The sequence below is a fragment of the Ochotona princeps genome, chromosome 1 (genome assembly GCF_030435755.1).
Source record: "Ochotona princeps isolate mOchPri1 chromosome 1, mOchPri1.hap1, whole genome shotgun sequence".
NCBI lineage: Eukaryota > Metazoa > Chordata > Mammalia > Lagomorpha > Ochotonidae > Ochotona > Ochotona princeps.
In genome coordinates this window covers 150,259,288-150,331,376 of record NC_080832.1, presented here as the reverse complement: position 1 = coordinate 150,331,376, position 72,089 = coordinate 150,259,288, and positions in this window count along the sequence as shown.

Sequence of the window (72,089 nt, the reverse complement as noted above, 5' to 3'; positions counted from 1 at the left end):
AACATGGAGCTCCTCACTCCAGGCACTCAAAACTTCACGGCCAAAGACAAGTTCAGTTCCCAAGCCATTTCCCGCTGCCATGGAAACCAAGTGCTCTGGCAGCACATATGTCTGAAAGTGGATATGACACCTAGGGAAGGGAGTGTGCTGGTGAATGGCAACTGCACGAAGCAGCAGCATAGCTCTTCCACTGCCAAAATAACTCCACCTGCCTCATGAACTTCACATACCATCAGCTGTCCTGGCAGGTATGTTGGACACCCTGTTGGCTCACTTCCAGTCCCATGCCCATTGAGCCCAGTGGGATGGAATCAAGCAGCTTCAGCACCCACACAAAACTAACATGGAGCTCCTCACTCCAGGCGCTCAAAACTTCACGGCCAAAGACAAGTTCAGTGCCCAAACCATTTCCCGCTGCCATGGAAACCAAGTGCTCTGGCAGCACATATGTCTGAAAGTGGATATGACACAGAGGGAAGGGAGTGTGCTGGTGAATAGCAACCGCCCGAAGCAGCAGCACAGCTCTTCCACTGCTAAAACAACTCCACCTGCCTCATGAACTTCACATACCATCAGCTGTCCTGGCAGCTATCTAGGAAACCCTGTTGGGTCACTTTCGGTCCCATGCGCATTGAGCCCAGTGGGATGGAATCAAGCAGCTTCAGCACCCACACAAATCTAACATGGAGCTCCTCACTGAAGACGCTCAAAACTCCATTGTCAAAGACAAGTTCAGTGCCCAAGCCATTTCCCGCTGCCATGGAAACCAAGTGCTCTGGCAGCACATATGTCTGAAAGTGGATATGACACCTAGGGAAGGGAGTATGGTGGTGAATGGCAACTGCACGAAGCAGCAGCATAGCTCTTCCACTGCCAAAACAACTCCACCTGCCTCATGAACTTCACATACCATCAGCTGTCCTGGCAGGTATGTTGGACACCCTGTCGGGTCACTTCCAGTCCCATGCCCATTGAGCCCAGTGGGATGGAATCAAACAGCTTCAGCACCCACACAAAACTAACATGGAGCTCCTCACTCAAGGCGCTCAAACCTTCACGCCAAAGACAATTTCAGTGCCCAAATCATTTCCCGCTGCCATGGAAACCAAGTGCTCTGGCAGCACATATGTCTGAAAGTGGATATGACACGTAGTGAAGGGAGTGTGCTGGTGAATGGCAACTGCCCGAAGCAGCAGCATAGCTCTTCCACTGCCAAAACAACTCCACCTGCCTCATGAACTTCACATACCATCAGCTGTCCTGGCAGCTATCTAGGAAACCCTGTTGGGTCACTTCCGGTCCCATGCCCATTGAGCCCAGTGGGATGGAATCAAGCAGCTTGGGCACCCACACAAAACGAACATGGAGCTCCTCACTCCATTCACTCAAAACTTCACGGCCAAAGACAAGTTCAGTGCCCAAACCATTTCCCGCTGCCATGGAAACCAAGTGCTCTGGCAGCACATATGTCTGAAAGTGGATATGACACCTAGGGAAGGGAGTGTGCTGGTGAATGGCAACTGCCCTAAGCAGCAGCACAGCTCTTCCAGTGCCAAAACAACTCCACCTGCCTCATGAGCTTCACATACCATCAGCTGTCCTGGCAACTATCTAAGAAACCCTGTTGGGTCACTTCCGGTCCCATGCCCATTGAGCCCAGTGGGATGGAATCAAGCAGCTTCAGCACCCACACAAAACTAACATGGAGCTCCTCATCAAGGCGCCTAAAAGCCCACAGCCAAAGACAAGTTCAGTGCCTATACCATTTCCCGCTGCCATGGACCAAGTTCTTTTGCAGCACATATGTCTGAAATTGGATATGAAACCTAGGGAAGGGAGTGTGGTGGTGAATGGCAACTGCCCGAACCAGCAGCACAGCACTTCCACTGCCAAAACAACCCCACCTGCCTCATGAACTTCACATACCATCAGCTGTCCTTGCAGGTATGTTGGATAGCTTGTTGGGTCACTTCCGGTCCCATGCCCATTGAGCCCAGTGGGATGGAATCAAGCAGCTTGAGCACCCACACAAAAGGAACATGGAGCTCCTCACTCAAGGCGCTCCAAATTTCACGGCCAAAGACAAGTTCAGTGCCCAAGCCATTTCCCGCTGCCATGGAAACCAAGTGCTCTGGCAGCACATATGTCTGAAAGTGGATATGACACATAGGGAAGGGAGTGTGCTGCTGAATGGCAACTGCCCGAAGCAGCAGCACAGCTCTTCCACTGCCAAAACAACTCTACCTGCCTCATGAACTTCACATGCCATCAGCTGTCCTGGCAGGTATGTTGGACACCCTGTTGGGTCACTTCCGGTCCCATGCCCATTGAGCCCAGTGGGATGGAATCAAGCAGCTTCAGCACCCACACAAAACTAAAATGGAGCTTCTCACTCAAGGCGCTCAAAACTTTACGGCCAAAGACAAGTTCAGTGCCCAAACCATTTCCCGCTGCCATGGAAACCAAGTGCTCTGGCAGCACATATGTGTGAAAGTGGATATGACACCTAGGGAAGGGAGTGTGCTGGTGAATGGCAAATGCCCGAAGGAGCAGCACAGCTCTTCCACTGCCAAAACAACTCCACCTGCCTCATGAACTTCACATACCATCAGCTGTCCTGGCAGCTATCTAGGAAACCCTGTTCGGTCACTTCCGGTCCCATGCCCATTGAGCCCAGTGGGATGGAATCAAGCAGCTTCAGCACCCACACAAAACTAACATGCAGCTCCTCACTCAAGCCGCTCAAACCTCTACGACCCAAGACAAATTCAGTGCCCAAGCCATTTCCCGCTGCCATGGAAACCAAGTGCTCTGGCAGCACATATGTCTGAAAGTGGATATGACACGTAGTGAAGGGAGTGTGCTGGTGAATGGCAACTGCCCGAAGCAGCAGCACAGCTCTTCCAGTGCCAAAACAACTCCACCTGCCTCATGAACTTCACATACCATCAGCTGTCCTGACAGCTATCTAGGAAACCCTGTTGGCTCACTTCCGGTCCCATGCCCATTGAGCCCAGTGGGATGGAATCAAGCAGCTTCAGCACCCACACAAAACTAACATGCAGCTCCTCACTCAAGGCGCTCAAACCTCTACGACCCAAGACAAGTTCAGTGCCCAAGCCATTTCCCGCTGCCATTGAAACCAAGTGCTCTGGCAGCACATATGTCTGAAAGTGGATATGACACCTAGGGAAGGGAGTGTGCTGGTGAATGGCAACTGCCCGAAGCAGCAGCACAGCTCTTCCAGTGCAAAAACAACTCCACCTGCCTCATGAACTTCACATACCATCAGCTGTCCTGGCAGCTATCTAGGAAACCCTGTTGAGTCACTTCCGGTCCCATGCCCATTGAGCCCAGTGGGATGGAATCAAGCAGCTTCAGCACCCACACAAAACGAACATGGAGCTCCTTACTCAAGGCGCTCAAAACTACATGGCGAAAGACAAGTTCAGTGCCCAAGCCATTTCCCGCTGCCATGGAAACCAAGTGCTCTGGCAGCACATATGTCTGAAAGTGGATATGACACCTAGGGAAGGGAGTGTGCTGGTGAATGGCAACTGCCCGAAGCAGCAGCACAGCTCTTCCACTGCCAAAACAACTCCCACTGCCTCATGAACTTCACATACCATCAGCTGTCCTGGCAGCTATCTAGGAAACCCTGTTGGGTCACTTCCGGTCCCATGCCCATTGAGCCCAGTGGGATGGAATCAAGCAGCTTCAGCACCCACACAATACGAACATGGAGCTCCTCACTGAAGGCGCTCAAAACTCCATGGCCAAAGACAAGTTCAGTGCCCAAGCCGTTCCTGCTGCCATGGAAACCAAGTGCTCTGGCAGCACATATGTCTGAAAGTGGATATGACACCTAGGGAAGGGAGTGTGGTGGTGAATGGCAACTGCCCGAAGCAGCAGCACAGCTCTTCCACTGCCAAAACAACTCCGTCTGCCTCATGAACTTCACATACCATCAGCTGTCCTGGCAGCTATCTAGGAAACCCTGTTGGGTCACTTTCGGTCCCATGCCCATTGAGCCCAGTGGGATGGAATCAAGCAGCTTCAGCACCCACACAAAACGAACATGGAGCTCCTCACTCAAGGCGCTCAAACCTCAACGGCCAAAGACAAGTTCAGTGCCCAAGCCATTCCCCGCTGCCATGGAAACCAAGTGCTCTGGCAGCACATATGTCTGAAAGTGGATATGACACCTAGGGAAGGGAGTGTGCTGGTGAATGGCAACTGCCCGAAGCAGCAGCACAGCTCTTCCAGTGCCAAAACAACTCCACCTGCCTCATAAACTTCACATACCATCAGTTGTCTTGGCAGCTATCTAGGAAACCCTGTTGGGTCACTTCTGGTCCCATGCCCATTGAGCCCAGTGGGATGGAAACAAGCAGCTTCAGCACCCACACAAATCTAACATGGAGCTCCTCACTCAAGGCGCTCAATACTACATGCCAAAGACAAGTTCAGTGCCCAATCCATTTTTCGCTGCCATGGAAACCAAGTGCTCTGGCAGCACATATGTCTGAAAGTGGATATGACACCTAGGGAAGGGAGTGTGCTGGTGAATGGCAACTGCCCGAAGCAGCAGCACAGCTCTTCCACTGCCAAAACAACTCCGTCTGCCTCATGAACTTCACATACCATCAGCTGTCCTGGCAGCTATCTAGGAAACCCTGTTGGGTCACTTCCGGTCCCATGCCTATTGACCCCAGTGGGATGGATTCAACCAGCTTGAGCACCCACACAAAACGAACATGGAGCTCCTCACTCAAGGCGCTAAAAACTCCGCAGCTAAAGACAAGTTCAGTGCCCAAGCCATTTCCCTCTGCCATGGCAGCCAAGTGCTCTGGCAGCACATATGTGTGAAAGTGGATATGACACCTAGGGAAGGGAGTGTGCTGGTGAATGGCAACTGCCCGAAGCAACAGCAGAGCTCTTCCACTGCGAAAATAACTCCATCTGCCTCATGAACTTCACATACCATCAGCTGTCCTGGCAGCTATCTAGGAAACCCTGCTGGGTCACTTTCGGTCCCATGTCCTTTGAGCCCAGTGGGATGGAATCAAGCAGCTTCAGCACCCACACAAAACGAACATGGAGCTCCTCACTCAAGGCGCTAAAAACTCCATGGCCAAAGACAAGTTCAGTGCCCAAGCCATTTCCCGCTGCCATGGAAACCAAGTGCTCTGGCAGCACATATGTGTGAAAGTGGATATGACACCTAGGGAAGGGAGTGTGCTGGTGAATGGCAACTGCCCGAAGCAGCAGCACAGCTCTTCCAGTGCCAAAACAACTCCACCTGCCTCGTGAACTTCACATACCGTCAGCTCTCCTGGCAGCTATCTAGGAAACCCTGTTGGGTCACTTCCGGTCCCATGCCCATTGAGCCCAGTGGGACGGAATCAAGCAGCTTCAGCACCCACACAAAACTAACATGGAGTTCCTCACTCAAGGTGCTCAAAACTCCACAGCCAAAGACAAGTTCAGTGCCCAAGCCATTTCCCGCTGCCATGGAAACCAAGTGCTCTGGCAGCACATATGTCTGAAAGTGGATATGACACCTAGGGAAGGGAGTGTGCTGGTGAATGGCAACTGCCCGAAGAAGCAGCACAGCTCTTCCCGTGCCAAAACAACTCCGTCTGCCTCATGAACTTCACATACCATCAGCTGTCCTGACAGCTATCTAGGAAACCCTGTTGGGTCACTTCCGGTCCCATGCCCATTGAGCCCAGTGGGATGGAATCAAGCAGCTTCAGCACCCACACAAAACGAACATGGAGCTCCTCACTCAAGGCGCTAAAAACTCCACAGCCAAAGACAAGTTCATTGCCCAAGCCATTTCCCGCTGCCATGGAAACCAAGTGCTCTGGCAGCACATATGTCTGAAAGTGGATATGACACCTAGGGAAGGGAGTGTGGTGGTGAATGGCAACTGCCCGAAGCAGCAGCACAGCTCTTCCAGTGCCAAAACAACTCCACCTGCCTCATGAACTTCACATACCATCAGCTGTCCTTACAGCTATCTAGGAAACCCTGTTGGGTCACTTCCGGTCCCATGCCCATTGAGCCCAGTGGGATGGAATCAAGCAGCTTCAGCACCCACACAAATCTAACATGGAGCTCCTCACTCAATTCGCTCAAAACTCCACAGCCAAAGACAAGTTCAGTGCCCAAGCCTTTTCCCGCTGCCATGGAAACCAAGTGCTCTGGCAGCACATATGTCTGAAAGTGGATATGACACCTAGGGAAGGGAGTGTGCTGGTGAATGGCAACTGCCCGAAGCAGCAGCACAGCTCTTCCAGTGCCAAAACAACTCCGTCTGCCTCATGAACTTCACATACCATCAGCTGTCCTGGCAGCTATCTAGGAAACCCTGTTGGGTCACTTCCGGTCCCATGCCTATTGACCCCAGTGGGATAGATTCAAGCAGCTTGAGCACCCACACAAAACGAACATGGAGCTCCTCACTCAAGGCGCTAAAAACTCCGCAGCTAAAGACAAGTTCAGTGCCCAAGCCATTTCCCTCTGCCATGGCAGCCAAGTGCTCTGGCAGCACATATGTGTGAAAGTGGATATGACACCTAGGGAAGGGAGTGTGCTGGTGAATGGCAACTGCCCGAAGCAACAGCACAGCTCTTCCACTGCCAAAATAACTCCATCTGCCTCATGAACTTCACATACCATCAGCTGTCCTGGCAGCTATCTAGGAAACCCTGCTGGGTCACTTTCGGTCCCATGCCCATTGAGCCCAGTGGGATGGAATCAAGCAGCTTCAGCACCCACACAAAACTAACATGGAGCTCCTCACTCAAGGCGCTCCACTTTCACGGCCAAAGACAAGTTCAGTGCCCAAGCCATTTCCCGCTGCCATGGAAACCAAGTGCTCTGGCAGCACATATGTCTGAAAGTGGATATGACACCTAGGGAAGGGAGTGTGGTGGTGAATGGCAACTGCCCGAAGCAGCAGCACAGCTCTTCCAGTGCCAAAACAACTCCACCTGCCTCATGAACTTCACATACCATCAGCTGTCCTGGCAGCTATCTAGGAAACCCTGTTGGGTCACTTCCGGTCCCATGCCCATTGAGCCCAGTGGGATGGAATCAAGCAGCTTCAGCACCCACACAAAACGAACATGGAGTTCCTCACTCAAGGTGCTCAAAACTCCACAGCCAAAGACAAGTTCAGTGCCCAAGCCATTTCCCGCTGCCATGGAAACCAAGTGCTCTGGCAGCACATATGTCTGAAAGTGGATATGACACCTAGGGAAGGGAGTGTGCTGGTGAATGGCAACTGCCCGAAGCAGCAGCACAGCTCTTCCAGTGCCAAAACAACTCCACCTGCCTCATGAACTTCACATACCATCAGCTGTCCTGGCAGCTATGTAGGAAACCCTGTTGGGTCACTTCCGATCCCATGCCCATTGAGCCCAGTGGGATGGAATCAAGCAGCTTCAGCACCCACACAAAACGAACATGGAGCTCCTCACTCAAGGCGCTAAAAAGTCCACAGCCAAAGACAAGTTCATTGCCCAAGCCATTTCCCGCTGCCATGGAAACCAAGTGCTCTGGCAGCACATATGTCTGAAAGTGGATATGACACCTAGGGAAGGGAGTGTGCTGGTGAATGGCAACTGCCCGAAGCAGCAGCACAGCTCTTCCACTGCCAAAACAACTCCACCTGCCTCATGAACTTCACATACCATCAGCTGTCCTGGCAGCTATCTAGGAAACCCTGCTGGGTCACTTCCGGTCCCATGCCCATTGAGCCCAGTGGGATGGAATCAAGCAGCTTCAGCACCCACATAAAACGAACATGGAGCTCCTCAGTCAAGGCGCTCAAAACTCCACAGCCAAAGACAAGTTCAGTGCCAAAGCCATTTCCCGCTGCCATGGAAACCAAGTGCTCTGGCAGCACATATGTCTGAAAGTGGATATGACACCTAGGGAAGGGAGTGTGCTGGTGAATGGCAACTGCAAAAAGCAGCAGCACAGCTCTTCCACTGCCAAAACAACTCCATCTGCCTCATGAACTTCACATACCATCAGCTGTCCTGGCAGCTATCTAGGAAACCCTGTTGGGTCACTTCGGGTCCCATGCCAATTGAGCCCAGTGGGATGCAATCAAGCAGCTTCAGCACCCACACAAAACGAACATGGAGCTCCTCACTCAAGGCGCTCAAACCTCCACGGCCAAAGACAAGTTCAGTGCCCAAGCCATTTCCCGCTGCCATGGAAACCAAGTGCTCTGGCAGCACATATGTCTGAAAGTGGATATGACACCTAGGGAAGGGAGTGTGCTGGTGAATGGCAACTGCCCGAAGCAGCAGCACAGCTCTTCCACTGCCAAAACAACTCCACCTGCCTCATGAACTTCACATACCATCAGCTGTCCTGGCAGCTATCTAGGAAGCCCTGTTGGGTCACTTCCGGTCCCATGCCCATTGAGCCCAGTGGGATGGAATCAAGCAGCTTCAGCACCCACACAAAACGAACATGGAGTTCCTCACTAAAGGTGCTCAAAACTCCACAGCCAAAGACAAGTTCAGTGCCCAAGCCATTTCCCGCTGCCATGGAAACCAAGTGCTCTGGCAGCACATATGTCTGAAAGTGGATATGACACCTAGGGAAGGGAGTGTGCTGGTGAATGGCAACTGCCCGAAGCAGCAGCACAGCTCTTCCACTGCCAAAACAACTCCACCTGCCTCATGAACTTCACATACCATCAGCTCTCCTGGCAGCTATGTAGGAAACCCTGTTGGGTCACTTCCGGTCCCATGCCCATTGAGCCCAGTGGGATGGAATCAAGCAGCTTCAGCACCCACACAAAACTAACATGGAGCTCCTCACTCAAGGCGCTAAAAAGTCCACAGCCAAAGACAAGTTCATTGCCCAAGCCATTTCCCGCTGCCATGGAAACCAAGTGCTCTGGCAGCACATATGTCTGAAAGTGGATATGACACCTAGGGAAGGGAGTGTGGTGGTGAATGGCAACTGCCCGAAGCAGCAGCACAGCTCTTCCACTGCCAAAACAACTCCACCTGCCTCATGAACTTCACATACCATCAGCTGTCCTGGCAGCTATCTAGGAAACCCTGCTGGGTCACTTCCGGTCCCATGCCCATTGAGCCCAGTGGGATGGAATCAAGCAGCTTCAGCACCCACATAAAACGAACATGGAGCTCCTCACTCAAGGCGCTCAAAACTCCACAGCCAAAGACAAGTTCAGTGCCCAAGCCATTTCCCGCTGCCATGGAAACCAAGTGCTCTGGCAGCACATATGTCTGAAAGTGGATATGACACCTAGGGAAGGGAGTGTGCTGGTGAATGGCAACTGCCCGAAGCAGCAGCACAGCTCTTCCACTGCCAAAACAACTCCATCTGCCTCATGAACTTCACATACCATCAGCTGTCCTGGCAGCTATCTAGGAAACCCTGTTGGGTCACTTCGGGTCCCATGCCAATTGAGCCCAGTGGGATGCAATCAAGCAGCTTCAGCACCCACACAAAACGAACATGGAGCTCCTCACTCAAGGCGCTCAAACCTCCACGGCCAAAGACAAGTTCAGTGCCCAAGCCATTTCCCGCTGCCATGGAAACCAAGTGCTCTGGCAGCACATATGTCTGAAAGAGGATATGACACCTAGGGAAGGGAGTGTGCTGGTGAATGGCAACTGCCCGAAGCAGCAGCACAGCTCTTCCACTGCCAAAACAACTCCACCTGCCTCATGAACTTCACATACCATCAGCTGTCCTGGCAGCTATCTAGGAAGCCCTGTTGGGTCACTTCCGGTCCCATGCCCATTGAGCCCAGTGGGATGGAATCAAGCAGCTTCAGCACCCACACAAAACGAACATGGAGCTCCTCACTCAAGGCGGTGAAAACTCCACGACCCAAGACAAGTTCAGTGCCCAAGCCATTTCCTGCTGCCATGAAAACCAAGTGCTCTGGCAGCACATATGTCTGAAAGTGGATATGACACCTAGGGAAGGGAGTGTGCTGGTGAATGGCAAATGCAAAAAGCAGCAGCACAGCTCTTCCACTGCCAAAACAACTCCACCTGCCTCATGAACTTCACATACCATCAGCTGTCCTGGCAGCTCTCTAGGAAACCCTGTTGGGTCACTTCCGGTCCCATGCACATTGAGCCCAGTGGGATGGAATCAAGCAGCTTCAGCACCCACACAAAATGAACATGGAGCTCCTCACTCAAGGCGCGCAAAATTACATGTCGAAAGACAAGTTCAGTGCCCAAGCCATTTCCCTCTGCCATGGAAGCCAAGTGCTCTGGCAGCACATATGTCTGAAAGTGGATATGACACCTAGGGAAGGGAGTGTGCTGGTGAATGGCAACTGCCCGAAGCAGCAGCCCAGCTCTTCCACTGCCAAAACAACTCCACCTGCCTCATGAACTTCACATACCATCAGCTGTCCTGGCAGCTATCTAGGAAACCCTGTTGGGTCACTTCCGGTCCCATGCCCTTTGAGCCCAGTGGGATGGAATCAAGCAGCTTCAGCACCCACACAAAACGAACATGGAGCTCCTCACTCAAGTCGCTCAAAACTCCAGGGCCAAAGACAAGTTCAGTGCCCAAGCCATTTCCCGCTGCCATGGAAACCAAGTGCTCTGGCAGCACATATGTCTGAAAGTGGATATGACACCTAGGGAAGGGAGTGTGCTGGTGAATGGCAACTGCACGAAGCAGCAGCACAGCTCTTCCACTGCCAAAAAAACTCCACCTGCCTCATGAACGTCACATACCATCAGCTGTCCTGGCAGCTACCTAGGAAACCCTGTTGGGTCACTTCCGGTCCCATGCCCATTGAGCCCAGTGGGATGGAATCAAGCAGCTTCAGAACCCACACAAAATGAACATGGAGCTCCTCACTCAAGGCGCCCAAAATTACATGGGGAAAGACAAGTTCAGTGCCCAAGCCATTTCCCGCTGCCATGGTAACCAAGTGCTCTGGCAGCACATATGTCTGAAAGTGGATATGACACCTAGGGAAGGGAGTGTGCTGGTGAATGGAAACTGCCCGAAGCAGCAGCACAGCTCTTCCAGTGCCAAAACAACTCCACCTGCCTCATGAACTTCACATGCCATCAGCTGTCCTGGCAGCTATCTAGGAAACCCTGTTGGGTCACTTCCGGTCCCATGCCCATTGAGCCCAGTGGGATGGAATCAAGCAGCTTGAGCACCCACACAAAACGAACATGGAGCTCCTCACTCAAGGCGCTCAAAACTCCGCAGCCAAAGACAAGTTCAGTGCCCAAGCCATTTCCCGCTGCCATGGAAACCAAGTGCTCTGGCAGCACATATGTCTGAAAGTGGATATGACACCTAGGGAAGGGAGTGTGGTGGTGAATGGCAACTGCCCGAAGCAGCAGCACAGCTCTTCCACTGCCAAAACAACTCCACCTGCCTCATGAACTTCACATACCATCAGCTGTCCTGGCAGCTATCTAGGAAACACTTGTTGGCTCACTTCGGGTCCCATGCCCTTTGAGCCCAGTGGGATGGAATCAAGCAGCTTCAGCACCCACACAAAACGAACATGGGGCTCCTCACTCAAGGCGCTCAAAACTCCACGGCCAAACTCAAGTTTAGTGCCCAAGCCATTTCCCGCTGCCATGGAAACCAAGTGCTCTGGCACCACATATGTCTGAAAGTGGATATGACACCTAGGAAAGGGAGTGTGGTGATGAATGGCAACTGCCCGAAGCAGCAGCACAGCCTTTCCACTGCCAAAACAACTCCACCTGCCTCATGAACTTCACATACCATCAGCTGTCCTGGCAGCTATCTAGGAAACCCTGTTGGGTCACTTCCGGTCCCATGCCCATTGAGCCCAGTGGGATGGAATCAAGCAGCTTCAGCACCCACACAAAACGAACATGGAGCTCCTCACTCAAGGCGCCCAAAATTGCATGCGAAAGACAAGTTCAGTGCCCAAGCCATTTCCCGCCGCCATGGAAACCAAGTGCCCTGGCAGCACATATGTCTGAAAGTGGATATGACACCTGGGGAAGGGAGTGTGCTGGTGAATGGCAAATGCAAAAAGCAGCAGCACAGCTCTTCCACTGCCAAAACAACTCCACCTGCCTCATGAACTTCACATACCATCAGCTGTCCTGGCAGCTCTCTAGGAAACCCTGTTGGGTCACTTCCGGTCCCATGCCCATTGAGCCCAGTGGGATGGAATCAAGCAGCTTCAGAACCCACACAAAATGAACATGGAGCTCCTCACTCAAGGCGCGCAAAATTACATGTCGAAAGACAAGTTCAGTGCCCAAGCCATTTCCCGCTGCCATGGAAACCAAGTGCTCTGGCAGCACATATGTCTGAAAGTGGATATGACACCTAGGGAAGAGAGTGTGCTGGTGAATGGCAACTGCCTGAAGCAGCAGCACAGCTCTTCCAGTGCCAAAACAACTCCACCTGCCTCATTAACTTCACATACCATCCGCTGTCCTGGCAGCCCTCTAGGAAACCCTTTGGGTCACTTCCGGTCCCATGCCCATTGAGCCCAGTGGGATGGAATCAAGCAGCTTCAGCACCCACACAAAACGAACATGGAGCTCCTCACTCAAGGCGCTCAAAACTCCACGGCCAAAGACAAGTTCAGTGCCCAAGCCATTTCCCTCTGCCATGGAAGCCAAGTGCTCTGGCAGCACATATGTCTGAAAGTGGATATGACACCTAGGGAAGGGAGTGTGCTGGTGAATGGCAACTGCCCGAAGCAGCAGCACAGCTCTTCCACTGCCAAAACAACTCCACCTGCCTCATGAACTTCACATACCATCAGCTGTCCTGGCAGCTATCTAGGAAACCCTGTTGGGTCACTTCCGGTCCCATGCCCTTTGAGCCCAGTGGGATGGAATCAAGCAGCTTCAGCACCCACACAAAACGAACATGGAGCTCCTCACTCAAGGCGCTCAAAACTCCACGGCCAAAGACAAGTTCAGTGCCCAAGCCATTTCCCGCTGCCATGGAAACCAAGTGCCCTAGCAGCACATATGTCTGAAAGTGGATATGACACCTAGGGAAGGGAGTGTGCTGGTGAATGGCAACTGCCCGAAGCAGCAGCACAGCTCTTCCACTGCCAAAACAACTCCACCTGCCTCATGAACGTCACATACCATCAGCTGTCCTGGCAGCTACCTAGGAAACCCTGTTGGGTCACTTCCGGTCCCATGCCCATTGAGCCCAGTGGGATGGAATCAAGCAGCTTCAGAACCCACACAAAATGAACATGGAGCTCCTCACTCAAGGCGCCCAAAATTACATGGCGAAAGACAAGTTCAGTGCCCAAGCCATTTCCCGCTGCCATGGTAACCAAGTGCTCTGGCAGCACATATGTCTGAAAGTGGATATGACACCTAGGGAAGGGAGTGTGCTGGTGAATGGAAACTGCCCGAAGCAGCAGCACAGCTCTTCCACCGCCAAAACAACTCCACCTGCCTCATGAACTTCACATACCATTAGCTGTCCTGGCAGCTATCTAGGAAACCCTGTTGGGTCACTTCCGGTCCCATGCCCATTGAGCCCAGTGGGATGGAATCAAGCAGCTTGAGCACCCACACAAAACGAACATGGAGCTCCTCACTCAAGGCGCTCAAAACTCCGCAGCTAAAGACAAGTTCAGTGCCCAAGCCATTTCCCGCCGCCATGGAAACCAAGTGCTCTGGCAGCACATATGTCTGAAAGTGGATATGACACCTAGGGAAGGGAGTGTGGTGGTGAATGGCAACTGCCCGAAGCAGCAGCACAGCTCTTCCACTGCCAAAACAACTCCACCTGCCTCATGAACTTCACATACCATCAGCTGTCCTGGCAGCTACCTAGGAAACACTTGTTGGCTCACTTCGGGTCCCATGCCCTTTGAGCCCAGTGGGATGGAATCAAGCAGCTTCAGCACCCACACAAAACGAACATGGGGCTCCTCACTCAAGGCGCTCAAAACTCCACGGCCAAACTCAAGTTTAGTGCCCAAGCCATTTCCCGCTGCCATGGAAAGCAAGTACTCTGGCAACACATATGTCTGAAAGTGGATATGACACCTAGGAAAGGGTGTGTGGTGATGAATGGCAACTGCCCGAAGCAGCAGCACAGCTTTTCCACTGCCAAAACAACTCCACCTGCCTCATGAACTTCACATACCATCAGCTGTCCTGGCAGCTATCTAGGAAACCCTGTTGGGTCACTTCCGGTCCCATGCCCATTGAGCCCAGTGGGATGGAATCAAGCAGCTTCAGAACCCACACAAAACGAACATGGAGCTCCTCACTCAAGGCGCCCAAAATTGCATGCGAAAGACAAGTTCAGTGCCCAAGCCATTTCCCGCCGCCATGGAAACCAAGTGCCCTGGCAGCACATATGTCTGAAAGTGGATATGACACCTGGGGAAGGGAGTGTGCTGGTGAATGGCAAATGCAAAAAGCAGCAGCACAGCTCTTCCACTGCCAAAACAACTCCACCTGCCTCATGAACTTCACATACCATCAGCTGTCCTGGCAGCTATCTAGGAAACCCTGTTGGCTCACTTCCGGTCCCATGCCCATTGAGCCCAGTGGGATGGAATCAAGCAGCTTCAGAACCCACACAAAATGAACATGGAGCTCCTCACTCAAGGCGCGCAAAATTACATGTCGAAAGACAAGTTCAGTGCCCAAGCCATTTCCCGCTGCCATGGAAACCAAGTGCTCTGGCAGCACATATGTCTGAAAGTGGATATGACACCTAGGGAAGGGAGTGTGCTGGTGAATGGCAACTGCCCGAAGCAGCAGCACAGCTCTTCCACTGCCAAAACAACTCCACCTGCCTCATGAACTTCACATACCATCAGCTGTCCTGGCAGCTATCTAGGAAACACTTGTTGGCTCACTTCGGGTCCCATGCCCTTTGAGCCCAGTGGGATGGAATCAAGCAGCTTCAGCACCCACACAAAACGAACATGGGGCTCCTCACTCAAGGCGCTCAAAACTCCACGGCCAAACTCAAGTTTAGTGCCCAAGCCATTTCCCGCTGCCATGGAAACCAAGTGCTCTGGCAACACATATGTCTGAAAGTGGATATGACACCTAGGGAAGGGAGTGTGGTGATGAATGGCAACTGCCCGAAGCAGCAGCACAGCTTTTCCACTGCCAAAACAACTCCACCTGCCTCATGAACTTCACATACCATCAGCTGTCCTGGCAGCTATCTAGGAAACCCTGTTGGGTCACTTCCGGTCCCATGCCCATTGAGCCCAGTGGGATGGAATCAAGCAGCTTCAGCACCCACACAAAACGAACATGGAGCTCCTCACTCAAGGCGCCCAAAATTGCATGCGAAAGACAAGTTCAGTGCCCAAGCCATTTCCCGCCGCCATGGAAACCAAGTGCCCTGGCAGCACATATGTCTGAAAGTGGATATGACACCTAGGGAAGGGAGTGTGCTGGTGAATGGCAACTGCCCGAAGCAGCAGCACAGCTCTTCCACTGCCAAAACAACTCCACCTGCCTCATGAACTTCACATACCATCAGCTGTCCTGGCAGCTATCTAGGAAACCCTGTTGGGTCACTTCGGGTCCCATGCCCTTTGAGCCCAGTGGGATGGAATCAAGCAGCTTCAGCACCCACACAAAACGAACATGGAGCTCCTCACCCAAGGCGCTCAAAACTCCACAGCCAAAGACAAGTTCAGTGCCCAAGCCATTTCCCGCTGCCATGGAAACCAAGTGCTCTGGCAGCACATATGTCTGAAAGTGGATATGACACCTAGGGAAGGGAGTGTGCTGGTGAATGGCAACTGCCCGAAGCAGCAGCACAGCTCTTCCAGTGCCAAAACAACTCCATCTGCCTCATGAACTTCACATACCATCAGCTGTCCTGGCAGCTATCTAGGATACCCTGTTGGGTCACGTCCGGTCCCATGCCCTTTGAGCCCATTGGGATGGAATCAAGCAGCTTCAGAACCCACACAAAACGAACATGGAGCTCCTCACTCAAGGCACTCAAAACTCGACGACCCAAGACAAGTTCAGTGCCCAAGCCATTTCCCGCTGCCATGAAACCAAGTGCTCTGGCAGCACATATGTCTGAAAGTGGATATGACACCTAGGCAAGGGAGTGTGCTGGTGAATGGCAACTGCCCGAAGCAGCAGCACAGCTCTTCCAGTGCCAAAACAACTCCACCTGTCTCATGAACTTCACATACCATCAGCTGTCCTGGCAGCTATCTAGGAAACCCTCTTGGCTCACTTCGGGTCCCATGCCCATTGAGCCCAGTGGGATGGAATCAAGCAGCTTCAGCACCCACACAAAACGAACATGGAGCTCCTCACTCAAGGCGCGCAAAACTCCGCAGCCAAAGACAAGTTCAGTGCCCAAGCCATTTCCCGCTGCCATGGAAACCAAGTGCTCTGGCAGCACATATGTCTGAAAGTGGATATGACACCTAGGGAAGGGAGTGTGCTGGTGAATGGCAACTGCCCGAAGCAGCAGCACAGCTCTTCCACTGCCAAAACAACTCCACCTACCTCATGAACTTCACATACCATCAGCTGTCCTGGCAGCTCTCTAGGAAACACTTGTTGGCTCACTTCGGGTCCCATGCCCATTGAGCCCAGTGGGATGGAATCAAGCGGCTTCAGCACCCACAAAAATCTAACATGGAGCTCCTCACTCAAGGTTCTCAAAACACCGCATCCAAATACCAGTTCAGTGCCCAAGCCATTTCCCGCTGCCATGGAAACCAAGTGCTCTGGCAGCACATATGTCTGAAAGTGGATATGACACCTAGGGAAGGGAGTGTGCTGGTGAATGGCAACTGCCTGAAGCAACAGCACAGCTTTCCAGTGCCAAAACAACTCCACCTGCCTCATGAACTTCACATACCATCAGCTGTCGTGGCAGCTATCTAGGAAACCCTGTTGGGTCAATTCCCGTCCCATGCCCATTGAGCCCAGTGGGATGGAATCAAGCAGCTTCAGCACCCACACAAAACGAACATGGAGCTCCTCACTCAAGGCGCTGAAAACTCCGCAGCCAAAGACAAGTTCAGTGCCCAAGCCATTTCCCGCTGCCATGGAAACCAAGTGCTCTGGCAGCACATATGTCTGAAAGTGGATATGACACCTAGGGAAGGGGGTGTGGTTGTGGTGAATGGTAACTGCCCGAAGCAGCAGCACAGCTCTTCCAGTGCCAAAACAATTCCACCTGCCTCATGAACTTCACATACCATCAGCTGTCCTGGCAGCTATCTAGGAAACCCTGTTGGGTCACTTCCGGTCCCATGCCCATTGAGCCCAGTGGGATGGAATCAAGCAGCTTCAGCACCCACACAAAACGAACATGGATCTCCTCACTCAAGGCGCTCAAAACTCCGCAGCTAAAGACAAGTTCAGTGTCCAAGCCATTTCCCTCTGCCATGGAAACCAAGTGCTCTGGCAGCACATATGTCTGAAAGTGGATATGACACCTAGGGAAGGGAGTGTGCTGGTGAATGGCAACTGCCCGAAGCAGCAGCACAGCTCTTCCACTGCCAAAACAACTCCCACTGCCTCATGAACTTCACATACCATCAGCTGTCCTGGCAGCTATCTAGGAAACCCTGTTGGGTCACTTCCGGTCCCATGCCCATTGAGCCCAGTGGGATGGAATCAAGCAGCTTCAGCACCCACACAAAACGAACATGGAGCTCCTCACTCAAGGCGCTCAAAACTCCACGGCCAAAGACAAGTTCAGTGCCCAAGCCATTTCCCGCTGCCATGGAAACCAAGTGCTCTGGCATCACATATGTCTGAAAGTGGATATGACACCTAGGGAAGGGAGTGTGCTGGTGAATGGCAACTGCACGAAGCAGCAGCACAGCTCTTCCACTGCCAAAACAACTCCACCTGCCTCATGAACTTCACATACCATCAGCTGTCCTGGCAGCTATCTGGGAAACCCTGTTGGCTCACTTCCGGTCCCATGCCCATTGAGCCCAGTGGGATGGAATCAAGCAGCTTCAGCACCCACACAAAACGAACATGGAGCTCCTCACTCAAGGCGCTCAAAACTCCACAGCCAAAGACAAGTTCAGTGCCCAAGCCATTTCCCGCTGCCATGGAAACCAAGTGCTCTGGCAGCACATATGTCTGAAAGTGGATATGACACCTAGGGAAGGGAGTGTGCTGGTGAATGGCAACTGCCCGAAGCAGCAGCACAGCTCTTCCAGTGCCCAAACAACTCCACCTACCTCATGAACTTCACATACCATCAGCTGTCCTGGCAGCTATCTAGGAAACACTTGTTGGCTCACTTCGGGTCCCATGCCCATTGAGCCCAGTGGGATGGAATCAAGCAGCTTCAGCACCCACACAAAACGAACATGGAGCTCCTCACTCAAGGCGCTCAAAGCTACATGGCAAAAGACAAGTTCAGTGCCCAAGCCATTTCCCGCTGCCATGGAAACCAAGTGCTCTGGCAGCACATATGTCTGAAAGTGGATATGACACCTAGGGAAGGGAGTGTGCTGGTGAATGGCAACTGCCTGAAGCAACAGCACAGCTTTCCAGTGCCAAAACAACTCCACCTGCCTCATGAACTTCACATACCATCAGCTGTCCTGGCAGCTATCTAGGAAACCCTGTTGGGTCAATTCCCGTCCCATGCCCATTGAGCCCAGTGGGATGGAATCAAGCAGCTTCAGCACCCACACAAAACGAACATGGAGCTCCTCACTCAAGGCGCTGAAAACTCCGCAGCCAAAGACAAGTTCAGTGCCCAAGCCATTTCCCGCTGCCATGGAAACCAAGTGCTCTGGCAGCACATATGTCTGAAAGTGGATATGACACCTAGGGAAGGGAGTGTGCTGGTGAATGGCAACTGCCCGAAGCAGCAGCACAGCTCTTCCACTGCCAAAACAACTCCACCTACCTCATGAACTTCACATACCATCAGCTGTCCTGGCAGCTATCTAGGAAACACTTGTTGGCTCACTTCGGGTCCCATGCCCATTGAGCCCAGTGGGATGGAATCAAGCGGCTTGAGCACCCACAAAAATCTAACATGGAGCTCCTCACTCAAGGTTCTCAAAACACCGCATCCAAAGACAAGTTCAGTGCCCAAGCCATTTCCCGCTGCCATGGAAACCAAGTGCTCTGGCAGCACATATGTCTGAAAGTGGATATGACACCTAGGGAAGGGAGTGTGCTGGTGAATGGCAACTGCCCGAAGCAGCAGCACAGCTCTTCCACTGCCAAAACAACTCCACCTGCCTCATGAACTTCACATACCATCAGCTGTCCTGGCAGCTATCTAGGAAACCCTGTTGGGTCAATTCCCGTCCCATGCCCATTGAGCCCAGTGGGATGGAATCAAGCAGCTTCAGCACCCACACAAAACGAACATGGAGCTCCTCACTCAAGGCGCTGAAAACTCCGCAGCCAAAGACAAGTTCAGTGCCGAAGCCATTTTCCGCTGCCATGGAAACCAAGTGCTCTGGCAGCACATATGTCTGAAAGTGGATATGACACCTAGGGAAGGGGGTGTGGTTGTGGTGAATGGTAACTGCCCGAAGCAGCAGCACAGCTCTTCCAGTGCCAAAACAATTCCACCTGCCTCATGAACTTCACATACCATCAGCTGTCCTGGCAGCTATGTAGGAAACCCTGTTGGGTCACTTCCGGTCCCATGCCCATTGAGCCCATTGGGATGGAATCAAGCAGCTTCAGCACCCACACAAAACGAACATGGAGCTCCTCACTCAAGGCGCTCAAAACTATATGGCGAAAGACAAGTTCAGTGTCCAAGCCATTTCCCTCTGCCATGGAAACCAAGTGCTCTGGCAGCACATATGTCTGAAAGTGGATATGACACCTAGGGAAGGGAGTGTGCTGGTGAATGGCAACTGCCCGAAGCAGCAGCACAGCTCTTCCAGTGCAAAAACAACTCCACCTGCCTCATGAACTTCACATACCATCAGCTGTCCTGGCAGCTATCTGGGAAACCCTGTTGGCTCACTTCCGGTCCCATGCCCATTGAGCCCAGTGGGATGGAATCAAGCAGCTTCAGCACCCACACAAAACGAACATGGAGCTCCTCACTCAAGGCGCTCAAAACTCCACAGCCAAAGACAAGTTCAGTGCCCAAGCCATTTCCCGCTGCCATGGAAACCAAGTGCTCTGGCAGCACATATGTCTGAAAGTGGATATGACACCTAGGGAAGGGAGTGTGCTGGTGAATGGCAACTGCCCGAAGCAGCAGCACAGCTCTTCCAGTGCCCAAACAACTCCACCTACCTCATGAACTTCACATACCATCAGCTGTCCTGGCAGCTATCTAGGAAACACTTGTTGGCTCACTTCGGGTCCCATGCCCATTGAGCCCAGTGGGATGGAATCAAGCAGCTTCAGCACCCACACAAAACGAACATGGAGCTCCTCACTCAAGGCGCTCAAAGCTACATGGCAAAAGACAAGTTCAGTGCCCAAGCCATTTCCCGCTGCCATGGAAACCAAGTGCTCTGGCAGCACATATGTCTGAAAGTGGATATGACACCTAGGGAAGGGAGTGTGCTGGTGAATGGCAACTACCTGAAGCAACAGCACAGCTTTCCAGTGCCAAAACAACTCCACCTGCCTCATGAACTTCACATACCATCAGCTGTCCTGGCAGCTATCTAGGAAACCCTGTTGGGTCAATTCCCGTCCCATGCCCATTGAGCCCAGTGGGATGGAATCAAGCAGCTTCAGCACCCACACAAAACGAACATGGAGCTCCTCACTCAAGGCGCTGAAAACTCCGCAGCCAAAGACAAGTTCAGTGCCGAAGCCATTTCCCGCTGCCATGGAAATCAAGTGCTCTGGCAGCACATATGTCTGAAAGTGGATATGACACCTATGGAAGGGGGTGTGGTTGTGGTGAATGGTAACTGCCCGAAGCAGCAGCACAGCTCTTCCACTGCCAAAACTACTCCACCTGCCTCATGAACTTCACATACCATCAGCTGTCCTGGCAGCTATCTAGGAAACCCTGTTGGGTCACTTCCGGTCCCATGCCCATTGAGCCCAGTGGGATGGAATCAAGCAACTTCAGCACCGAAACAAAACGAACATGGAGCTCCTCTCTCAAGGCGCTCAAAACTCCACAGCCAAAGACAAGTTCAGTGCACAAGCCATTTCCCGCTGCCATGGAAACCAAGTGCTCTGGCAGCACATATGTCTGAAAGTGGATATGACACCTAGGGAAGGGAGTGTGCTGGTGAATGGCAACTGCCCGAAGCAGCAGCACAGCTCTTCCACTGCCAAAACAACTCCACCTGCCTCATGAACTTCACATACCATCAGCTGTCCTGGCAGCTATCTAGGAAACCCTGTTGGGTCACTTCCGGTCCCATGCCCATTGAGCCCAGTGGGATGGAATCAAGCAGCTTCAGCACCCACACAAAACGAACATGGATCTCCTCACTCAAGGCGCTCAAAACTACATGGCGAAAGACAAGTTCAGTGTCCAAGCCATTTCCCTCTGCCATGGAAACCAAGTGCTCTGGCAGCACATATGTCTGAAAGTGGATATGACACCTAGGCAAGGGAGTGTGCTGGTGAATGGCAACTGCCCGAAGCAGCAGCACAGCTCTTCCACTGCCAAAACAACTCCCACTGCCTCATGAACTTCACATACCATCAGCTGTCCTGGCAGCTATCTAGGAAACCCTGTTGGGTCACTTCGGTCCCATGCCCATTGAGCCCAGTGGGATGGAATCAAGCAGCTTGAGCACCCACACAAAACGAACATGGAGCTCCTCACTCAAGGCGCTCAAAACTCCACGGCCAAAGACAAGTTCAGTGCCCAAGCCATTTCCCGCTGCCATGGAAACCAAGTGCTCTGGCAGCACATATGTCTGAAAGTGGATATGACACCTAGGGAAGGGGGTGTGTTGGTGAATGGCAACTGCCCGAAGCAGCAGCACAGCTCTTCCAGTGCCAAAACTACTCCACCTGCCTCATGAACTTCACATACCATCATCTGTCCTGGCAGCTATCTAGGAAACCCTGTTGGGTCACTTCCGGTCCCATGCCCATTGAGCCCAGTGGGATGGAATCAAGCAACTTCAGCACCCAAACAAAACGAACATGGAGCTCCTCACTCAAGGCGCTCAAAACTCCACAGCCAAAGACAAGTTCAGTGCCCAAGCCATTTCACGCTGCCATGGAAACCAAGTGCTCTGGCAGCACATATGTCTGAAAGTGGAAATGACACCTAGGGAAGGGAGTGTGCTGGTGAATGGCAACTGCCCGAAGCAGCAGCACAGCTCTTCCACTGCCAAAACAACTCCACCTGCCTCATGAACTTCACATACCATCAGCTGTCCTGGCAGCTATCTAGGAAACCCTGTTGGGTCACTTCCGGTCCCATGCCCATTGAGCCCAGTGGGATGCAATCAAGCAGCTTCAGCACCCACACAAAACGAACATGGATCTCCTCACTCAAGGCGCTCAAAACTACATGGCGAAAGACAAGTTCAGTGTCCAAGCCATTTCCCGCTGCCATGGAAACCAAGTGCTCTGGCAGCACATATGTCTGAAAGTGGATATGACACCTAGGGAAGGGAGTGTGGTGGTGAATGGCAACTGCCCGAAGCAGCAGCACAGCTCTTCCACTGCCAAAACAACTCCACCTGCCTCATGAACTTCACATACCATCAGCTGTCCTGGCAGCTATCTAGGAAACCCTGTTGGGTCACTTCCGGTCCCATGCCCATTGAGCCCAGTGGGATGGAATCAAGCAGCTTCAGCACCCACACAAAACGAACATGGAGCTCCTCACTCAAGGCGCTGAAAACTCCGCAGCCAAAGACAAGTTCAGTGCCCAAGCCATTTCCCGCTGCCATGGAAACCAAGTGCTCTGGCAGCACATATGTCTGAAAGTGGACATAACACCTAGGGAAGGGAGTGTGCTGGTGAATGGCAACTGCACGAAGCAGCAGCATAGCTCTCCCACTGCCAAAACAACTCCACCTGCCTCATGAACGTCACATACCATCAGCTGTCCTGGCAGCTATCTAGGAAACCCTGTCGGGTCACTTCGGGTCCCATGCCCATTGAAATCAGTGGGATGGAATCAAGCAGCTTCAGCACCCACACAAAACGAACATGGAGCTCCTCACTCAAGGCGCTCAAAACTACATGGCGAAAGTCAAGTTCAGTGCCCAAGCCATTTCCCGCTGCCATGGAAACCAAGTGCTCTGGCAGCACATATGTCTGAAAGTGGATATGACACCTAGGGAAGGGAGTGTGCTGGTGAATGGCAACTGCCCGAAGCAGCAGCACAGCTCTTCCACTGCCAAAACAACTCCACCTGCCTCATGAACTTCACATACCATCAGCTGTCCTGGCAGCTATCTAGGAAACCCTGTTGGCTAACTTCCGGTCCCATGCCCATTGAGCCCAGTGGGATGGAATCAAGCAGCTTCAGCACTCACACAAAACAAACATGGAGCTCCTCACTCAAGGCGCTCAAAGCTACATGGCAAAAGACAAGTTCAGTGCCCAAGCCATTTCCCGCTGCCATGGAAACCAAGTGCTCTGGCAGCACATATGTCTGAAAGTGGATATGACGCCTAGGGAAGGGAGTGTGCTGGTGAATCGCAACTGCCCGAAGCAGCAGCACAGCTCTTCCACTGCCAAAACAACTCCATCTTCCTCATGAACTTCACATACCATCATCTGTCCTGGCAGCTATCTAGGAAACCCTGTTGGGTCACTTCCGGTCCCATGCCCATTGAGCCCAGTGGGATGGAATCAAGCAGCTTGAGCACCCACACAAAACGAACATGGAGCTCCTCACTCAAGGCGCGGAAAACTCCGCAGCCAAAGACAAGTTCAGTGCCCAAGCCATTTCCTGCTGTATGGAAACCAAGTGCTCTGGCAGCACATATGTGTGAAAGTGGATATGACACCTAGGGAAGGGAGTGTGGTGGTGAATGGCAACTGCCCGAAGCAGCAGCACAGCTCTTCCAGTGCCAAAACAACACCACCTGCCTCATGAACTTCACATACCATCAGCTGTCCTGGCAGCTATCTAGGAAACCCTGTTGGGTCACTTCGGGTCCCATGCCCATTGAGCCCAGTGGGATGGAATCAAGCAGCTTGAGCACCCACACAAAACGAACATGGAGCTCCTCACTCAAGGCACTCAAAAATCCACGGCCAAAGACAAGTTCAGTGCCCAAGCCATTTCCCGCTGCCATGGAAACCAAGTGCTCTGGCAGCACATATGTCTGAAAGTGGATATGACACCTAGGGAAGGGAGTGTGCTGGTGAATGGCAACTGCCCGAAGCAGCAGCACAGCTCTTCCACTGCCAAAACAACTCCACCTGCCTCATGAACTTCACATACCATCCGCTGTCTTGGCATCTATCTAGGAAACCCTGTTGGGTCACTTCCGGTCCCATGCCCATTGAGCCCAGTGGGATGGAATCAAGCAGCTTCAGCACCCACACAAAACAAACATGGAGCTCCTCACTCAAGGCGCTCAAAGCTACATGGCCAAAGACAAGTTCAGTGCCCAAGCCATTTCTCGCTGCCATGGAAACCAAGTGCTCTGGCAGCACATATGTCTGAAAGTGGATATGACACCTAGGGAAGGGAGTGTGCTGGTGAATGGCAACTGCCCGAAGCAGCAGCACAGCTCTTCCACTGCCAAAACAACTCCATCTTCCTCATGAACTTCACATACCATCATCTGTCCTGGCAGCTATCTAGGAAACCCTGTTGGGTCACTTCCGGTCCCATGCCCATTGAGCCCAGTGGGATGGAATCAAGCAGCTTGAGCACCCACACAAAACGAACATGGAGCTCCTCACTCAAGGCGCTGAAAACTCCACGGCCAAAGACAAGTTCTGTGCCCAAGCCATTTCCTGCTGCCATGGAAACCAAGTGCTCTGGCAGCACATATGTCTGAAAGTGGATATGACACCTAGGGAAGGGAGTGTGCTGGTGAATGGCAAATGCAAAAAGCAGCAGCACAGCTCTTCCACTGCCAAAACAACTCCACCTGCCTCATGAACTTCACATACCATCAGCTGTTCTGGCAGCTCTCTAGGAAACCCTGTTGGGTCACTTCCGGTCCCATGCCCATTGAGCCCAGTGGGATGGAATCAAGCAGCTTCGGAACCCACACAAAATGAACATGGAGCTCCTCACTCAAGGCGCGCAAAATTACATGTCGAAAGACAAGTTCAGTGCCGAAGCCATTGCCGCTGCCATGGAAACCAAGTGCTCTGGCAGCACATATGTCTGAAAGTGGATATGACACCTAGGGAAGGGAGTGTGCTGGTGAATGGCAACTGTCTGAAGCAGCAGCACAGCTCTTCCAGTGCCAAAACAACTCCACCTGCCTCATGAACTTCACATACCATCAGCTGTCCTGGCAGCTATCTAGGAAACCCTGTTGGGTCACTTCCGGTCCCATGCCCATTGAGCCCAGTGGGATGGAATCAAGCAGCTTCAGCACCCACACAAAACGAACATGGAGCTCCTCACTAAAGGCGCTCAAAACTCCACGGCCCAAGACAAGTTCAGTGCCCAAGCCATTTCCCTCTGCAATGGAAGCCAAGTGCTCTGGCAGCACATATGTCTGAAAGTGGATATGACACCTAGGGAAGGGAGTGTGCTGGTGAATGGCAACTGCCCGAAGCAGCAGCACAGCTCTTCCAGTGCCCAAACAACTCCCACTGCCTCATGAACTTCACATACCATCAGCTGTCCTGGCAGCTATCTAGGAAACCCTGTTGGGTCACTTCCGGTCCCATGCCCATTGAGCCCAGTGGGATGGAATCAAGCAGCTTCAGCACCCACACAAAACGAACATGGAGCTCCTCACTCAAGCCGCTCAAAACTCCGCAGCCAAAGACAAGTTCAGTGCCCAAGCCATTTCCCGCTGCCATGGAAACCAAGTGCTCTGGCAGCACATATGTCTGAAAGTGGACATAACACCTAGGGAAGGGAGTGTGCTGGTGAATGGCAACTGCACGAAGCAGCAGCATAGCTCTTCCACTGCCAAAACAACTCCACCTGCCTCATGAACGTCACATACCATCAGCTGTCCTGGCAGCTATCTAGGAAACCCTGTCGGGTCACTTCGGGTCCCATGCCCATTGAGATCAGTGGGATGGAATCAAGCAGCTTCAGCACCCACACAAAACGAACATGGAGCTCCTCACTCAAGGCGCTCAAAACTACATGGCGAAAGTCAAGTTCAGTGCCCAAGCCATTTCCCGCTGCCATGGAAACCAAGTGCTCTGGCAGCACATATGTCTGAAAGTGGATATGACACCTAGGGAAGGGAGTGTGCTGGTGAATGGCAACTGCCCGAAGCAGCAGCACAGCTCTTCCACTGCCAAAACAACTCCACCTGCCTCATGAACTTCACATACCATCAGCTGTCCTGGCAGCTATCTAGGAAACCCTGTTGGGTCACTTCCGGTCCCATGCCCATTGAGCCCAGTGGGATGGAATCAAGCAGCTTCAGCACTCACACAAAACAAACATGGAGCTCCTCACTCAAGGCGCTCAAAGCTACATGGCAAAAGACAAGTTCAGTTCCCAAGCCATTTCCCGCTGCCATGGAAACCAAGTGCTCTGGCAGCACATATGTCTGAAAGTGGATATGACGCCTAGGGAAGGGAGTGTGCTGGTGAATCGCAACTGCCCGAAGCAGCAGCACAGCTCTTCCACTGCCAAAACAACTCCATCTTCCTCATGAACTTCACATACCATCATCTGTCCTGGCAGCTATCTAGGAAACCCTGTTGGGTCACTTCCGGTCCCATGCCCATTGAGCCCAGTGGGATGGAATCAAGCAGCTTGAGCACCCACACAAAACGAACATGGAGCTCCTCACTCAAGGCGCTGAAAACTCCACGGCCAAAGACAAGTTCAGTGCCCAAGCCATTTCCTGCTGTATGGAAACCAAGTGCTCTGGCAGCACATATGTCTGAAAGTGGATATGACACCTAGGGAAGGGAGTGTGCTGGTGAATCGCAACTGCCCGAAGCAGCAGCACAGCTCTTCCAGTGCCAAAACAACACCACCTGCCTCATGAACTTCACATACCATCAGCTGTCCTGGCAGCTATCTAGGAAACCCTGTTGGGTCACTTCGGGTCCCATGCCCATTGAGCCCAGTGGGATGGAATCAAGCAGCTTGAGCACCCACACAAAACGAACATGGAGCTCCTCACTCAAGGCACTCAAAAATCCACGGCCAAAGACAAGTTCAGTGCCCAAGCCATTTCCCGCTGCCATGGAAACCAAGTGCTCTGGCAGCACATATGTCTGAAAGTGGATATGACACCTAGGGAAGGGAGTGTGCTGGTGAATGGCAACTGCCCGAAGCAGCAGCACAGCTCTTCCACTGCCAAAACAACTCCACCTGCCTCATGAACTTCACATACCATCCGCTGTCTTGGCATCTATCTAGGAAACCCTGTTGGGTCACTTCCGGTCCCATGCCCATTGAGCCCAGTGGGATGGAATCAAGCAGCTTCAGCACCCACACAAAACAAACATGGAGCTCCTCTCTCAAGGCGCTCAAAGCTACATGGCCAAAGACAAGTTCAGTGCCCAAGCCATTTCTCGCTGCCATGGAAACCAAGTGCTCTGGCAGCACATATGTCTGAAAGTGGATATGACACCTAGGGAAGGGAGTGTGCTGGTGAATGGCAACTGCCCGAAGCAGCAGCACAGCTCTTCCACTGCCAAAACAACTCCATCTTCCTCATGAACTTCACATACCATCATCTGTCCTGGCAGCTATCTAGGAAACCCTGTTGGGTCACTTCCGGTCCCATGCCCATTGAGCCCAGTGGGATGGAATCAAGCAGCTTGAGCACCCACACAAAACGAACATGGAGCTCCTCACTCAAGGCGCTGAAAACTCCACGGCCAAAGACAAGTTCAGTGCCCAAGCCATTTCCTGCTGCCATGGAAACCAAGTGCTCTGGCAGCACATATGTCTGAAAGTGGATATGACACCTAGGGAAGGGAGTGTGCTGGTGAATGGCAAATGCAAAAAGCAGCAGCACAGCTCTTCCACTGCCAAAACAACTCCACCTGCCTCATGAACTTCACATACCATCAGCTGTCCTGGCAGCTCTCTAGGAAACCCTGTTGGGTCACTTCCGGTCCCATGCCCATTGAGCCCAGTGGGATGGAATCAAGCAGCTTCGGAACCCACACAAAATGAACATGGAGCTCCTCACTCAAGGCGCGCAAAATTACATGTCGAAAGACAAGTTCAGTGCCGAAGCCATTGCCGCTGCCATGGAAACCAAGTGCTCTGGCAGCACATATGTCTGAAAGTGGATATGACACCTAGGGAAGGGAGTGTGCTGGTGAATGGCAACTGCCTGAAGCAGCAGCACAGCTCTTCCAGTGCCAAAACAACTCCACCTGCCTCATGAACTTCACATACCATCAGCTGTCCTGGCAGCTATCTAGGAAACCCTGTTGGGTCACTTCCGGTCCCATGCCCATTGAGCCCAGTGGGATGGAATCAAGCAGCTTCAGCACCCACACAAAACGAACATGGAGCTCCTCACTAAAGGCGCTCAAAACTCCACGGCCCAAGACAAGTTCAGTGCCCAAGCCATTTCCCTCTGCAATGGAAGGCAAGTGCTCTGGCAGCACATATGTCTGAAAGTGGATATGACACCTAGGGAAGGGAGTGTGCTGGTGAATGGCAACTGCCCGAAGCAGCAGCACAGCTCTTCCACTGCCAAAACAACTCCATCTGCCTCATGAACTTCACATACCATCAGCTGTCCTGGCAGCTATCTAGGAAACCCTGTTGGGTCACTTCCGGTCCCATGCCCATTGAGCCCAGTGGGATGGAATCAAGCAGCTTCAGCACCCACACAAAACGAACATGGAGCTCCTCACTCAAGCCGCTCAAAACTCCGCAGCCAAAGACAAGTTCAGTGCCCAAGCCATTTCCCACTGCCATGGAAACCAAGTGCTCTGGCAGCACATATGTCTGAAAGTGGATATGACACCTAGGGAAGGGAGTGTGCTGGTGAATGGCAACTGCCCGAAGCAGCAGCACAGCTCTTCCAGTGCCAAAACAACTCCACCTGCCTCATGAACTTCACATACCATCAGCTGTCCTGGCAGCTCTCTAGGAAACACTTGTTGGCTCACTTCGGGTCCCATGCCCTTTGAGCCCAGTGGGATGGAATCAAGCAGCTTCAGCACCCACACAAATCTAACATGGAGCTCCTCACTCAAGGCGCTCAAAACTCCACGGCCAAAGACAAGTTCAGTGCCGAAGCCATTTCCCGCTGCCATGGAAACCAAGTGCTCTGGCAGCACATATGTCTGAAAGTGGATATGACACCTAGGGAAGGGAGTGTGCTGGTGAATGGCAACTGCCCGAAACAGCAGCACAGCTCTTCCACTGCCAAAACAACTCCACCTGCCTCATGAACGTCACATACCATCAGCTGTCCTGGCAGCTATCTAGGAAACCCTGTTGGGTCACTTCCGGTCCCATGCCCATTGAGCCCAGTGGGATGGAATCAAGCAGCTTGAGCACCCACACAAAACGAACATGGGGCTCCTCACTCAAGGCGCGCAAAACTCTGCAGCCAAAGACAAGTTCAGTGCCCAAGCCATTTCCCGCTGCCATGGAAACCAAGTGCTCTGGCAGCACATATGTCTGAAAGTGGATATGACACCTAGGCAAGGGAGTGTGCTGGTGAATGGCAACTGCCCGAAGCAGCAGCACAGCTCTTCCACTGCCAAAACAACTTCACCTACCTAATGAACTTCACATACCATCAGCTGTCCTGGCAGCTATCTAGGAAACACTTGTTGGCTCACTTCGGGTCCCATGCCCATTGAGCCCAGTGGGATGGAATCAAGCGGCTTGAGCACCCACACAAATCTAACATGGAGCTCCTCACTCAAGGTTCTCAAAACACCGCATCCAAAGACAAGTTCAGTGCCCAAGCCATTTCCCGCTGCCATGGAAACCAAGTGCTCTGGCAGCACATATGTCTGAAAGTGGATATGACACCTAGGGAAGGGAGTGTGCTGGTGAATGGCAACTGCCTGAAGCAACAGCACAGCTTTCCAGTGCCAAAACAACTCCACCTGCCTCATGAACTTCACATACCATCAGCTGTCCTGGCAGCTATCTAGGAAACCCTGTTGGGTCAATTCCCGTCCCATGCCCATTGAGCCCAGTGGGATGGAATCAAGCAGCTTCAGCACCCACACAAAACGAACATGGAGCTCCTCACTCAAGGCGCTGAAAACTCCACGGCCAAAGACAAGTTCAGTGCCCAAGCCATTTCCCGCTGCCATGGAAACCAAGTGCTCTGGCAGCACATATGTCTGAAAGTGGATATGACACCTAGGGAAGGGGGTGTGGTTGTGGTGAATGGTAACTGCCCGAAGCAGCAGCACAGCTCTTCCAGTGCCAAAACAACTCCACCTGCCTCATGAACTTCACATACCATCAGCTGTCCTGGCAGCTATCTAGGAAACCCTGTTGGGTCACTTCCGGTCCCATGCCCATTGAGCCCAGTGTGATGGAATCAAGCAACTTCAGCACCCAAACAAAACGAACATGGAGCTCCTCTCTCAAGGTGCTCAAAACTCCACAGCCAAAGACAAGTTCAGTGCACAAGCCATTTCCCACTGCCATGGAAACCAAGTGCTCTGGCAGCACATATGTCTGAAAGTGGATATGACACCTAGGGAAGGGAGTGTGCTGGTGAATGGCAACTGCCCGAAGCAGCAGCACAGCTCTTCCACTGCCAAAACAACTCCACCTGCCTCATGAACTTCACATACCATCAGCTGTCCTGGCAGCTATCTGGGAAACCCTGTTGGCTCACTTCCGGTCCCATGCCCATTGAGCCCAGTGGGATGGAATCAAGCAGCTTGAGCACCCACACAAAACGAACATGGAGCTCCTCACTCAAGGCGCTGAAAACTCCACGGACAAAGACAAGTTCAGTGCCCAAGCCATTTCCTGCTGCCATGGAAACCAAGTGCTCTGGCAGCACATATGTCTGAAAGTGGATATGACACCTAGGGAAGGGAGTGTGCTGGTGAATGGCAAATGCAAAAAGCAGCAGCACAGCTCTTCCACTGCCAAAACAACTCCACCTGCCTCATGAACTTCACATACCATCAGCTGTCCTGGCAGCTCTCTAGGAAACCCTGTTGGGTCACTTCCGGTCCCATGCCCATTGAGCCCAGTGGGATGGAATCAAGCAGCTTCGGAACCCACACAAAATGAACATGGAGCTCCTCACTCAAGGCGCGCAAAATTACATGTCGAAAGACAAGTTCAGTGCCGAAGCCATTGCCGCTGCCATGGAAACCAAGTGCTCTGGCAGCACATATGTCTGAAAGTGGATATGACACCTAGGGAAGGGAGTGTGCTGGTGAATGGCAACTGCCTGAAGCAGCAGCACAGCTCTTCCAGTGCCAAAACAACTCCACCTGCCTCATGAACTTCACATACCATCAGCTGTCCTGGCAGCTATCTAGGAAACCCTGTTGGGTCACTTCCGGTCCCATGCCCATTGAGCCCAGTGGGATGGAATCAAGCAGCTTCAGCACCCACACAAAACGAACATGGAGCTCCTCACTCAAGGCGCTCAAAACTCCACGGCCCAAGACAAGTTCAGTGCCCAAGCCATTTCCCTCTGCAATGGAAGCCAAGTGCTCTGGCAGCACATATGTCTGAAAGTGGATATGACACCTAGGGAAGGGAGTGTGCTGGTGAATGGCAACTGCCCGAAGCAGCAGCACAGCTCTTCCAGTGCCAAAACAACTCCACCTGCCTCATGAACTTCACATACCATCAGCTGTCCTGGCAGCTATCTAGGAAACACTTGTTGGCTCACTTCGGGTCCCATGCCCTTTGAGCCCAGTGGGATGGAATCAAGCAGCTTCAGCACCCACACAAATCTAACATGGAGCTCCTCACTCAAGGCGCTCAAAACTCCACGGCCAAAGACAAGTTCAGTGCCGAAGCCATTTCCCGCTGCCATGGAAACCAAGTGCTCTGGCAGCACATATGTCTGAAAGTGGATATGACACCTAGGGAAGGGAGTGTGCTGGTGAATGGCAACTGCCCGAAACAGCAGCACAGCTCTTCCACTGCCAAAACAACTCCACCTGCCTCATGAACGTCACATACCATCAGCTGTCCTGGCAGCTATCTAGGAAACCCTGTTGGGTCACTTCCGGTCCCATGCCCATTGAGCCCAGTGGGATGGAATCAAGCAGCTTGAGCACCCACACAAAACGAACATGGGGCTCCTCACTCAAGGCGCGCAAAACTCTGCAGCCAAAGACAAGTTCAGTGCCCAAGCCATTTCCCGCTGCCATGGAAACCAAGTGCTCTGGCAGCACATATGTCTGAAAGTGGATATGACACCTAGGCAAGGGAGTGTGCTGGTGAATGGCAACTGCCCGAAGCAGCAGCACAGCTCTTCCACTGCCAAAACAACTTCACCTACCTAATGAACTTCACATACCATCAGCTGTCCTGGCAGCTATCTAGGAAACACTTGTTGGCTCACTTCGGGTCCCATGCCCATTGAGCCCAGTGGGATGGAATCAAGCGGCTTGAGCACCCACACAAATCTAACATGGAGCTCCTCACTCAAGGTTCTCAAAACACCGCATCCAAAGACAAGTTCAGTGCCCAAGCCATTTCCCGCTGCCATGGAAACCAAGTGCTCTGGCAGCACATATGTCTGAAAGTGGATATGACACCTAGGGAAGGGAGTGTGCTGGTGAATGGCAACTGCCTGAAGCAACAGCACAGCTTTCCAGTGCCAAAACAACTCCACCTGCCTCATGAACTTCACATACCATCAGCTGTCCTGGCAGCTATCTAGGAAACCCTGTTGGGTCAATTCCCGTCCCATGCCCATTGAGCCCAGTGGGATGGAATCAAGCAGCTTCAGCACCCACACAAAACGAACATGGAGCTCCTCACTCAAGGCGCTGAAAACTCCACGGCCAAAGACAAGTTCAGTGCCCAAGCCATTTCCCGCTGCCATGGAAACCAAGTGCTCTGGCAGCACATATGTCTGAAAGTGGATATGACACCTAGGCAAGGGGGTGTGGTTGTGGTGAATGGTAACTGCCCGAAGCAGCAGCACAGCTCTTCCAGTGCCAAAACAACTCCACCTGCCTCATGAACTTCACATACCATCAGCTGTCCTGGCAGCTATCTAGGAAACCCTGTTGGGTCACTTCCGGTCCCATGCCCATTGAGCCCAGTGGGATGGAATCAAGCAACTTCAGCACCCAAACAAAACGAACATGGAGCTCCTCTCTCAAGGTGCTCAAAACTCCACAGCCAAAGACAAGTTCAGTGCACAAGCCATTTCCCGCTGCCATGGAAACCAAGTGCTCTGGCAGCACATATGTCTGAAAGTGGATATGACACCTAGGGAAGGGAGTGTGCTGGTGAATGGCAACTGCCCGAAGCAGCAGCACAGCTCTTCCACTGCCAAAACAACTCCACCTGCCTCATGAACTTCACATACCATCAGCTGTCCTGGCAGCTATCTGGGAAACCCTGTTGGCTCACTTCCGGTCCCATGCCCATTGAGCCCAGTGGGATGGAATCAAGCAGCTTCAGCACCCACACAAAACGAACATGGAGCTCCTCACTCAAGGCGCTCAAAACTCCGCAGCCAAAGACAAGTTCAGTGCCCAAGCCATTTCCCGCTGCCATGGAAACCAAGTGCTCTGGCAGCACATATGTGTGAAAGTGGATATGACACCTAGGGAAGGGAGTGTGCTGGTGAATGGCAACTGCCCGAAGCAGCACAGCTCTTCCAGTGCCAAAACAACTCCACCTACCTCATGAACTTCACATACCATCAGCTGTCCTGGCAGCTATCTAGGAAACACTTGTTGGCTCACTTCGGGTCCCATGCCCATTGAGCCCAGTGGGATGGAATCAAGCAGCTTCAGCACCCACACAAAACGAACATGGATCTCCTCACTCAAGGCGCTCAAAACTACATGGCGAAAGACAAGTTCAGTGTCCAAGCCATTTCCCTCTGCCATGGAAACCAAGTGCTCTGGCAGCACATATGTCTGAAAGTGGATATGACACCTAGGCAAGGGAGTGTGCTGGTGAATGGCAACTGCCCGAAGCAGCAGCACAGCTCTTCCACTGCCAAAACAATTCCCACTGCCTCATGAACTTCACATACCATCAGCTGTCCTGGCAGCTATCTAGGAAACCCTGTTGGGTCACTTCCGGTCCCATGCCCATTGAGCCCAGTGGGACGGAATCAAGCAGCTTCAGCACCCACACAAAACGAACATGGAGCTCCTCACTCAAGGCGCTCAAAACTCCACGGCCAAAGACAAGTTCAGTGCCCAAGCCATTTCCCGCTGCCATGGAAACCAAGTGCTCTGGCAGCACATATGTCTGAAAGTGGATATGACACCTAGGGAAGGGAGTGTGGTGGTGAATGGCAACTGCCCGAAGCAGCAGCACAGCTCTCCCAGTGCCAAAACAACTCCACCTGCCTCATGAACTTCACATACCATCAGCTGTCCTGGCAGCTATCTGGGAAACCCTGTTGGGTCACTTCCGGTCCCATGCCCATTGAGCCCAGTGGGATGGAATCAAGCAGCTTGAGTACCCACACAAAACGAACATGGAGCTCCTCACTCAAGGCGCTCAAAACTCCGCAGCCAAAGACAAGTTCAGTGCCCAAGCCATTTCCCGCTGCCATGGAAACCAAGTGCTCTGGCAGCACATATGTCTGAAAATGGATATGACACCTAGGCAAGGGAGTGTGCTGGTGAATGGCAACTGCCCGAAGCAGTAGCACAGCTCTTCCAGTGCCAAAACAACTCCACCTACCTCATGAACTTCACATACCATCAGCTGTCGTGGCAGCTATCTAGGAAACACTTGTTGGCTCACTTCGGGTCCCATGCCCATTGAGCCCAGTGGGATGGAATCAAGCAGCTTCAGCACCCAAACAAAACGAACATGGAGCTCCTCACTCAAGGCGCTCAAAGCTACATGGCAAAAGACAAGTTCAGTGCCCAAGCCATTTCCCGCTGCCATGGAAACCAAGTGCTCTGGCAGCACATATGTCTGAAAGTGGATATGACACCTAGGGAAGGGGGTGTGTTGGTGAATGGCAACTGCCCGAAACAGCAGCACAGCTCTTCCAGTGCCAAAACTACTTCACCTGCCTCATGAACTTCACATACCATCAGCTGTCCTGGCAGCTATCTAGGAAACCCTGTTGAGTCACTTCCGGTCCCATGCCCATTGAGCCCAGTGGGATGGAATCAAGCAACTTCAGCACCCAAACAAAACGAACATGGAGCTCCTCACTCAAGGCGCTCAAAACTCCACAGCCAAAGACAAGTTCAGTGCCCAAGCCATTTCCCGCTGCCATGGAAACCAAGTGCTCTGGCAGCACATATGTCTGAAAGTGGATATGACACCTAGGGAAGGGAGTGTGCTGGTGAATGGCAACTGCCCGAAGCAGCAGCACAGCTCTTCCACTGCCAAAACAACTCCACCTACCTCATGAACTTCACATACCATCAGCTGTCCTGGCAGCTATCTAGGAAACCCTGTTGGGTCACTTCCGGTCCCATGCCCATTGAAACCAGTGGGATGGAATCAAGCAGCTTCAGCACCCACACAAAACGAACATGGAGCTCCTCACTCAAGGCGCTCAAAACTACATGGCGAAAGACAAGTTCAGTGTCCAAGCCATTTCCCGCTGCCATGGAAACCAAGTGCTCTGGCAGCACATATGTCTGAAAGTGGATATGACACCTAGGGAACGGAGTCTGGTGGTGAATGGCAACTGCCCGAAGCAGCAGCACAGCTCTTCCACTGCCAAAACAACTCCACCTGCCTCATGAACTTCACATACCATCAGCTGTCCTGGCAGCTATCTAGGAAACCCTGTTGGGTCACTTCCGGTCCCATGCCCATTGAGCCCAGTGGGATGGAATCAAGCAGCTTCAGCACCCACACAAAACGAACATGGAGCTCCTCACTCAAGGCGCTCAAAACTCCGCAGCCAAAGACAAGTTCAGTGCCCAAGCCATTTCCCGCTGCCATGGAAACCAAGTGCTCTGGCAGCACATATGTCTGAAAGTGGACATGACACCTAGGGAAGGGAGTGTGGTGGTGAATGGCAACTGCCCGAAGCAGCAGCACAGCTCTTCCACTGCCAAAACAACTCCACCTGAATCATGAACTTCACATACCATCAGCTGTCCTGGCAGCTATCTAGGAAACCCTGTCGGGTCACTTCGGGTCCCATGCCCATTGAGATCAGTGGGATGGAATCAAGCAGCTTCAGCACCCACACAAAACGAACATGGAGCTCCTCACTCAAGGCGCTCAAAACTACATGGCGAAAGACAAGTTCAGTGCCCAAACCATTTCCCTCTGCAATGGAAACCAACTGCTGTGGCAGCACATATGTCTGAAAGTGGATATGACACCTAGGGAAGGGAGTGTGGTGGTGAATGGCAACTGCCCGAAGCAGCAGCACAGCTCTTCCACTGCCAAAACAACTCCATCTGCCTCATGAACTTCACAAACCATCAGCTGTCCTGGCAGCTATCTGGGAAACCCTGTTGGGTCACTTCCGGTCCCATGCCCATTGAGCCCAGTGGGATGGAATCAAGCAGCTTCAGCACCCACACAAAATGAACATGGAGCTCCTCACTCAAGGCGCTCAAAACTCCACAGCCAAAGACAAGTTCAGTGCCCAAGCCATTTCCTGCTGCCATGGAAACCAAGTGCTCTGGCAGCACATATGTCTGAAAGTGGATATGACACCTAGGGAAGGGAGTGTGCTGGTGAATGGCAACTGCCCGAAGCAGCAGCACTGCTCTTCCACTGCCAAAACAACTCCACCTGCCTCATGAACTTCACATACCATCAGCTGTCCTGGCAGCTATCTAGGAAACCCTGTTGGGTCACATCCGTTCCCATGCCCATTGAGCCCAGTGGGATGGAATCAAGCAGCTTCAGCACCCACACAAAACGAACATGGAGCTCCTCACTCAAGGCACTCAAAAATCCAAGGCCAAAGACAAGTTCAGTGCCCAAGCCATTTCCTGCTGCCATGGAAACCAAGTGCTCTGGCAGCACATATGTCTGAAAGTGGATATGACACCTAGGGAAGGGAGTGTGCTGGTGAATGGCAACTGCCCGAAGCAGCAGCACAGCTCTTCCACTGCCAAAACAACTCCACCTGCCTCATGAACTTCACATACCATCAGCTGTCCTGGCAGCTATCTAGGAAACCCTGTTGGGTCACTTCCGGTCCCATGGCCTTGAGCCCAGTGGGATGGAATCAAGCAGCTTGAGCACCCACACAAAACGAACATGGAGCTCCTCACTCAAGGTGCTCAAAACTACATGGCGAAAGACAAGTTCAGTGCCCAAGCTATTTCCCGCTGCCATGGAAACCAAGTGCTCTGGCAGCACATATGTCTGAAAGTGGATATGACACCTAGGGAAGGGAGTGTGCTGGTGAATGGCAACTGCCCGAAGCAGCAGCACAGCTCTTCCACTGCCAAAACAACTCCACCTGCCTCATGAACTTCACATACCATCAGCTGTCCTGGCAGCTATCTAGGAAACCCTGTTGGGTCACTTCCGGTCCCATGCCCATTGAGCCCAGTGGGATGGAATCAAGCAGCTTCAGCACTCACACAAAACAAACATGGAGCTCCTCACTCAAGGCGCTCAAAGCTACATGGCAAAAGACAAGTTCAGTTCCCAAGCCATTTCCCGCTGCCATGGAAACCAAGTGCTCTGGCAGCACATATGTCTGAAAGTGGATATGACTCCTAGGGAAGGGAGTGTGCTGGTGAATGGCAACTGCCCGAAGCAGCAGCACAGCTCTTCCACTTCCAAAACAACTCCATCTTCCTCATGAACTTCACATACCATCATCTGTCCTGGCAGCTATCTAGGAAACCCTGTTGGGTCACTTCCGGTCCCACGCCCATTGAGCCCAGTGGGATGGAATCAAGCAGCTTCAGCACCCACACAAAACGAACATGGAGCTCCTCACTCAAGGCGCTCAAAACTCCACGGACAAAGACAAGTTCAGTGCCCAAGCCATTTCCTGCTGCCATGGAAACCAAGTGCTCTGGCAGCACATTTGTGTTAAAGTGGATATGACACCTAGGGAAGGGAGTGTGGTGGTGAATGGCAACTGCCCGAAGCAGCAGCACAGCTCTTCCAGTGCCAAAACAACTCCACCTGCCTCATGAACTTCACATACCATCTGCTGTCCTGGCAGCTATCTAGGAAACACTGTTGGGTCACTTCCGGTCCCATGCCCATTGAGCCCAGTGGGATGGAATCAAGCAGCTTGAGCACCCACACAAAACAAACATGGAGCTCCTCACTCAAGACGCTCAAAACTCCACAGCCAAAGACAAGTTCAGTGCCCAAGCCATTTCCTGCTGCCATGGAAACCAAGTGCTCTGGCAGCACATATGTCTGAAAGTGGATATGACACCTAGGGAAGGGAGTGTGCTGGTGAATGGCAACTGCCCGAAGCAGCAGCACAGCTCTTCCACTGCCAAAACAACTCCACCTGCCTCATGAACTTCACATACCATCAGCTGTCCTGGCAGCTATCTAGGAAACCCTGTTGGGTCACTAACGGTCCCATGCCCATTGAGTCCAGTGGGATGGAATCAAGCAGCTTCAGCACCCACACAAAACGTACATGGAGCTTCTCACTCAAGGCGCTCAAAACTCCACACCCAAAGACAAGTTCAGTGACCAAGCCATTTCCCGCTGCCATGGAAATCAAGTGCTCTGGCAGCACATATGTCTGAAAGTGGATATGACACCTAGGGAAGGGAGTGTGGTGGTGAATGGCAACTGCCTGAAGCAGCAGCACAGCTCGTCCACTGCCAAAACAACTCCACCTGCCTCATGAACTTCACATACCATCAGCTGTCCTGGCAGCTATCTAGGAAACCCTGTTGGGTCACTTCCGGTCCCATGCGCATTGAGCCCAGTGGGATGGAATCAAGCCGCTTCAGCACACACACAAAATGAACATGGAGCTCCTCACTCAAGGCGCTCAAACTCCGCAGTCAAAGACAAGTTCAGTGCCCAAGCCATTTCCCGCTGCCATGGAAACCAAGTGCTCTGGCAGCACATATGTCTGAAAGTGGATATGACACCTAGGGAAGGGAGTGTGGTGATGAAAGGCAACTGCCCAAAGCAGCAGCACAGCTCTTCCACTGCCAAAACAACTCCACCTGCCTCATGAACTTCACATACCGTAAGCTCTCCTGGCAGCTATCTAGGAAACCCTGTTGGGTCACTTCCGGTCCCATGCCCATTGAGCCCAGTGGGATGGAATCAAGCAGCTTGAGCACCCACACAAAACGAACATGGAGCTCCTCACTCAAGGCGCTCAAAACTACATGGCGAAAGACAAGTTCAGTGCCCAAGCCATTTCCCGCAGCCATGGAAACCAAGTGCTCTGGCAGCACATAGGTCTGAAAGTGGATATGACACCTAGGGAAGGGAGTGTGGTGATCAATGGCAACTGCCCGAAGCAGCAGCACAGCTCTTCCAGTGCCAAAACAACTCCACCTGCCTCATGAACTTCACATACCATCAGCTGTCCTGGCAGCTATCTAGGAAACCATGTGGGGTCACTTCCGGTCCCATGCCCATTGAGCCCAGTGGGATGGAATCAAGCAGCTTGAGCACCCACACAAAACGAACATGGAGCTCCTCACTCAAGGCGCTGAAAACTCCACGGCCAAAGACAAGTTCAGTTCCCAAGCCATTTCCTGCTGCCATGGAAACCAAGTGCTCTGGCAGCACATAGGTGTGAAAGTGGATATGACACCTAGGGAATGGAGTGTGCTGGTGAATGGCAACTGCCCGAAGCAGCAGCACAGCTCTTCCACTGCCAAAACAACTCCACCTGCCTCATGAACTTCACATACCATCTGCTGTCCTGGCAGCTATCTAGGAAACACTGTTGGGTCACTTCCGGTCCCATGCCCATTGAGCCCAGTGGGATGGAATCAAGCAGCTTCAGCACCCATACAAAACGAACATGGAGCTCCTCACTCAAGGTGCTCAAAACTCCACAGCCAAAGACAAGTTCAGTGCCCAAGCCATTTCCTGCTGCCATGGAAACCAAGTGCTCTGGCAGCACATATGTCTGAAAGTGGATATGACACCTAGGGAAGGGAGTGTGCTGGTGAATGGCAACTGCCCGAAGCAGCAGCCCAGCTCTTCCACTGTCAAAACAACTCCACCTGCCTCATGAACTTCACATACCATCAGCTGTCCTGGCAGCTATCTGGGAAACCCTGTTGGGTCACTTCCGGTCCCATGCCCTTTGAGCCCAGGGGGATGGAATCAAGCAGCTTCAGCACCCACACAAAACTAACATGGAGCTCCTCACTCAAGGCGCTCAAAGTTCCACAGCGAAAGACAAGTTCAGTGCCTAAGCCATTTCCTGCTGCCATGGAATCCAAGTGCTCTGGCAGCACATAGGTCTGAAAGTGGATATGACACCTAGGCAAGGGAGTGTGCTGGTGAATGGCAACTGCCCGAAGCAGCAGCACAGCTCTTCCACTGCCAAAACAACTCCACCTGCCTCATGAACTTCACATACCATCAGCTGTCCTGGCAGCTATCTAGGAAACCCTGTTGGGTCACTTCCGGTCCCATGCGCATTGAGCCCAGTGGGATGGAATCAAGCAGCTTCAGTACCCACACAAAATGAACATGGAGCTCCTCACTCAAGGCGCTCAAACTCCGCAGTCAAAGACAAGTTCAGTGCCCAAGCCATTTCCCGCAGCCATGGAAACCAAGTGCTGTGGCAGCACATATGTGTGAAAGTGGATATGACACCTAGGGAAGGGAGTGTGCTGGTGAATGGCAACTGCTCGGAGCAGCAGCACAGCTCTTCCACTGCCAAAACAACTCCACCTGCCTCATGAACTTCACATACCATCAGCTGTCCTGGCAGCTATTTAGGAAACCATGTGGGGTCACTTCCGGTCCCATGCCCATTGAGCCCAGCGGGATGGAATCAAGCAGCTTCAGCACCCACACAAAACGAACATGGAGCTCCTCACTCAAGACGCATAAATTCCACGGCCAAAGACAAGTTCAGTGCCGAAGCCATTTCCCTCTGCCATGGAAACCAAGTGCTCTGGCAGCACATATGTGTGAAAGTGGATATGACACCTAGGGAAGGGAGTGTGCTGGTGAATGGCAACTGCTCGAAGCAGCAGCACAGCTTTTCCACTGCCAAAACAACTCCACCTGCCTCATGAACTTCACATACCATCAGCTGTCCTGGCAGCTATCTAGGAAACCCTGTTGGCTAACTTCCGGTCCCATGCCCATTGAGCCCAGTGGGATGGAATCAAGCAGCTTCAGCACCCACACAAAACGAACATGGAGCTCCTCACTCAAGGCGCTGAAACCTCCACAGCCAAAGACAAGTTCAGTGCCCAAGCCATTTCCCGCTGCCATGGAAACCAAGTGCTCTGGCAGCACATATGTGTGAAAGTGGATATGACACCTAGGGAAGGGAGTGTGCTGGTGAATGGCAACTGCCCGAAGCAGCAGCACAGCTCTTCCAGTGCCAAAACAACTCCACCTGCCTCATGAACTTCACATACCATCATCTGTCCTGGCAGCTATCTAGGAAACCCTGTTGGGTCACTTCCGGTCCCATGCCCATTGAGCCCAGTGGGATGGAATCAAGCAGCTTCAGCACCCATACAAAACGAACATGGAGCTCCTCACTCAAGACGCTCAAAACTCCACAGCCAAAGACAAGTTCAGTGCCCAAGCCATTTCCTGCTGCCATGGAAACCAAGTGCTCTGGCAGCACATATGTCTGAAAGTGGATATGACACCTAGGGAAGGGAGTGTGCTGGTGAATGGCAACTGCCCGAAGCAGCAGCACAGCTCTTCCAGTGCCAAAACAACTCCACCTGCCTCATGAACTTCACATACCATCATCTGTCCTGGCAGCTATCTAGGAAACCCTGTTGAGTCACATCCGGTGCCATGCCCATTGAGCCCAGTGGGATGGAATCAAGCAGCTTCAGCACCCACAGAAAAATAACATGGAGCTCCTCACTCAAGACGCTAAAAATTCCACGGCCAAAGACAAGTTCAGTGCCCAAGCCATTTCCCGCTGCCATGGAAACCAAGTGCTCTGGCAGCACATAGGTCTGAAAGTGGATATGACACCTAGGGAAGGGAGTGTGGTGGTGAATGGCAACTGCCCGAAGCAGCAGCACAGCTCTTCCACTGCCAAAACAACTCCACCTGCCTCATGAATTTCACATACCATCTGCTGTCCTGGCAGCTATCTAGGAAACACTGTTGGGTCACTTCCGGTCCCATGCCCATTGAGCCCAGTGGGATGGAATCAAGCAGCTTCAGCACCCATACAAAACGAACATGGAGCTCCTCACTCAAGACGCTCAAAACTCCACAGCCAAAGACAAGTTCAGTGCCCAAGCCATTTCCTGCTGCCATGGAAACCAAGTGCTCTGGCAGCACATATGTCTGAAAGTGGATATGACACCTAGGGAAGGGAGTGTGCTGGTGAATGGCAACTGCCCGAAGCAGCAGCCCAGCTCTTCCACTGTCAAAACAACTCCACCTGCCTCATGAACTTCACATACCATCAGCTGTCCTGGCAGCTATCTGGGAAACCCTGTTGGGTCACTTCCGGTCCCATGCCCTTTGAGCCCAGGGGGATGGAATCAAGCAGCTTCAGCACCCACACAAAATGAACATGGAGCTCCTCACTCAAGGCGCTCAAACTCCGCAGTCAAAGACAAGTTCAGTGCCCAAGCCATTTCCCGCTGCCATGGAAACCAAGTGCTGTGGCAGCACATATGTGTGAAAGTGGATATGACACCTAGGGAAGGGAGTGTGCTGGTGAATGGCAACTGCTCGAAGCAGCAGCACAGCTCTTCCAGTGCCAAAACAACTCCACCTGCCTCATGAACTTCACATACCATCATCTGTCCTGGCAGCTATCTAGGAAACCCTGTTGGGTCACTTCCGGTCCCATGCCCATTGAGCCCAGTGGGATGGAATCAAGCAGCTTCAGCACCCACAGAAAAATAACATGGAGCTTCTCACTCAAGACGCTAAAAATTCCACGGCCAAAGACAAGTTCAGTGCCCAAGCCATTTCCCACTGCCATGGAAACCAAGTGCTCTGGCAGCACATATGTCTGAAAGTGGATATGACACCTAGGGAAGGGAGTGTGGTGGTGAATGGCAACTGCCCGAAGCAGCAGCACAGCTCTTCCACTGCCAAAACAACTCCACCTGCCTCATGAACTTCACATACCATCAGCTGTCCTGGCAGATATCTAGGAAACCCTGTTGGGTCACTTCCGGTCCCATGCCCTTTGAGCCCAGTGGGATGGAATCAAGCAGCTTCAGCACCCACACAAAACTAACATGGAGCTCCTCACTCAAGGCGCTCAAAACTCCACGGCCAAAGACAAGTTCAGTGCCCAAGCCATTTCCCGCTGCCATGGAAACCAAGTGCTCTGGCAGCACATATGTGTCTGAAAGTGGATATGACACCTAGGGAAGGGAGTGTGCTGGTGAATGGCAACTGCCCGAAGCAGCAGCACAGCTCTTCCAGTGCCAAAACAACTCCACCTGCCTCATGAACTTCACATACCATCATCTGTCCTGGCAGCTATCTAGGAAACCCTGTTGGCTCACTTCCGGTCCCATGCCCATTGAGCCCAGTGGGATGGAATCAAGCAGCTTCAGCACCCACAGAAAAATAACATGGAGCTCCTCACTCAAGACGCTAAAAATTCCACGGCCAAAGACAAGTTCAGTGCCCAAGCCATTTCCCGCTGCCATGGAAACCAAGTGCTCTGGCAGCACATAGGTCTGAAAGTGGATATGACACCTAGGGAAGGGAGTGTGGTGGTGAATGGCAACTGCCCGAAGCAGCAGCACAGCTCTTCCACTGCCAAAACAACTCCACCTGCCTCATGAATTTCACATACCATCAGCTGTCCTGGCAGCTATCTAGGAAACCCTGTTGGGTCACTTCCGGTCCCATGCCCATTGAGCCCAGTGGGATGGAATCAAGCAGCTTCAGCACCCACACAAAACTAACATGGAGCTCCTCACTCAAGGCGCTCAAAACTCCACGGCCAAAGACAAGTTCAGTGCCCAAGCCATTTCCCGCTGCCATGGAAACCAAGTGCTCTGGCAGCACATATGTGTGAAAGTGGATATGACACCTAGGGAAGGGAGTGTGGTGGTGAATGGCAACTGCCCGAAGCAGCAGCACAGCTCTTCCACTGCCAAAACAACTCCACCTGCCTCATGAACTTCACATACCATCAGCTGTCCTGGCAGCTATCTAGGAAACCCTGTTGGGTCACTTCCGGTCCCATGCCCATTGAGCCCAGTGGGGTGGAATCAAGCAGCTTCAGCACCCACACAAAACGAACATGGAGCTCCTCACTCAAGGTGCTCAAAATTACATGGCGAAAGACAAGTTCAGTACACAAGCCATTTCCCGCTGCCATGGAAACCAAGTGCTCTGGCAGCACATATGTCTAAAAGTTGATATGACACCTAGGGAAGGGATTGTGCTGGTGAATGGCAACTGCCCGAAGCAGCAGCACAGCTCTTCCAGTGCCAAAACAACTCCACCTGCCTCATGAACTTCACATACCATCAGCTGTCCTGGCAGCTATCTAGGAAACCCTGTTGGGTCACTTCCGGTCCCATGCCCATTGAGCCCAGTGGGATGGAATCAAGCAGCTTCAGCACCCACACAAAACTAACATGGAGCTCCTCACTCAAGGCGCTCAAAACTCCACAGCCAAAGACGAGTTCAGTGCCCAAGCCATTTCCCGCTGCCATGGAAACCAAGTGCTCTGGCAGCACATAGGTCTGAAAGTGGATATGACACCTAGGGAAGGGAGTGTGCTGGTGAATGGCAACTGCCCGAAGCAGCAGCACAGCTCTTCCACTGCCAGAACAACTCCACCTGCCTCATGAACTTCACATACCATCAGCTGTCCTGGCAGCTATCTAGGAAACCCTGTTGGGTCACTTCCGGTCCCATGCCCATTGAGCCCAGTGGGATGGAATCAAGCAGCTTCAGCACCCACACAAAACTAACATGGAGCTCCTCACTCAAGGCGCTCAAAACTCCACAGCCAAAGACGAGTTCAGTGCCAGAGCCATTTCCCGCTGCCATGGAAACCAAGTGCTCTGGCAGCACATATGTCTGAAAGTGGATATTACACCTAGGGAAGGGAGTGTGCTGGTGAATGGCAACTGCCCGAAGCAGCAGCACAGCTTTTCCACTGCCAAAACAACTCCACCTGCCTCATGAACTTCACATACCATCAGCTGTCCTGGCAGCTATCTAGGAAACCCTGTTGGCTCACTTCCGGTCCCATGCCCATTGAGCCCAGTGGGATGGAATCAAGCAGCTTCAGCACCCACACAAAACGAACATGGAGCTCCTCACTCAAGGCGCTCAAAGCTACACGGCCAAAGACAAGTTCAGTGCCCAAGCCATTTCCCGCTGCCATGGAAACCAAGTGCTCTGGCAGCACATATGTCTGAAAGTGGATATGACACCTAGGGAAGGGAGTGTGCTGGTGAATGGCAACTGCCCGAAGCAGCAGCACAGCTCTTCCACTGCCAAAACAACTCCACCTGCCTCATGAACTTCACATACCATCAGCTGTCCTGGCAGCTAACAAGGAAACCCTGTTGGGTCACTTCCGGTCCCATGCCCATTAAGCCCAGTGGGATGGAATCAAGCAGCTTCAGCACCCACACAAAACGAACATGGAGCTCCTCATTCAAGGCGCTCAAAACTCCACGGTCAAAGACAAGTTCAGTGCCCAAGCCATTTCCCACTGCCATGGAAACCAAGTGCTCTGGCAGCACATATGTGTGAAAGTGGATATGACACCTAGGGAAGGGAGTGTGCTGGTCAATGGCAACTGCCCGAAGCAGCAGCACAGCTCTTCCACTGCCAAACAAACTCCACCTACCTCATGAACTTCACATACCATCAGCTGTCCTGGCAGCTATCTAGGAAACCCTGTTGGGTCATTTCCGGTCCCATACCCATTGAGCCCAGTGGGATGGAATCAAGCAGCTTCAGCACCCACACAAAACGAACATGGAGCTGCTCACTCAAGGCGCTCAAAGCTACACGGTCAAAGACAATTTCAGTGCCCAAGCCATTTCCCGCTGCCATGGAAACCAAGTGCTCTGGCAGCACATATGTCTGAAAGTGGATATGACACCTAGGGAAGGGAGTGTGGTGGTGAATGGCAACTGCCCGAAGCAGCAGCACAGCTCTTCCACTGCCAAACAATTCCACCTGCCTCATGAACTTCACATACCATCAGCTGTCCTGGCAGCTATCTAGGAAACCCTGTTGGGTCACTTCCGGTCCCATGCCCATTGAGCCCAGTGGGATGGAATCAAGCAGCTTCAGCACCCACACAAAACGAACATGGAGCTCCTCACTCAAGACGCTCAAAATTCCACGGCCAAAGACAAGTTCAATGCCCAAGCCATTTCCCTCTGCCATGGAAACCAAGTGCTCTGGCAGCACAAATGTGTGAAAGTGGATATGACACCTAGGGAAGGGAGTGTGGTGATGAATGGCAACTGCCCAAAGCAGCAGCACAGCTCTTCCAGTGCCAAAACAATTCCATCTGCCTCATGAACGTCACATACCATCAGCTGTCCTGGCAGCTATCTAGGAAACCCTGTTGGGTCACTTCCGGTCCCATGCCCATTGAGCCCAGTGGGATGGAATCAAGCAGCTTCAGCACCCACACAAATCTAACATGGAGCTCCTCACTCAAGGCGCTCAAAACTTCACAGCCAAAGACAAGTTCAGTGCCGAAGCCATTTCCCGCTGCCATGGAAACCAAGTGCTCTGGCAGCACATATGTGTGAAAGTGGATATGACACCTAGGGAAGGGAGTGTGGTGGTGAATGGCAACTGCCCGAAGCAGCAGCACAGCTCTTCCACTGCCAAAACAACTCCACCTGCCTCATGAACTTCACATACCATCAGCTGTCCTGGCAGATATCTAGGAAATCCTGTTGTGTCACTTCCGGTCCCATGCCCATTGAGCCCAGTGGGATGGAATCAAGCAGCTTCAGCACCCACACAAAACGAACATGGAGCTCCTCATTCAAGGCGCTCAAAATTACATCGCGAAAGACAAGTTCAGTGCCCAAGCCATTTCCCGCTGCCATGGAAACCAAGTGCTCTGGCAGCACATATGTCTGAAAGTGGATATGACACCTAGGGAAGGGAGTGTGGTGGTGAATGGCAACTGCCCGAAGCAGCAGCACAGCTCTTCCACTGCCAAAACAACTCCACCTGCCTCATGAACTTCACATACCATCAGCTGTCCTGGCAGCTATCTAGGAAACCCTGTTGGGTGACTTCCGGTGCCATGCCCATTGAGCCCAGTGGGATGGAATCAAGCAGCTTCAGCACCCACACAAAACTAACATGGAGCTCCTCACTCAAGGCACTAGAAACTGCACAGCCAAAGACAATTTCAATGCCTAAGCCATTTCCCGCTGCCATGGAAACCAAGTGCTCTGGCAGCACATATGTCTGAAAGTGGATATGACACCTAGGGAAGGGAGTGTGCTGGTGAATGGCAACTGCCCGAAGCAGCAGCACAGCTCTTCCACTGCCAAAACAAATCCACCTGCCTCATGAACTTCACATACCATCAGCTGTCCTGGCAGCTATCTAGGAAACCCTGTTGGGTCACTTCCGGTCCCATGCCCATTGAGCCCAGTGGGGTGGAATCAAGCAGCTTCAGCACCCACACAAAACGAACATGGAGCTCCTCACTCAAGGCGCTCAAAACTACATGGCGAAAGACAAGTTCAGTGCCCAAGCCATTTCCCGCTGCCATGGAAACCAAGTGCTCTGGCAGCACATATGTCTGAAAGTGGATATGACACCTAGGGAAGGGAGTGTGCTGGTGAATGGCAACTGCCCGAAGCAGCAGCACAGCTCTTCCAGTGCCAAAACAACTCCACCTGCCTCATGAACTTCACATACCATCAGCTGTCCTGGCAGCTATCTAGGAAACCCTGTTGGGTCCCTTCGGGTCCCATGCCTATTGAGCCCAGTGGGATAGAATCAAGCAGCTTCAGCACCCACACAAAACGAACATGGAGCTCCTCACTCAAGGGGCTAAAAATTCCACGGCCATGACATGTTCAGTTCCCAAGCCATTTCCCTCTGCCATGGAAACCAAGTGCTCTGGCAGCACAAATGTCTGAAAGTGGATATGACACCTAGGGAAGGGAGTGTGGTGGTGAATGGCAACTGCCCGAAGCAGCAGCACAGCTCTTCCACTGCCAAAACAACTCCACCTGCCTCATGAACTTCACATACCATCAGCTGTCCTGGCAGCTATCTAGGAAACCCTGTTGGGTCACTTCCGGTCCCATGCCCATTGAGCCCAGTGGGATGGAATCAAGCAGCTTCAGCACCCACACAAAACGAACATGGAGCTCCTCACTCAAGGCGCTCAAAACTCCACGGCCAAAGACAAGTTCAGTGCCCAAGCCATTTCCCGCTGCCATGGAAACCAAGTGCTCTGGCAGCACATATGTCTGAAAGTGGATATGACACCTAGGGAAGGGAGTGTGCTGGTGAATGGCAAGTGCCCGAAGCAGCAGCACAGCTCTTCCACTGCCAAAACAACTCCACCTGCCTCATGAACTTCACATACCATCAGCTGTCCTGGCAGCTATCTAGGAAACCCTGTTGGGTCACTTCCGGTCCAATGCCCTTTGAGCCCAGTGGGATGGAATCAAGCAGCTTCAGAACACACACAAAACAAACATGAGGCTCCTCACTCAAGGCGCTCAAAACTCCACGGCCAAAGACAAGTTCAGTGCCCAAGCCATTTCCCGCTGCCATGGAAACCAAGTGCTCTGGCAGCACATATGTCTGAAAGTGGATATGACACCTAGGGAAGGGAGTGTGGTGGTGAATGGCAACTGCCTGAAGCAGCAGCACAGCTCTTCCACTGCCAAAACAACTCCACCTGCCTCATGAACTTCACATACCATCAGCTGTCCTGGCAGCTATCTAGAAAACCTCTTGGGTCACTTCCGGTCCCATGCCCATTGAGCCCACTGGGATGGAATCAAGCAGCTTCAGCACCCACACAAAACGAACATGGAGCTCCTCACTCAAGGCGCTCAAAACTCCACAGCCAAAGACAAGTTCAGTGCCCAAGCCATTTCCTGCTGCCATGGAAACCAAGTGCTCTGGCAGCACATATGTCTGAAAGTGGATATGACACCTAGGGAAGGGAGTGTGCTGATGAATGGCAACTGCCCGAAGCATTAGCACAGCTCTTCCAGTGCCAAAACAACTCCACCTGCCTCATGAACTTCACATACCATCAGCCGTGCTGGCAGCTATCTAGGAAACCCTGTTGGGTCACTTCCGGTCCCAAGCGCATTGAGCCTAGCGGGATGGAATCAAGCAGCTTCAGCACCCACACAAAACGAACATGGAGCTCCTCACTCAAGGCTTTAAAACACCATGGGCAAAGACAAGTTCAGTGCCCAAGCCATTTCCCTCTGCCATGGAAACCAAGTGCTCTGGCAGCACATATGTCTGAAAGTGGATATGACACCTAGGGAAGGGAGTGTGCTGGTGAATGGCAACTGCCCGAAGCAGCAGCACAGCTCTTCCAGTGCCAAAACAACTCCACCTGCCTCATAAACTTCACATACAATCAGCTGTCCTGGCAGCTATCTAGGAAACCCTGTTGGGTCACTTCCGGTCCCATGCCCAATGAGCCCAGTGGGATGGAATCAAGCAGCTTCAGCACCCACACAAAACGAACATGGAGCTCCTCACTCAAGGCGCACAAAACTACACGGCAAAAGACAAGTTCAGTGCCCGAACCATTTTCCGCTGGCATGGAAACCAAGTGCTCTGGCAGCACATATATCTGAAAGTGGATATGACACCTAGGGAAGGGAGTGTGCTGGTGAATGGCAAGTGCCCGAAGCAGCAGCACAGCTCTTCTACTGCCAAAACAACTCCACCTGCCTCATGAACTTCACATACCATCAGCTGTCCTGGCAGCTATCTAGGAAACCCTGTTGGCTCACTTCCGGTCCCATGCCCATTGAGCCCAGTGGGATGGAATCAAGCAGCTTCAGCACCCACACAAAACGAACATGGAGCTCCTCACTCAAGGCACTAAAAACTCCATGGCGAAAGACAAGTTCAGTGCCCAAGCCATTTCCCTCTGCCATGGAAACCAAGTGCTCTGGCAGCACATATGTCTGAAAGTGGATATGACACCTAGGGAAGGGAGTGTGCTGGTGAATGGCAACTGCCCGAAGCAGCAGCACAGCTCTTCCACTGCCAAAACAACTCCACCTGCCTCATGAACTTCACATACCATCAGCTGTCTTGGCAGCTATCTAGGAAACCCTGTTGGGTCATTTCTGGTCCCATGCCCATTGAGCCCAGTGGGATGGAATCAAGTAGCTTGAGCACCCACACAAAACGAACATGGAGCTCCTCTCTCAAGGCGCTCAAAACTCCACGGCCAAATACAAGTTCAGTGCCCAAGCCATTTCCCGCTGCCATGGAAACCAAGAGCTCTGGCAGCACATATGTCTGAAAGTGGATATGACACCTAGGGAGGGGAGTGTGGTGGTAAATGGCAACTGCCCGAAGCAGCAGCACTGCCAAAACAACTCCACCTGCGTCATGAACTTCACATACCATCAGCTGTCCTGGCAGCTATCTAGGAAACCCTGTTGGGTCACTTCCTGTCCCATGCCCATTGAGCCCAGTGGGATGGAATCAAGCAGCTTCAGCACCCACACAAAACGAACATGGAGCTCCTCACTCAAGGCGCTCAAAACTCCACGGCCAAAGACAAGTTCAGTGCCGAAGCCATTTCCCGATGCCATGGAAACCAAGAGATCTGGCAGCACATATGTCTGAAAGTGGATATGACACCTAGGGAAGGGAGTGTGGTGGTGAATGGCAACTGCCCGAAGCAGCAGCACAGGTCTTAAACTGCCAAAACAACTCCACCTGCCTCATGAACTTCACATACCATCAGCTGTCCTGGCAGCTATCTAGGAAACCCTGTTGGGTCACTTCCGGTCCCATGCCCATTGAGCCCAGTGGGATGGAATCAAGCAGCTTCAGCACCCACAGAAAAATAACATGGAGCTCCTCACTGAAGGTGCTCAAAACTCCACAGCCAAAGACAAGTTCAGTGCCCAAGCCATTTCCCGCTGCCATGGAAACCAAGTGCTCTGGCAGCACATATGTCTGAAAGTGGATATGACACCTAGGGAAGGGAGTGTGGTGGTGAATGGCAACTGCCTGAAGCAGCAGCACAGCTCTTCCACTGCCAAAACAACTCCACCTGCCTCATGAACTTCACATACCATCAGCTGTCCTGGCAGCTATCTAGAAAACCCTGTTGGGTCACTTCCGGTCCCATGCCCATTGAGCCCAGTGGGATGGAATCAAGCAGCTTCAGCACCCACACAAAACGAACATGGAGCTCCTCACTCAAGGCGCTCAAAACTCCAGGGCCAAAGACAAGTTCAGTGCCCAAGCCATTTCCCGCTGCCATGGAAACAAAGTGCTCTGGCAGCACATATGTCTGAAAGTGGATATGACACCTAGGGAAGGGGGTGTGCTGGTGAATGGCAACTGCCCGAAGCAGCAGCACTGCCAAAACAACTCCACCTGCCTCATGAACTTCACATACCATCAGCTGTCCTGGCAGCTATCTAGGAAACCCTGTTGGGTCACTTCCGGTCCCATGCCCATTGAGCCCAGTGGGATGGAATCAAGCAGCTTCAGTACCCACACAAATCTAACATGGAGCTCCACACTCAAGGTGCTCAAAACTTCACAGCCAAAGACATGTTCAGTGCCCAAGCCATTTTCCGCTGGCATGGAAACCAAGTGCTCTGGCAGCACATATGTCTGAAAGTGGATATGACACCTAGGGAAGGGAGTGTGCTGGTGAATGGCAACAGCCCGAAGCAACAGCACAGCTCTTCCAGTGCCAAAACAACTCCACCTGCCTCATGAACTTCACATACCATCAGCTGTCCTGGCACTTATCTAGGAAACCCTGTTGGGTCACTTCTGGTCCCACGCCCATTGAGCCCAGTGGGATGGAATCAAGCAGCTTCAGCACCCACACAAAACGAACATGGAGCTCCTCACTCAAGGTGCTCAAAACTCCAGGGCCAAAGACAAGTTCAGTGCCCAAGCCATTTCCCTCTGCCATGGAAACCAAGTGCTCTGGCAGCACAAATGTCTGAAAGTGGATATGACACCTAGGGAAGGGAGTGTGCTGGTGAATGGCAACTGCCCGAAGCAGCAGCACAGCTCTTCCACTGCCAAAACAACTCCACCTGCCTCATGAACTTCACATACCATCAGCTGTCCTGGCAGCTATCTAGGAAACCCTGTTGGGTCACTTCCGGTCCCATGCCCATTGAGCCCAGTGGGATGGAATCAAGCAGCTTCAGCACCCACACAAAACGAACATGGAGCTCCTCACTCAAGGCGCTCAAAACTCCACGGCCAAAGACAAGTTCAGTGCCCAAGCCATTTCCCGCTGCCATGGAAACCAAGTGCTCTGGCAGCACATATGTCTGAAAGTGGATATGACACCTAGGGAAGGGAGTGTGCTGGTGAATGGCAAGTGCCCGAAGCAGCAGCACAGCTCTTCCACTGCCAAAACAACTCCACCTGCCTCATGAACTTCACATACCATCAGCTGTCCTGGCAGCTATCTAGGAAACCCTGTTGGGTCACTTCCGGTCCCATGCCCTTTGAGCCCAGTGGGATGGAATCAAGCAGCTTCAGAACACAAACAAAACAAACATGAGGCTCCTCACTCAAGGCGCTCAAAACTCCACGGCAAAAGACAAGTTCAGTGCCCAAGCCATTTCCCGCTGCCATGGAAACCAAGTGCTCTGGCAGCACATATGTCTGAAAGTGGATATGACACCTAGGGAAGGGAGTGTGGTGGTGAATGGCAACTGCCCGAAGCAGCAGCACAGCTCTTCCACTGCCAAAACAACTCCACCTGCCTCATGAACTTCACATACCATCAGCTGTCCTGGCAGCTATCTAGAAAACCTCTTGGGTCACTTCCGGTCCCATGCCCATTGAGCCCAGTGGGATGGAATCAAGCAGCTTCAGCACCCACACAAAACGAACATGGAGCTCCTCACTCAAGGCGCTCAAAACTCCACAGCCAAAGACAAGTTCAGTGCCCAAGCCATTTCCCGCTGCCATGGAAACCAAGTGCTCTGGCAGCACATATGTCTGAAAGTGGATATGACACCTAGGGAAGGGAGTGTGCTGGTGAATGGCAACTGCCCGAAGCATTAGCACAGCTCTTCCAGTGCCAAAACAACTCCACCTGCCTCATGAACTTCACATACCATCAGCCGTGCTGGCAGCTATCTAGGAAACCCTGTTGGGTCACTTCCGGTCCCATGCGCATTGAGCCTAGCGGGATGGAATCAAGCAGCTTCAGCACCCACACAAAACGAACATGGAGCTCCTCACTCAAGGCTTTAAAACACCATGGGCAAAGACAAGTTCAGTGCCCAAGCCATTTCCCTCTGCCATGGAAACCAAGTGCTCTGGCAGCACATATGTCTGAAAGTGGATATGACACCTAGGGAAGGGAGTGTGCTGGTGAATGGCAACTGCCCGAAGCATTAGCACAGCTCTTCCAGTGCCAAAACAACTCCACCTGCCTCATAAACTTCACATACAATCAGCTGTCCTGGCAGCTATCTAGGAAACCCTGTTGGGTCACTTCCGGTCCCATGCCCAATGAGCCCAGTGGGATGGAATCAAGCAGCTTCAGCACCCACACAAAACGAACATGGAGCTCCTCACTCAAGGCGCACAAAACTACACGGCAAAAGACAAGTTCAGTGCCCGAACCATTTTCCGCTGGCATGGAAACCAAGTGCTCTGGCAGCACATATATCTGAAAGTGGATATGACACCTAGGGAAGGGAGTGTGCTGGTGAATGGCAACTGCCCGAAGCAGCAGCACAGCTCTTCTACTGCCAAAACAACTCCACCTGCCTCATGAACTTCACATACCATCAGCTGTCCTGGCAGCTATCTAGGAAACCCTGTTGGGTCACTTCCGGTCCCATGCCCATTGAGCCCAGTGGGATGGAATCAAGCAGCTTCAGCACCCACACAAAACGAACATGGAGCTCCTCACTCAAGGCACTAAAAACTCCATGGCGAAAGACAAGTTCAGTGCCCAAGCCATTTCCCTCTGCCATGGAAACCAAGTGCTCTGGCAGCACATATGTCTGAAAGTGGATATGACACCTAGGGAAGGGAGTGTGCTGGTGAATGGCAACTGCCCGAAGCAGCAGCACAGCTCTTCCACTGCCAAAACAACTCCACCTGCCTCATGAACTTCACATACCATCAGCTGTCTTGGCAGCTATCTAGGAAACCCTGTTGGGTCATTTCTGGTCCCATGCCCATTGAGCCCAGTGGGATGGAATCAAGTAGCTTGAGCACCCACACAAAACGAACATGGAGCTCCTCACTCAAGGCGCTCAAAACTCCACGGCCAAATACAAGTTCAGTGCCCAAGCCATTTCCCGCTGCCATGGAAACCAAGAGCTCTGGCAGCACATATGTCTGAAAGTGGATATGACACCTAGGGAGGGGAGTGTGGTGGTAAATGGCAACTGCCCGAAGCAGCAGCACTGCGAAAACAACTCCACCTGCCTCATGAACTTCACATACCATCAGCTGTCCTGGCAGCTATCTAGGAAACCCTGTTGGGTCACTTCCTGTCCCATGCCCATTGAGCCCAGTGGGATGGAATCAAGCAGCTTCAGCACCCACACAAAACGAACATGGAGCTCCTCACTCAAGGCGCTCAAAACTCCACGGCCAAAGACAAGTTCAGTGCCGAAGCCATTTCCCGATGCCATGGAAACCAAGAGCTCTGGCAGCACATATGTCTGAAAGTGGATATGACACCTAGGGAAGGGAGTGTGCTGGTGAATGGCAACTGCCCGAAGCAGCAGCACAGGTCTTCCACTGCCAAAACAACTCCACCTGCCTCATGAACTTCACATACCATCAGCTGTCTTGGCAGCTATCTAGGAAACCCTGTTGGGTCACTTCCGGTCCCATGCCCATTGAGCCCAGTGGGATGGAATCAAGCAGCTTCAGCACCCACAGAAAAATAACATGGAGCTCCTCACTGAAGGTGCTCAAAACTCCACAGCCAAAGACAAGTTCAGTGCCCAAGCCATTTCCCGCTGCCATGGAAACCAAGTGCTCTGGCAGCACATATGTCTGAAAGTGGATATGACACCTAGGGAAGGGAGTGTGGTGGTGAATGGCAACTGCCTGAAGCAGCAGCACAGCTCTTCCACTGCCAAAACAACTCCACCTGCCTCATGAACTTCACATACCATCAGCTGTCCTGGCAGCTATCTAAAAAACCCTGTTGGGTCACTTCCGGTCCCATGCCCATTGAGCCCAGTGGGATGGAATCAAGCAGCTTCAGCACCCACACAAAACTAACATGGAGCTCCTCACTCAAGGCGCTCAAAACTCCAGGGCCAAAGACAAGTTCAGTGCCCAAGCCATTTCCCGCTGCCATGGAAACAAAGTGCTCTGGCAGCACATATGTCTGAAAGTGGATATGACACCTAGGGAAGGGGGTGTGCTGGTGAATGGCAACTGCCCGAAGCAGCAGCACTGCCAAAACAACTCCACCTGCCTCATGAACTTCACATACCATCAGCTGTCCTGGCAGCTATCTAGGAAACCCTGTTGGGTCACTTCCGGTCCCATGCCCATTGAGCCCAGTGGGATGGAATCAAGCAGCTTCAGTACCCACACAAATCTAACATGGAGCTCCACACTCAAGGTGCTCAAAACTTCACAGCCAAAGACATGTTCAGTGCCCAAGCCATTTTCCGCTGGCATGGAAACCAAGTGCTCTGGCAGCACATATGTCTGAAAGTGGATATGACACCTAGGGAAGGGAGTGTGCTGGTGAATGGCAACAGCCCGAAGCAACAGCACAGCTCTTCCAGTGCCAAAACAACTCCACCTGCCTCATGAACTTCACATACCATGAGCTGTCCTGGCAGCTATCTAGGAAACCCTGTTGGGTCACTTCTGGTCCAATGCCCATTGAACAGACTGGGATGGAATCAAGCAGCTTCAGCACCCACACAAAACGAACATGGAGCTCCTCACTCAAGGTGCTCAAAACTCCAGGGCCAAAGACAAGTTCAGTGCCCAAGCCATTTCCCGCTGCCATGGAAACCAAGTGCTCTGGCAGCACATATGTCTGAAAGTGGATATGACACCTAGGGAAGGGAGTGTGCTGGTGAATGGCAACTGCCCGAAGCAGCAGCACAGCTCTTCCAGTGCCAAAACAACTCCACCTGTCTCATGCACTTCACATACCATCAGCTGTCCTGGCAGCTATCTAGAAAACCCTGTTGGGTCACTTCCGGTCCCATGCCCATTGAGCCCAGTGGGATGGAATCAAGCAGCTTGAGCACCCACACAAAACGAACATGGAGCTCCTCACTCAAGGCGCTCAAAACTCCACAGCCAAAGACAAGTTCAGTGCCCAAGCCATTTCCCGCTGCCATGGAAACCAAGTGCTCTGGCAGCACATATGTCTGAAAGTGGATATGACACCTAGGGAAGGGAGTGTGCTGGTGAATGGCAACTGCCCGAAGCAGCAGCACAGCTCTTCCAGTGCCAAAACAACTCCACCTGCCTCATGAACTTCACATACCATCAGCTGTCCTGGCAGCTATCTAGAAAACCCTGTTGGGTCACTTCTGTTTCCATGCCCATTGAGCCCAGTGGGATGGAATCAAGCAGCTTCAGCACCCACACAAAACGAACATGGAGCTCCTCACTCAAGGCGCTCAAAACTTCACAGCCAAAGACAAGTTCAGTGCCCAAGCCATTTCCCGCTGCCATGGAAACCAAGTGCTCTGGCAGCACATATGTCTGAAAGTGGATATGACACCTAGGGAAGGGAGTGTGGTGGTGAATGGCAACTGCCCGAAGCAGCAGCACAGCTCTTCCAGTGCCAAAACAACTCCACCTGCCTCATGAACTTCACATACCATCAGCTGTCCTGGCAGCTATCCAGGAAACCCTGTTGGGTCACTTCTGGTCCCATGCCCATTGAGCCCAGTGGGATGGAATCAAGCAGCTTGAGCACCCACGCAAAACTAACATGGAGCTCCTCACTCAAGGCGCTCAAAACTCCACAGTCAAAGACAAGTTCAGTGCCGAAGCCATTTCCCGCTGCCATGGAAACGAAGAGCTCTGGCAGCACATATGTCTGAAAGTGGATATGACACCTAGGGAAGGGAGTGTGCTGGTGAATGGCAACTGCCCGAAGCAGCAGCACACCTCTTCCACTGCCAAAACAACTCCACCTGCTTCATAAACTTCACATACCATTAGCTGTCCTGGCAGCTATCTAGGAAACCCTGTTGGGTCACTTCCTGTCCCATGCCCATTGAGCCCAGTGGGATGGAGTCAAGCAGCTTCAGCACCCACAGAAATCTAACATGGAGCTCCTCACTCAAGGCGCTCAAAACGTCACGGCCAAAGACAAGTTCAGTGCCCAAGACTTTTCCCGCTGGCATGGAACTTATGTACTCTGGCAGCACATATGTCTGAAAGTGGATATGACACCTAGGGAAGGGAGTGTGCTGGTGAATGGCAACTGCCCGAAGCAGCAGCACAGCTCTTCCACTGCCAAAACAACTCCACCTGCCTCATGAACTTCACATACCATCAGCTGTCCTGGCAGCTATCTAGGAAACCCTGTTGGGTCACTTCCTGTCCCATGCCCATTGAGCCCAGTGGGATGGAATCAAGCAGCTTCAACACCCATACAGAACGAACATGGAGCTCCTCACTCAAGGCGCTCAAAACTTCACAGCCAAAGACAAGTTCAGTGCCGAAGCCATTTCCAGCTGCCATGGAAACCAAGTGCTCTGGCAGCACATATGTCTGAAAGTGGATATGACACCTAGGGAAGGGAGTGTGCTGGTGAATGGCAACTGCCCGAAGCAGCAGCACAGCTCTTCCACTGCCAAAACAGCTCCACCTGCCTCATGAACTTCACATACCATCAGCTGTCCTGGCAGCTTCTAGGAAACCCTGTTGGGTCACTTCCAGTCCCATGCACAATGAGCCCAGTGGGATGGAATCAAGCAGCTTGGGCACACACACAAAACGAACATGGAGCTCCTCACTCAAGGCGCTAAAATCTCCTCAGCCAAAGACAAGTTCAGTGCCCAAGCCATTTCCTGCTGCCATGGAAATCAAGTGCTCTGGCAGCACATATGTCTGAAAGTGGATATGACACCTAGGGAAGGGAGTGTGTTGGTGAGTGGCAACTGTCCGAAGCAGCAGCACAGCTGTTCCAGTGCCAAAACAACTCCACCTGCCTCATGAACTTCACATACCATCAGCTGTCCTGGCAGCTATCTAGGAAACCCTGTTGGGTCACTTCGGGTCCCATGCCCATTGAGCCCAGTGGGATGGAATCAAGCAGCTTCAGCACCCACACAGAACGAACATGGAGCTCCTCAATCAAGGTGCTCAAAACTCCACGGCCAAAGACAAGTTCAGTGCCAGAGCGATTTCCCGCTGCCATGGAAACCAAGTGCTCTGGCAGCACATATGTGTGAAAGTGGATATGACACCTAGGGAAGGGAGTGTGCTGGTGAATGGCAACTGCCCCAAGCAGCAGCACAGCTCTTTCACTGCCAAAACAACTCCACCTGCCTCATGAACTTCACATACCATCAGCTCTCCTGGCAGCTATCTAGGAAACCCTGTTGGGTCACTTCCGGTCCCATGCCCATTGAGCACAGTGGGATGGAATCAAGCAGCTTGAGCACCCACACAAAACGAACATGGAGCTCCTCACTCAAGGCTTTAAAACACCATGGGCAAAGACAAGTTCAGTGCCCAAGCCATTTCCCGCTGCCATGGAAACCAAGTGCTCTGGCAGCACATATGTGTGAAAGTGGATATGACACCTAGGGAAGGGAGTTTTTTGGTGAATGGCAACTGCCCGAAGCAGCAGCACAGCTCTTCCACTGCCAAAACAACCCCACCTGCCTCATAAACTTCACATACCATCAGCTGTCCTGGCAGCTATCTATAAAACCCTGTTGGGTCACTTCCGGTCCCATGCCCAATGAGCCCAGTGGGATGGAATCAAGCAGCTTCAGCACCCACACAAAACGAACATGGAGCTCCTCACTCAAGGCGCTCAAAACTACACAGCCAAAGACAAGTTCAGTGCCCAAGCCATTTCCCGCTGCCATGGAAACCAAGTGCTCTGGCAGCACATATGTCTGAAAGTGGATATGACACCTAGGGAAGGGAGTGTGCTGGTGAATGGCAACTGCCCGAAGCAGCAGCACAGCTCTTCCACTGCCAAAACAACTCCACCTGCCTCATGAACTTCACATACCATGAGCTGTCCTGGCAGCTATCTAGGAAACCCTGTTGGGTCACTTCCAGTCCCAAGCCCATTGAGCCCAGTGGGATGGAATCAAGCAGCTTCAGCACCCACACAAAACTAACATGGAGCTCCTCACTCAAGGCGCTCAAAACTATACAGCCAAAGACAAGTTCAGTGCCCAAGCCATTTCCCGCTGCCATGGAAACCAAATGCTCTGGCAGCACATATGTCTGAAAGTGGATATGACACCTAGGGAAGGGAGTGTGCTGGTGAATGGCAACTGCCCGAAGCAGCAGCACAGCTCTTCCAGTACCAAAACCACTCCACCTGCCTCATGAACTTCACATACTATCAGCTGTCCTGGCAGCTATCTAGGAAACCCTGTTGGGTCACTTCCTGTCCCATGCCCATTGAGCCCAGTGGGATGGAATCAAGCAGCTTCAGCACCCAAACAAAACGAACATGGAGCTCCTCACTCAAGGCGCTAAAATCTCCACAGCCAAAGACAAGTTCAATGCCTAAGCCATTTCCCGCTGCCATGGAAACCAAGTGCTCTGCCAGCACATATGTCTGAAAGTGGATATGACACCTAGGGAAGGGAGTGTGCTGGTGAATGGCAATTGCCCGAAGCAGCAGCACAGCTCTTCCACTGCCAAAACAACTCCACCTGCCTCATGAACTTCACATACCATCAGCTGTCTTGGCAGCTATCTAGGAAACCCTGTTGGGTCACTTCCGGTCCCATGCCCATTGAGCCCAGTGGGATGGAATCAAGTAGCTTCAGCACACACACAAAACGAACATGGAGCTCCTCACTCAAGGCGCTCAAAACTCCACGGCCAAAGACAAGTTCAGTGCCCAAGCCATTTCCCGCTGCCATGGAAACCAAGTGCTCTGACAGCACATATGTCTGAAAGTGGATATGACACCTAGGGAGGGGAATGTGGTGGTGAATGGCAATTGCCCGAAGCAGCAGCACTGCCAAAACAACTCCACCTGCCTCATGAACTTCACATACCATCAGCTGTCCTGGCAGCTATCTAGGAAACCCTGTTGGCTCACTTCCGGTCCCATGCCCATTGAGCCCAGTGGGATGGAATCAAGCAGCTTCAGTACCCACACAAATCTAACATGGAGCTCCTCACTCAAGGTGCTCAAAACTCCACAGCCAAAGACAAGTTCAGTGCCCAAGCCATTTCCCGCTGCCATGGAAACCAAGTGCTCTGGCAGCCCATATGTCTGAAAGTGGATATGACACCTAGGGAAGGGAGTGTGCTGGTGAATGGCAACAGCCCGAAGCAGCAGCACAGCTCTTCCAGTGCCAAAACAACTCCACCTGCCTCATGAACTTCACATACCATCAGCTGTCCTGGCAGCTATCTAGGAAACCCTGTTGGGTCACTTCTGGTCCAATGCCCATTGAACAGACTGGGATGGAATCAAGCAGCTTGAGCACCCACGCAAAACTAACATGGAGCTCCTCACTCAAGGCGCTCAAAACTCCACATCCAAAGACAAGTTCAGTGCCGAAGCCATTTCCCGCTGCCATGGAAACGAAGAGCTCTGGCAGCACATATGTCTGAAAGTGGATTGACACCTAGGGAAGGGAGTGTGCTGGTGAATGGCAACTGCCCGAAGCAGCAGCACAGCTCTTCCACTGCCAAAACAACTCCACCTGCCTCATGAACTTCACATACCATCAGCTGTCCTGGCAGCTATCTAGAAAACCCTGTTGGGTCACTTCCTGTCTCATGCCTATTGAGCCCAGTGGGATGGAATCAAGCAGCTTCAGCACCCACACAAAACGAACATGGAGCTTCTCACTCAAGGCGCTCAAAATTCAACAGCCAAAGACAAGTTCAGTGCCCAAGCCATTTCCCGCTGCCATGGAAACCAATTGCTCTGGCAGCACATATGTCTGAAAGTGGATATGACACCTAGGGAACGGAGTGTGCTGGTGAATGGCAACTGCCCGAAGCAGCAGCACAGCTCTTCCACTGCAAAAACAACTCCACCTGCTTCATAAACTTCACATACCATCAGCTGTCCTGGCAGCTATCTAGGAAACCCTGTTGCTCACTTCCGGTCCCATGCCCATTGAGCCCAGTGGGATGGAGTCAAGCACCTTCAGCACCCACAGAAATCTAACATGGAGCTCCTCACTCAAGGCGCTCAAATGTACATGGCGAAAGAAAAGTTCAGTGCCCAAGACTTTTCCCGCTGCCATGGAACTCATGTACTCTGGCAGCACATATGTCTGAAAGTGGATATGACACCTAGGGAAGGGAGTGTGCTGGTGAATGGCAACTGCCCGAAGCAGCAGCACAGCTCTTCCACTGCCAAAACAACTCCACCTGCCTCATGCACTTCACATACCATCAGCTGTCCTGGCAGCTATCTAGGAAACCCTGTTGGGTCACTTCCTGTCCCATGCCCATTGAGCCCAGTGGGATGGAATCAAGCAGCTTCAACACCCATACAGAACGAACATGGAGCCCCTCACTCAAGGCGCTAAAAACTTCACAGCCAAAGACAAGTTCAGTGCCGAAGCCATTTCCCGCTGCCATGGAAACCAAGTGCTCTGGCAGCACATATGTCTGAAAGTGGATATGACACCTAGGGAAGGGAGTGTGCTGGTGAATGGCAACTGCCCGAAGCAGCAGCACAGCTCTTCCAGTGCCAAAACAGCTCCACCTGCCTCATGAACTTCACATACCATCAGCTGTCCTGGCAGCTATCTAGGAAACCTCTTGGGTCACTTCCGGTCCCATGCCCATTGAGCCCAGTGGGATGGAATCAAGCAGCTTCAGCACCCACACAAAACGAACATGGAGCTCCACACTCAAGGCGCTAAAATCTCCACAGCCAAAGACAAGTTCAGTGCCCAAGCCATTTCCTGTTGCATGGAAACCAAGTGCTCTGGCAGCACATATGTCTGAAAGTGGATATGACACCTAGGGAGGGGAGTGTGGTGGTGAATGGCAACTGCCCGAAGCAGCAGCACAGCTCTTCCAGTGCCAAAACAACTCCACCTGCCTCATGAACTTCACATACCATCAGCTGTCCTGGCAGCTATCTAGGAAACCCTGTTGGGTCACTTCCGGTCCCATGCCCATTGACCCCAGTGGGATGGAATCAAGCAGCTTCAGCACCCACACAAAACGAACATGGAGCTCCTCACTCAAGGGGCTCAAAACTCCACAGCCAAAGACAAGTTCAGTGCCCAAGCCATTTCCCGCTGCCATGGAAACCAAGTGCTCTGGCAGCACATATGTCTGAAAGTGGATATGACACCTAGGGAAGGGAGTGTGCTGGTGAATGGCACCTGCCCGAAGCAGCAGCACAGCTCTTCCACTGCCAAAACAACTCCACCTGCCTCATGAACTTCACATACCATCAGCTGTCCTGGCACCTATCTAGGAAACCCTGTTGGGTCACTTCTGGTCCCATACCCATTGAGCCCAGTGGGATGGAATCAAGCAGCTTCAGCACCCACACAAAACGAACATGGAGCTCCTCACTCAAGGCGCTCAAAACTCCACGGCCAAAGACAAGTTCAGTGCCCAAGCCATTTCCCGCTGCCATGGAAACCAAGTGCTCTGGCAGCACATATGTCTGAAAGTGGATATGACACCTAGGGAAGGGAGTGTGCTGCTGAATGGCAACTGCCTGAAGCAGCAGCACAGCTCTTCCAGTGCCAAAACAACTCCACCTGCCTCATGAACTTCACATACCATCAGCTGTCCTGGCAGCTATCTAGGAAACCCTGTTGGGTCACTTCCGGTCCCATGCCCATTGAGCCCAGTGGGATGGAATCAAGCAGCTTCAGCACCCACACAAAACGAACATGGAGCTCCTCACTCAAGGCGCTCAAAATTCCACAGCCAAAGAGAAGTTCAGTGCCCAAGCCATTTCCCGCTGCCATGGAAACCAAGTGCTCTGGCCGCACATATGTCTGAAAGTGGATATGACACCTAGGGAAGGGAGTGTGCTGGTGAATGGCAACTGCCCGAAGGAGCAGCACAGCTCTCCCAGTGCCAAAACAACTCCACCTGCCTCATGAACTTCACATACCATCAGCTGTCCTGGCAGCTATCTAGGAAACCCTGTTGGGTCACTTCCGGTCCCATGCCCATTGAGCCCAGTGGGATGGAATCAAGCAGCTTCAGCACCCACACAGATCTAACATGGAGCTCCTCACTCAAGGCGCTCAAAACTCCACAGCCAAAGACAAGTTCAGTGCCCAAGCCATTTCCCTCTGCCATGGAAACCAAGTGCTCTGGCAGCACATATGTCTGAAAGTGGATATGACACCTAGGGTAGGGAGTGTGCTGGTGAATGGCAACTGACCGAAGCAGCAGCACAGCTCTTCCAGTGCCAAAACAACTCCACCTGCCTCATGAACTTCACATACCATCAGCTGTCCTGGCAGCTATCTAGGAAACCCTGTTGGGTCACTTCCGGTCCCATGCCCATTGAGCCCAGTGGGATGGAATCAAGCAGCTTGAGCACCCACACAAAACGAACATGGAGCTCCTCACTCAAGGCGCTCAAAACTCCACAGCCAAAGACAAGTTCAGTGCCCAAGCCATTTCCCGCTGCCATGGAAACCAAGTGCTCTGGCAGCACATATGTCTGAAAGTGGATATGACACCTAGGGAAGGGAGTGTGGTGGTGAATGGCAACTGCCTGAAGCAGCAGCACAGCTCTTCCACTGCCAAAACAACTCCACCTGCCTCATGAACTTCACATACCATCAGCTGTCCTGGCAGCTATCTAGGAAACCCTGTTGGGTCACTTCCGGTCCCATGCCCATTGACCCCAGTGGGATGGAATCAAGCAGCTTCAGCACCCACACAAAACGAACATGGAGCTCCTCACTCAAGGCGCTCAAAACTCCACAGCCAAAGACAAGTTCAGTGCCGAAGCCATTTCCCGATGCCATGGAAACCAAGTGCTCTGGCAGCACATATGTCTGAAAGTGGATATGACACCTAGGGAAGGGAGTGTGCTGCTGAATGGCAACTGCCTGAAGCAGCAGCACAGCTCTCCCAGTGCCAAAACAACTCCACCTGCCTCATGAACTTCACATACCATCAGCTGTCCTGGCAGCTATCTAGGAAACCCTGTTGGGTCACTTCCGGTCCCATGCCCATTGAGCCCAGTGGGATGGAATCAAGCAGCTTCAGCACCCACACAAAACGAACATGGAGCTCCTCACTCAAGGCGCTCAAAATTCCACAGCCAAAGAGAAGTTCAGTGCCCAAGCCATTTCCCGCTGCCATGGAAACCAAGTGCTCTGGCCGCACATATGTCTGAAAGTGGATATGACACCTAGGGAAGGGAGTGTGCTGGTGAATGGCAACTGCCCGAAGGAGCAGCACAGCTCTCCCAGTGCCAAAACAACTCCACCTGCCTCATGAACTTCACATACCATCAGCTGTCCTGGCAGCTATCTAGGAAACCCTGTTGGGTCACTTCCGGTCCCATGCCCATTGAGCCCAGTGGGATGGAATCAAGCAGCTTCAGCACCCACACAGATCTAACATGGAGCTCCTCACTCAAGGCGCTCAAAACTCCACAGCCAAAGACAAGTTCAGTGCCCAAGCCATTTCCCGCTGCCATGGAAACAAAGTGCTCTGGCAGCACATATGTCTGAAAGTGGATATGACACCTAGGGAAGGGAGTGTGTTGGTGAATGGCAACTGCCCGAAGCAGCAGCACAGCTCTTCCACTGCCAAAACAACTCCACCTGCCTCATGCACTTCACATACCATCAGCTGTCCTGGCAGCTATCTAGGAAACCCTGTTGGCTCACGTCCGGTCCCATGCCCATTGAGCACAGTGGGATGGAATCAAGCAGCTTCAGCACCCACACAAAACGAACATGGAGCTCCTCACTCAAGGCGCTCAAAACTCCACGGCCAAAGACAAGTTCAGTGCCGAAGCCATTTCCCGCTGCCATGGAAACCAAGTGCTCTGGCAGCACATATGTCTGAAAGTGGATATGACACCTAGGGTAGGGAGTGTGCTGGTGAATGGCAACTGCCCGAAGCAGCAGCACAGCTCTTCCAGTGCCAAAACAACTCCACCTGCCTCATGAACTTCACATACCATCAGCTGTCCTGGCACCTATCTAGGAAACCCTGTTGGGTCACTTCTGGTCCCATGCCCATTGAGCCCAGTGGGATGGAATCAAGCAGCTTCAGCACCCACACAAAACGAACATGGAGCTCCTCACTCAAGGCGCTAAAATTTCCACAGCCAAAGACAAGTTCAGTGCCCAAGCCATTTCCCGCTGCCATGGAAACCAAGTGCTCTGGCAGCACATATGTCTGGAAGTGGATATGACACCTAGGGAAGGGAGTGTGTTGGTGAATGGCAACTGCCCGAAGCAGCAGCACAGCTCTTCCAGTGCCAAAACAACTCCACCTTCACATACCATCAGCTGTCCTGGCAGCTATCTAGGAACCCCTGTTGGCTCACTTCCGGTCCCATGCCCATTGAGCCCAGTGGGATGGAATCAAGCAGCTTCAGCCCCACACAAAACGAACATGGAGCTCCTCACTCAAGGCGCTCAAAACTCCACGGCCAAAGACAAGTTCAGTGCCCAAGCCAATTCCCGCTGCCATGGAAACCAAGTGCTCTGGCAGCACATATGTCTGAAAGTGGATATGACACCTAGGGAAGGGAGTGTGCTGGTGAATGGCAACAGCCCGAAGCAGCAGCACAGCTCTCCCAGTGCCAAAACAGCTCCACCTGCCTCATGAACTTCACATACCATCAGCTGTCCTGGCAGCTATCTAGGAAACCCTGTTTGGTCACTTCCGGTCCCATGCCCATTGAGCCCAGTGGGATGGAATCAAGCAGCTTCAGCACCCACACAAAACGAACATGGAGCTCCTCACTCAAGGCGCTCAAAACTCCACGGCCAAAGACAAGTTCAGTGCAGAAGCCATTTCCCGCTGCCATGGAAACCGAGTGCTCTGGCAGCACATATGTCTGAAAGTGGATATGACACCTAGGGAAGGGAGTGTGCTGGTGAATGGCAACTGCCCGAAGGAGAAGCACAGCTCTTCCACTGCCAAAACTACTCCACCTGCCTCATGAACTTCACATACCATCAGCTGTCCTGGCAGCTATCTAGGAAACCCTGTTGGCTCACTTCCGGTCCCATGCCCATTGAGCCCAGTGGGATGGAATCAAGCAGCTTCAGCACCCACACAGATCTAACATGGAGCTCCTCACTCAAGGCGCTCAAACCTCCACAGCCAAAGACAAGTTCAGTGCCCAAGCCATTTCCCGCTGCCATGGAAACCAAGTGCTCTGGCAGCACATATGTCTGAAAGTGGATATGACACCTAGGGAAGGGAGTGTGCTGGTGAATGGCAACTGCCCGAAGCAACAGCACAGCTCTTCCAGTGCCAAAACAACTCCACCTGCCTCATGAACTTCACATACCAACAGCTGTCCTGGCAACTATCTAGGAAACCCTGTTGGGTCACTTCTGGTCCCATGCCCATTGAGCCCAGTGGGATGGAATCAAGCAGCTTCAGCACCCACACAAAACGAACATGGAGCTCCTCACTCAAGGCGCTCCAAACGTCACGGCCAAAGTCAAGTTCAGTGCCCAAGCCATTTCCCGCTGCCATGGAAACCAAGTGCTCTGGCAGCACATATGTCTGAAAGTGGATATGACACCTAGGGAAGGGAGTGTGCTGGTGAATGGCAACTGCCCGAAGGAGCAGCACAGCTCTCCCAGTGCCAAAACAACTCCACCTGCCTCATGAACTTCACATACCATCAGCTGTCCTGGCAGCTATCTAGGAAACCCTGTTGGGTCACTTCCGGTCCCATGCCCATTGAGCCCAGTGGGATGGAATCAAGCAGCTTCAGCACCCACACAAAACGAACATGGAGCTCCTCACTCAAGGCGCTCAAAACTCCACAGCCAAAGACAAGTTCAGTGCCCAAGCCATTTCCCGCTGCCATGGAAACCAAGTGCTCTGGCAGCACATATCTCTGAAAGTGGATATGACACCTAGGGAAGGGAGTGTGCTGGTGAATGGCAACTGCCCGAAGCAGCAGCACAGCTCTTCCACTGCCAAAACAACTCCACCTGCCTCATGAACTTCACATACCATCAGCTGTCCTGGCAGCTCTCTATTAAACCCTGTTGGGTCACTTCCGGTCCCATGCCCATTGAGCCCAGTGGGATGGAATCAAGCAGCTTCAGCACCCACACAAAACTAACATGGAGCTTCTCACTCAAGGCGCTCAAAACTCCACAGCCAAAGACAAATTCAGTGCTCAAGCCATTTCCCGCTGCCATGGAAACCAAGTGCTCTGGCAGCACATATGTCTGAAAGTGGATATGACACCTAGGGAAGGGAGTGTGCTGGTGAATGGCAACTGCCCGAAGCAGCAGCACAGCTCTTCCAGTGCCAAAACAACTCCACCTGCCTCATGCACTTCACATACCATCAGCTGTCCTGGCAGCTATCTAGGAAACCCTGTTGGGTCACTTCCGGTCCCATGCCCATTGAGCCCAGTGGGATGGAATCAAGCAGCTTGAGCACCCACACAAAACGAACATGGAGCTCCTCACTCAAGGCGCTCAAAACTCCACAGCCAAAGACAAGTTCAGTGCCCAAGCCATTTCCCGCTGCCATGGAAACCAAGTGCTCTGGCAGCACATATGTCTGAAAGTGGATATGACAACCATGGAAGGGAGTGTGCTGGTGAATGGCAACTGCCCGAAGCAGCAGCACAGCTCTTCCACTGCCAAAACAACTCCACCTGCCTCATGAACTTCACATACCATCAGCTGTCCTGGCACTTATCTAGGAAACCCTGTTGGGTCACTTCTGGTCCCACGCCCATTGAGCCCAGTGGGATGGAATCAAGCAGCTTCAGCACCCACACAGATCTAACATGGAACTCCTCACTCAAGGCGCTCAAAACTCCACAGCCAAAGAGCAGTTCAGTGCCCAAGCCATTTCCCGCTGCCATGGAAACCAAGTGCTCTGGCAGCACATATGTCTGAAAGTGGATATGACACCTAGGGAAGGGAGTGTGCTGGTGAATGGCAACTGCCTGAAGCAGCAGCACAGCTTTTCCACTGCCAAAACAACTCCACCTGCCTCATGAACTTCACATACCATCAGCTGTCCTTGGCCGGTATCTAGGAAACACTGTTGGGTCACTTCCTGTCCCATGCCCATTGAGCACAGTGGGATGGAATCAAGCAGCTTGAGCACCCACACAGATCTAACATGGAGGTTCTCACTCAAGGCGCTCAAAACTCCACAGCCAAAGAAAGTTCAGTGCCCAAGCCATTTCCCGCTGCCATGGAAACCAAGTGCTCTGGCAGCACATATGTTTGAAAGTGGATATGACACCTAAGGAAGGGAGTGTGCTGGTGAATGGCAACTGCCCGAAGCAGCAGCACAGCTCTTCCAGTGCCAAAACAACTCCACCTGCCTCATGAACTTCACATACCATCAGCTGTCCTGGCAGCTATCTAGGAAACCCTGTTGGCTCACTTCCGGTCCCATGCCCATTGAGCCCAATGGGATGGAATCAAGCAGCTTCAGCACCCACACAAAACGAACATGGAGCTCCTCACTCAAGGCGCTCAAATCTCTACAGCCAAAGACAAGTTCAGTGCCGAAGACATTTCCCGCTGCCATGGAAACCAAGTGCTCTGGCAGCACATATGTCTGAAAGTGGATATGACACCTAGGGAAGGGAGTGTGCTGGTGAATGGCAACTGCCTGAAGCAGCAGCACAGCTCTTCCAGTGCCAAAACAACTCCACCTGCTTCATTAACTTCACATACCATCAGCTGTCCGGGCAGCTATCTAGGAAACCCTGTTGGGTCACTTCCGGTCCCATGCCCATTGAGCCCAGTGGGATGGAATCAAGCAGCTTCAGCACCCACACAAAACTAACATGGAGCTCCTCACTCAAGGCGCTCAAAACGTCACGGCCAAAGACAAGTTCAGTGCCGAAGCCATTTCCCGCTGCCATGGAAACCAAGTGCTCTGGCAGCACATATGTCTGAAAGTGGATATGACACCTAGGGAGGGTAGTGTGTTGGTGAATGGCAACTGCCCGAAGCAGCAGCACAGCTCTTCCACTGCCAAAACAACTCCACCTGCCTCATGAACTTCACATACCATCAGCTGTCCTGGCACCTATCTAGGAAACCCTGTTGGGTCACTTCTGGTCCCATGCCCATTGAGCCCAGTGGGATGGAATCAAGCAGTTTCAGCACCCACACAAAACGAACATGGAGCTCCTCACTCAAGGCGCTCAAAACGTCACGGCCAAAGAGCAGTTCAGTGCCGAAGACATTTCCCGCTGCCATGGAAACCGAGTGCTCTGGCAGCACATATGTCTGAAAGTGGATATGACACCTAGGGAAGGGAGTGTGCTGGTGAATGGCAACTGCCCGAAGCAGCAGCACAGCTCTCCCAGTGCCAAAACAACTCCACCTGCCTCATGAACTTCACATACCATCAGCTGTCCTGGCAGCTATCTAGGAAACTCTGTTGGGTCACTTCCGGTCCCATGCCCATTGAGCCCAGTGGGATGGAATCAAGCAGCTTCAGCACCCACACAAAACGAACATGGAGCTCCTCACTCAAGGCGCTCAAAACTCCACAGCCAAAGACAAGTTCAGTGCCCAAGCCATTTCCCGCTGCCATGGAAACCAAGTGCTCTGGCAGCACATATGTTTGTAAGTGGATATGACACCTAGGGAAGGGAGTGTGCTGGTGAATGGCAACTGCCCGAAGCAGCAGCACAGCTCTTCCACTGCCAAAACAACTCCACCTGCCTCATGAACTTCACATACCATCAGCTGTCCTGGCAGCTATCTAGGAAACCCTGTTGGCTCACTTCCGGTCCCATGCCCATTGAGCCCAGTGGGATGGAATTAAGCAGCTTGAGCACCCACACAAAACGAACATGGAGCTCCTCACTCAAGGCGCTCAAAACTCCACGGTCAAAGACAAGTTCAGTGCCGAAAACATTTCCCGCTGCCATGGAAACCAAGTGCTCTGGCAGCACATATGTCTGAAAGTGGATATGACACCTAGGGAAGGGAGTGTGGTGGTGAATGGCAACTGCCCGAAGCAGCAGCACAGCTCTTCCACTGCCAAAACAACTCCACCTGCCTCATGAACTTCACATACCATCAGCTGTCCTGGCAGCTCTCTATTAAACCCTGTTGGGTCACTTCCGGTCCCATGCCCATTGAGCCCAGTGGGATGGAATCAAGCAGCTTCAGCACCCACACAAAACTAACATGGAGCTTCTCACTCAAGGCGCTCAAAACTCCACAGCCAAAGACAAATTCAGTGCTCAAGCCATTTCCCGCTGCCATGGAAACCAAGTGCTCTGGCAGCACATATGTCTGAAAGTGGATATGACACCTAGGGAAGGGAGTGTGCTGGTGAATGGCAACTGCCCGAAGCAGCAGCACAGCTCTTCCAGTGCCAAAACAACTCCACCTGCCTCATGCACTTCACATACCATCAGCTGTCCTGGCAGCTATCTAGGAAACCCTGTTGGGTCACTTCCGGTCCCATGCCCATTGAGCCCAGTGGGATGGAATCAAGCAGCTTGAGCACCCACACAAAACGAACATGGAGCTCCTCACTCAAGGCGCTCAAAACTCCACAGCCAAAGACAAGTTCAGTGCCCAAGCCATTTCCCGCTGCCATGGAAACCAAGTGCTCTGGCAGCACATATGTCTGAAAGTGGATATGACAACCATGGAAGGGAGTGTGCTGGTGAATGGCAACTGCCCGAAGCAGCAGCACAGCTCTTCCACTGCCAAAACAACTCCACCTGCCTCATGAACTTCACATACCATCAGCTGTCCTGGCACTTATCTAGGAAACCCTGTTGGGTCACTTCTGGTCCCACGCCCACTGAGCCCAGTGGGATGGAATCAAGCAGCTTCAGCACCCACACAGATCTAACATGGAACTCCTCACTCAAGGCGCTCAAAACTCCACAGCCAAAGACAAGTTCAGTGCCCAAGCCATTTCCCGCTGCCATGGAAACCAAGTGCTCTGGCAGCACATATGTCTGAAAGTGGATATGACACCTAGGGAAGGGAGTGTGCTGGTGAATGGCAACTGCCTGAAGCAGCAGCACAGCTCTTCCAGTGCCAAAACAACTCCACCTGCCTCATGAACTTCACATACCATCAGCTGTCCTTGGCCGGTATCTAGGAAACCCTGTTGGGTCACTTCCTGTCCCATGCCCATTGAGCCCAGTGGGATGGAATCAAGCAGCTTGAGCACCCACACAGATCTAACATGGAGGTTCTCACTCAAGGCGCTCAAAACTCCACAGCCAAAGAAAGTTCAGTGCCCAAGCCATTTCCCGCTGCCATGGAAACCAA